The sequence below is a fragment of the Aspergillus caelatus genome, assembly GCF_009193585.1.
Source record: "Aspergillus caelatus strain CBS 763.97 unplaced genomic scaffold BDV27scaffold_43, whole genome shotgun sequence".
Lineage (NCBI taxonomy): Eukaryota > Fungi > Ascomycota > Eurotiomycetes > Eurotiales > Aspergillaceae > Aspergillus > Aspergillus caelatus.
In genome coordinates, this window is record NW_022475306.1 from 1 (window position 1) to 52,681 (window position 52,681).

At 50.4% G+C, this 52,681-nt stretch overlaps 24 protein-coding genes across 24 annotated transcripts; 7 read left to right on the top strand and 17 right to left on the bottom strand.

Annotated features, from left to right (window-relative positions):
* Positions 1 to 556: 556 nt before the first annotated feature.
* BDV27DRAFT_83200 (uncharacterized protein) lies at positions 557 to 2,593 on the bottom strand. Its single transcript, XM_032077722.1, has 5 exons — positions 2,117 to 2,593; positions 1,588 to 2,057; positions 1,421 to 1,538; positions 1,189 to 1,367; positions 557 to 1,133 (listed from the first exon to the last, which is right to left on the bottom strand). Exons 1-5 carry the CDS (start codon positions 2,495 to 2,497, stop codon positions 791 to 793), a joined length of 1,491 nt encoding a protein of 496 aa, XP_031929997.1. The 5' UTR covers positions 2,498 to 2,593; the 3' UTR covers positions 557 to 790.
* A 264-nt stretch (positions 2,594 to 2,857) lies between these two features.
* On the bottom strand, positions 2,858 to 4,443 carry BDV27DRAFT_124584 (uncharacterized protein). Its single transcript, XM_032066113.1, has one exon. It carries the CDS (start codon positions 3,850 to 3,852, stop codon positions 2,995 to 2,997), a length of 858 nt encoding a protein of 285 aa, XP_031929998.1. The 5' UTR covers positions 3,853 to 4,443; the 3' UTR covers positions 2,858 to 2,994.
* A 188-nt stretch (positions 4,444 to 4,631) lies between these two features.
* BDV27DRAFT_124586 (uncharacterized protein) lies at positions 4,632 to 5,167 on the bottom strand. Its single transcript, XM_032066114.1, has one exon. The coding sequence runs from the start codon at positions 5,075 to 5,077 to the stop codon at positions 4,724 to 4,726; it is 354 nt and encodes a 117-aa protein (XP_031929999.1). The 5' UTR covers positions 5,078 to 5,167; the 3' UTR covers positions 4,632 to 4,723.
* A 1,013-nt stretch (positions 5,168 to 6,180) lies between these two features.
* Positions 6,181 to 8,022, bottom strand: BDV27DRAFT_170352 (caspase domain-containing protein; the record flags this gene model as incomplete). Its single annotated transcript, XM_032075275.1, has 6 exons — positions 6,181 to 6,372; positions 6,423 to 7,031; positions 7,085 to 7,459; positions 7,527 to 7,584; positions 7,707 to 7,842; positions 7,931 to 8,022. 6 exons carry the CDS (start codon positions 8,020 to 8,022, stop codon positions 6,347 to 6,349), a joined length of 1,296 nt encoding a protein of 431 aa, XP_031930000.1. The 3' UTR covers positions 6,181 to 6,346.
* A 203-nt stretch (positions 8,023 to 8,225) lies between these two features.
* On the bottom strand, positions 8,226 to 8,545 carry BDV27DRAFT_124591 (uncharacterized protein; the record flags this gene model as incomplete). The annotated part of the gene is made up of 1 exon (XM_032066115.1): positions 8,226 to 8,545. A coding segment is annotated over exon 1 (172 nt), but the record flags the coding sequence as incomplete, so codon positions are not given.
* A 35-nt stretch (positions 8,546 to 8,580) lies between these two features.
* BDV27DRAFT_124592 (chaperonin-containing T-complex subunit CCT7) lies at positions 8,581 to 11,141 on the bottom strand. Its single transcript, XM_032066116.1, has 6 exons — positions 10,978 to 11,141; positions 10,722 to 10,888; positions 10,316 to 10,652; positions 9,894 to 10,266; positions 9,176 to 9,837; positions 8,581 to 9,089 (listed from the first exon to the last, which is right to left on the bottom strand). The coding sequence occupies exons 1-6, from the start codon at positions 11,021 to 11,023 to the stop codon at positions 8,977 to 8,979; spliced, it is 1,698 nt and encodes a 565-aa protein (XP_031930002.1). The 5' UTR covers positions 11,024 to 11,141; the 3' UTR covers positions 8,581 to 8,976.
* A 168-nt stretch (positions 11,142 to 11,309) lies between these two features.
* On the bottom strand, positions 11,310 to 13,584 carry BDV27DRAFT_124596 (putative histone acetyltransferase Spt10). Its single transcript, XM_032066117.1, has 3 exons — positions 13,515 to 13,584; positions 12,744 to 13,279; positions 11,310 to 12,627 (listed from the first exon to the last, which is right to left on the bottom strand). The coding sequence occupies exons 2-3, from the start codon at positions 13,242 to 13,244 to the stop codon at positions 11,560 to 11,562; spliced, it is 1,569 nt and encodes a 522-aa protein (XP_031930003.1). The 5' UTR covers positions 13,245 to 13,279; positions 13,515 to 13,584; the 3' UTR covers positions 11,310 to 11,559.
* Positions 13,585 to 14,061: 477 nt separating this feature from the next.
* Positions 14,062 to 16,099, top strand: BDV27DRAFT_83307 (lanthionine synthetase C family protein). Its single transcript, XM_032077724.1, has 4 exons — positions 14,062 to 14,373; positions 14,484 to 15,036; positions 15,095 to 15,108; positions 15,168 to 16,099. The coding sequence occupies exons 1-4, from the start codon at positions 14,196 to 14,198 to the stop codon at positions 15,971 to 15,973; spliced, it is 1,551 nt and encodes a 516-aa protein (XP_031930004.1). The 5' UTR covers positions 14,062 to 14,195; the 3' UTR covers positions 15,974 to 16,099.
* On the bottom strand, positions 16,099 to 17,278 carry BDV27DRAFT_83288 (uncharacterized protein). The gene has a single exon (XM_032077723.1). The coding sequence runs from the start codon at positions 17,026 to 17,028 to the stop codon at positions 16,225 to 16,227; it is 804 nt and encodes a 267-aa protein (XP_031930005.1). The 5' UTR covers positions 17,029 to 17,278; the 3' UTR covers positions 16,099 to 16,224.
* A 377-nt stretch (positions 17,279 to 17,655) lies between these two features.
* BDV27DRAFT_155434 (uncharacterized protein) lies at positions 17,656 to 20,439 on the top strand (the record flags this gene model as incomplete). Its single annotated transcript, XM_032072140.1, has 2 exons — positions 17,656 to 17,845; positions 17,903 to 20,439. The coding sequence occupies 2 exons, from the start codon at positions 17,656 to 17,658 to the stop codon at positions 20,437 to 20,439; spliced, it is 2,727 nt and encodes a 908-aa protein (XP_031930006.1).
* Positions 20,440 to 21,057: 618 nt separating this feature from the next.
* Positions 21,058 to 21,883, bottom strand: BDV27DRAFT_143191 (40S ribosomal protein eS26; the record flags this gene model as incomplete). Its single annotated transcript, XM_032070058.1, has 4 exons — positions 21,058 to 21,163; positions 21,256 to 21,358; positions 21,543 to 21,670; positions 21,861 to 21,883. The coding sequence occupies 4 exons, from the start codon at positions 21,881 to 21,883 to the stop codon at positions 21,058 to 21,060; spliced, it is 360 nt and encodes a 119-aa protein (XP_031930007.1).
* Positions 21,884 to 22,320: 437 nt separating this feature from the next.
* On the top strand, positions 22,321 to 25,181 carry BDV27DRAFT_124607 (CBS and PB1 domain protein). Its single transcript, XM_032066118.1, has 4 exons — positions 22,321 to 22,825; positions 23,045 to 23,918; positions 23,978 to 24,072; positions 24,130 to 25,181. The coding sequence occupies exons 1-4, from the start codon at positions 22,607 to 22,609 to the stop codon at positions 24,940 to 24,942; spliced, it is 2,001 nt and encodes a 666-aa protein (XP_031930008.1). The 5' UTR covers positions 22,321 to 22,606; the 3' UTR covers positions 24,943 to 25,181.
* A 57-nt stretch (positions 25,182 to 25,238) lies between these two features.
* On the top strand, positions 25,239 to 29,977 carry BDV27DRAFT_124609 (nuclear import receptor PSE1). The gene is made up of 6 exons (XM_032066119.1): positions 25,239 to 25,925; positions 26,046 to 26,268; positions 26,323 to 26,498; positions 26,560 to 26,991; positions 27,039 to 29,104; positions 29,156 to 29,977. The coding sequence occupies exons 1-6, from the start codon at positions 25,743 to 25,745 to the stop codon at positions 29,361 to 29,363; spliced, it is 3,288 nt and encodes a 1,095-aa protein (XP_031930009.1). The 5' UTR covers positions 25,239 to 25,742; the 3' UTR covers positions 29,364 to 29,977.
* Positions 29,563 to 30,928, bottom strand: BDV27DRAFT_155438 (iron-containing alcohol dehydrogenase; the record flags this gene model as incomplete). Its single annotated transcript, XM_032072141.1, has 2 exons — positions 29,563 to 30,441; positions 30,587 to 30,928. 2 exons carry the CDS (start codon positions 30,926 to 30,928, stop codon positions 29,563 to 29,565), a joined length of 1,221 nt encoding a protein of 406 aa, XP_031930010.1.
* A 250-nt stretch (positions 30,929 to 31,178) lies between these two features.
* BDV27DRAFT_124612 (aconitate hydratase ACO2) lies at positions 31,179 to 33,752 on the bottom strand (the record flags this gene model as incomplete). The annotated part of the gene is made up of 2 exons (XM_032066120.1): positions 33,679 to 33,752; positions 31,179 to 33,601 (listed from the first exon to the last, which is right to left on the bottom strand). Coding segments are annotated over exons 1-2 (2,408 nt in total), but the record flags the coding sequence as incomplete, so codon positions are not given.
* Positions 33,753 to 33,895: 143 nt separating this feature from the next.
* On the bottom strand, positions 33,896 to 36,073 carry BDV27DRAFT_124614 (uncharacterized protein). Its single transcript, XM_032066121.1, has 8 exons — positions 35,704 to 36,073; positions 35,539 to 35,620; positions 35,447 to 35,471; positions 35,112 to 35,390; positions 34,892 to 35,058; positions 34,623 to 34,836; positions 34,384 to 34,569; positions 33,896 to 34,324 (listed from the first exon to the last, which is right to left on the bottom strand). Exons 1-8 carry the CDS (start codon positions 35,921 to 35,923, stop codon positions 34,166 to 34,168), a joined length of 1,332 nt encoding a protein of 443 aa, XP_031930012.1. The 5' UTR covers positions 35,924 to 36,073; the 3' UTR covers positions 33,896 to 34,165.
* Positions 36,074 to 36,256: 183 nt separating this feature from the next.
* Positions 36,257 to 37,368, top strand: rpp1 (ribosomal protein P1). Its single transcript, XM_032066122.1, has 4 exons — positions 36,257 to 36,412; positions 36,574 to 36,651; positions 36,734 to 36,866; positions 36,926 to 37,368. The coding sequence occupies exons 1-4, from the start codon at positions 36,344 to 36,346 to the stop codon at positions 36,970 to 36,972; spliced, it is 327 nt and encodes a 108-aa protein (XP_031930013.1). The 5' UTR covers positions 36,257 to 36,343; the 3' UTR covers positions 36,973 to 37,368.
* A 132-nt stretch (positions 37,369 to 37,500) lies between these two features.
* On the bottom strand, positions 37,501 to 38,976 carry BDV27DRAFT_83397 (PQ-loop repeat-containing protein). Its single transcript, XM_032077725.1, has 5 exons — positions 38,731 to 38,976; positions 38,054 to 38,646; positions 37,947 to 37,996; positions 37,832 to 37,890; positions 37,501 to 37,764 (listed from the first exon to the last, which is right to left on the bottom strand). Exons 1-5 carry the CDS (start codon positions 38,851 to 38,853, stop codon positions 37,618 to 37,620), a joined length of 972 nt encoding a protein of 323 aa, XP_031930014.1. The 5' UTR covers positions 38,854 to 38,976; the 3' UTR covers positions 37,501 to 37,617.
* A 472-nt stretch (positions 38,977 to 39,448) lies between these two features.
* On the bottom strand, positions 39,449 to 41,972 carry BDV27DRAFT_124622 (transcriptional repressor TCF25 family protein). Its single transcript, XM_032066123.1, has one exon. The coding sequence runs from the start codon at positions 41,808 to 41,810 to the stop codon at positions 39,582 to 39,584; it is 2,229 nt and encodes a 742-aa protein (XP_031930015.1). The 5' UTR covers positions 41,811 to 41,972; the 3' UTR covers positions 39,449 to 39,581.
* A 166-nt stretch (positions 41,973 to 42,138) lies between these two features.
* ptcF (type 2C protein phosphatase ptcF) lies at positions 42,139 to 44,365 on the top strand. Its single transcript, XM_032066124.1, has 3 exons — positions 42,139 to 42,873; positions 42,932 to 43,945; positions 44,002 to 44,365. The coding sequence occupies exons 1-3, from the start codon at positions 42,203 to 42,205 to the stop codon at positions 44,111 to 44,113; spliced, it is 1,797 nt and encodes a 598-aa protein (XP_031930016.1). The 5' UTR covers positions 42,139 to 42,202; the 3' UTR covers positions 44,114 to 44,365.
* Positions 44,366 to 44,727: 362 nt separating this feature from the next.
* On the bottom strand, positions 44,728 to 46,314 carry BDV27DRAFT_124624 (putative mitochondrial export translocase Oxa2). Its single transcript, XM_032066125.1, has one exon. The coding sequence runs from the start codon at positions 46,213 to 46,215 to the stop codon at positions 45,163 to 45,165; it is 1,053 nt and encodes a 350-aa protein (XP_031930017.1). The 5' UTR covers positions 46,216 to 46,314; the 3' UTR covers positions 44,728 to 45,162.
* A 213-nt stretch (positions 46,315 to 46,527) lies between these two features.
* On the top strand, positions 46,528 to 48,663 carry BDV27DRAFT_124626 (alpha-1,2-mannosyltransferase ALG11). The gene is made up of 2 exons (XM_032066126.1): positions 46,528 to 46,971; positions 47,037 to 48,663. Exons 1-2 carry the CDS (start codon positions 46,625 to 46,627, stop codon positions 48,352 to 48,354), a joined length of 1,665 nt encoding a protein of 554 aa, XP_031930018.1. The 5' UTR covers positions 46,528 to 46,624; the 3' UTR covers positions 48,355 to 48,663.
* A 77-nt stretch (positions 48,664 to 48,740) lies between these two features.
* Positions 48,741 to 49,204, bottom strand: BDV27DRAFT_124627 (uncharacterized protein). Its single transcript, XM_032066127.1, has one exon. It carries the CDS (start codon positions 49,023 to 49,025, stop codon positions 48,825 to 48,827), a length of 201 nt encoding a protein of 66 aa, XP_031930019.1. The 5' UTR covers positions 49,026 to 49,204; the 3' UTR covers positions 48,741 to 48,824.
* On the bottom strand, positions 48,741 to 52,222 carry crzA (putative C2H2 transcription factor Crz1). The gene is made up of 2 exons (XM_032066128.1): positions 50,376 to 52,222; positions 48,741 to 50,304 (listed from the first exon to the last, which is right to left on the bottom strand). The coding sequence occupies exons 1-2, from the start codon at positions 51,700 to 51,702 to the stop codon at positions 49,307 to 49,309; spliced, it is 2,325 nt and encodes a 774-aa protein (XP_031930020.1). The 5' UTR covers positions 51,703 to 52,222; the 3' UTR covers positions 48,741 to 49,306.
* Positions 52,223 to 52,681: the final 459 nt, after the last annotated feature.

Consider the following 52,681-nt stretch of genomic DNA (forward strand, 5'->3'; position numbering starts at 1 on the left):
AAAAAAAAAAAAAAAAAAAGAAGAGTCCTTCAAAATAGAACTAGTACTCATAACTTCGGTACACATGCCCCTCCTGCCCCCCACAGTAACATTAGCCCGAAACAGAAACACATTGCGAATCGCCAGCCCATGGCTCGAGCACACTTTGCCACTTCCCCAGACCACTCATATCTCCCTTATTGCAAGTTCGGTTCCGCAGCGGGGTGGAAGAGCACAGTCGCCAGGTGAGATTAGGTTTCAAAGTGGAGTTATCTCGGTATTCATCTTCAGCTGTTGGATTGGTTGGAGTTTGGCTGGGACTTTTTGGGAATTGAGTTGGTGAGGTCGTGCTGTGATATACTGGTGGCCAGGGTGCTAATGGAGACTGAGGTTGCTGTTTGGGGGATCGGTGGGTGGGGGATTTCAGATCTTGGATCCATGGTATCTGATGGACTCCGGGATCTGATTGGGGTGTGGAGGGAACATGCTTGACGTTTGGGAACCTTTCGGGCTGGCCGATTCTTGCCGATCATTCTGTTCATGGTTGAGTCAGGTTGGGATGGGTAGAGTCGGACATTGAGTCGTTAAGGGTTCATACTGTGGATTGCATTGTGGGTCGCTGAATGTGTGTGTTTGTAGGTATGGATCTCTTGAATTTGGAGTTTCTTCTAACTCAATGCACTAGCCCTATTCCGTACGTACGCCTGTAATTCATTTCGGGAAATTGATGAGGGATTTAGTAAGTGTCTTCCAAAGAACGAATGTGGTTGTCGATGTGCCTGGATCCTCGTCCCAATCGACCGATCCAGCGCTACCGACTGAATAACTCTCGCCCTATCTCTCCACTGCGTCGCACGCTGAGGCTCGAACTGCTGCTGCGTCGCCGGCGGCTACGGCTTTCCGCCGGATCGGCCGGGCTTAGCCCGCTGGCCCGCGCGTGCAGATTCAATATATCTGTGAGGCTGACCACCCCAACCAGTCGTCCGGAAAGCCGTGCCCCCGGAAGAGCAGAAGCTGGGATGGACGGCGCGTGAGTAGGTGACGGAGGTGAATGCGTGTTCCCGGAGTTAGTAGGCAGAGGGAGATGCACGGCCGAGTGGGATGGAGTCGGTGGTCCCGATGAGGAAGGAGACAACGGATCGGTGATCCATAGTCTATCTCAGTCAATTAACAAGAGCTAGCTTCGTAGGGGCCATGCAGCAGACTCACCGGTGGGATCTAGTGGCTACTACCTTGGCAACGGTATGAGCCAACGTCGATCCAGGATTCACATGAAACACTGGGAATGAATCCTTGCCATCCACTAGACCCCGTGTGGAAAGAATCACGGAGATGAAATGAGTACATGTATTGTGGAGGAGTGGAAGCGACGATGAGCGCGTCAGGAGCTGTTCGTTCGGTTAGCCCTACCGTCTCTTCGCCAGCCATGCCTAGTTCATACCTTAACGTCCGTGAGGGATATATTGCCCACCACATTGGTATGGTTATCCACCACAGCGACCGACGTGATGCCCTCATTGTTCATGAGATGCAATGCCTCCGATAGAGGCTTGTCTCCGCTATACACACGTTAGACTGACTAACTTGTACATCGAGAAGTAGACCTACTTGATGGAGATCACCTCCCGAGATCCTATTTTCAAATCCCGCAGCGCCTGCGGATACAGCTGATCAATCACAGGAAAGCTGCGCCCATTTTCCCACAGAAACTTGACCAGTCGGAATTGGCTGAAAATGCCCACTACCTCATTTTGCCTACGCTCGTCGACCACAACCACCCGATGAACGCCTCCTCCAAATGTCTCTACAGCTGTCATCACGCTGGCTGACGCCGGAAGCGTCGTCAATGGTTCTTTCCTGCCGAGGTCCTTTACGTCTTTCAATGGTATCTTGATTCCTTCTTTGGCCTTTCGGGCCAGTTCATCATAAGAAGCACGAGTATGCTCATCGGGTTGTGTCAGACCCGCGGCGAGGAGAAGGTAAGCATTTAGATCCGAGTAATCGAAAGTGCCGACAGCAGTCTTGTGTTCAGGAGTCTCGCGAATCAAAAGTACAGGAGCATCGGAATCAATCAAGACCTAGTAGTTGTCAAACCTCGATCCCACTTCTTTACTCCCACTCATGCATTGCAACTCACATTAGTCGCATCCTCAATGCCCGTATCAATCTCCACAAACCTCAAATCGTTCGGGCTAACCAGCTCGCCGATCGAAATTCCCCTCCAGTCGCGACCTACAAAGGCAGGGTTTACATGGTTGGGAGCCGGTGGGTTGTCGATCAGACTTTGGATTGCAGCCTGTGTGAGTGACGGCTGCCGACGGCTACGTGGGGAATTTGGAGCCCCGCGCAGACTTTCACTGAGGCTGTGACGGTGCTGATGGTTGGGAGAGACGTGCGAGAGTCGTAGGGACTGACTGTGCGTAGATGGAGAGCGAGAATCCGTGCTGGATCGAGGAGATTCAACGTTCGATCCACTGGAATTGTCTGCAACCGGTTCACCTGGCTGGTGGTCCGTCATGGTTGAACCGGGCGATGGCGTTTCGGGAGTTTCCCCTGAGATGATGTCCGTGTTGAAGGAGAAGTTTGGGTTGGATATTGTGTGAGTTCACTAGCGTGAAATACAGTAAATTCACATAAAATCCACATATATAGAATAGAAGCTACTGATCAGGTTATCTGCACAGCTATCGCCTGTTGCGAGAGCATGATCGATGCCAATCACGGGGTTGCGGGGAATTGACGATGTTTGGTTGGTGGGCGGCGGCGGCCAATCAGCGTCAGGTGGCCATGGCGTCATACGAGAATCCATCATACGAACAATGCCTCTGTTACTAACTTACTTGTACTTGTTGCTTCTAACCCCATGGTTCGTTACCCTCGTACTTCGATTTTCTTTACGTAGAACATTCCCTCAAGGATCAATGGCCAATCATTGTGACCCGTGCCAATCCCGCCTGCAGTGACGTTTGCATATAAGCCCACTTCTGGCCTCCCACACTCCTGCAGGCCGCTCGCTTACAGGAAATTCCCCAAGATTTCTCCGAGGTCCTTGGCTTTGCGGTCTCTCATAACAGCCCTCTTCGGCCCCGACCGCCTCTGACGTTCACCGGAGGCCGAGACCTCTTCCCTAGGCCTCTTCGTCGGTTTATGTAGTGCCGAGTTCTCGGTGGGTACCCGATTTGCCGCCTTCGTGCGATGTAAATATAGACTTTTTGCGATTGTGGGCACTCTTGTGGATTCTTGAATAGTCTGGCCTATCTGGAAATCCAGAATCGGACTCCCCTGGTCCAAAGCAGGTGGTTCTCCGTCCATATTGGCAAGGCTAGTTTGATATAATTCGTAGAGTGCCGGTGGCTTATCTTCTTGACCCGGTCGAGACTCCCATCCGTCTATCTCCAAGCCATCCATGAACATGGAGTGGATACCTGGACAGCCATACGCAACAATGACTTGCAAGGATGGGAACGTGCGCAGATAACGCAATACAACACCCGACAGGTCCTGATGACATAATTTGAGAACTCGAAGGTGTGAGAATGCACCCGAGGTGTGCGCTAGCTCACTCCAACTTCGGATGATACGATCACTTAGCGCCATCACGGGCGTCTCAGTATCGTATTCAGGGGTTTCAACATGTGGAGGCGTGGCAACTTCCAATGCAGCAAGGTTCCTGATGTTAGATATGCCCACTAGCTCAGGCACTCTGGCGAACGAAGTAGCCAAATTTAGCACCAACTGCCATTTCAGGGAATCGCTCTTCACCAGCTCCAGATAGTCTCGCATAGCCAGTCTGGGCCCTTCGATCTTCATTGACCGGTACTGGGAGGTTTGCCGGAATTCGACCGGGTACGCGGTTGCCAACAGTTTCCACATGTAGAGGGTTCGTTTGCGACTGTGTTTACCCGGTGATTTAGCATGAATGTAATTTTCGATTTCCAGACCCGACAAGGTGGCTTACCTTCTCCCAAGGCAGTCCCATAGATAACTGGCAATCGGCCATGGTATATTCGCAAACAACTGTGGAGTCAGATTCCTTTGATCTGATAGAACTTGCCTCATTGCTGAGTGCTTCAGTGTGGGTGCTCCAATTTCACTTGTTTCCTCCCAGCCTCTAGGAAGAAAGGGCGTCTCATGGACCCAAGACGGACCTTTGGAGTAAGCCCCAGCCCGAGTTGAGGTCCTCTCTGAGTACACCTGGCCAGTCCGCCGATCTACTCGGTGGGGATGCATGGCCAATTGCATCAGCTAATAGAAGCTGCGCGAGATGGTGGGTTCAACCGATTTGCTAGGTACAGTAGCTGTGGGATAACGCGATGCATCCCTTCATTGTTTATTCATGCTGCTATGCTCCTGGTCCAGGCACCATGGTCCAAAAGAAACAACGTAGGCCAGGTACTCTAATAGCAATTTCAAATCATGAGTTCCCTGCAGACATATTAAGTATATTTCTAGGACCCCTCAAATGCCTCACCGAAAAAGCAGGGAGTGTACAGAGCAGTCTGTAAAGAATGTTGCCTATATACCTGAGGCCATTGCTGATAGCTGCTCCTTATGTAATCAACTAATACACAACAAGTTAGCCCGTTTTATGACGAGTGAAGATAGTATTAAGGCGACCAATCTATACACCTCTCTCACTGCGTATGACAGTGGGTGGTGTCAGCTATTAGTATTTCCCTCGTCTTTTAGTTGAAACAGATGTTCCTATATACCGTAGTAGTTATATCTGACATATACATCTCTCCTAAGATTCCGCTCCAGTTCTCTTGACTCTTGTTTTCTGTGGAAGTTGCAGTACGTCGGCCAGGTAAGCACCTGACATGCAACAGTAAACTAATTCGAAAGCAGCATTTTCCGTCGATATAAATTGCCTTTTGTGCATTTGTCGTGCCTTTCGCGGTCTTGTATTAGCAAGATGCCTCTGTTGAACGCATCTTTGTTGCTGAGATGGCCGAAACTGTTGCAAGTCAAGTGGTTCCAATATTTCGCACCATATGCTTTCGAAGTGCTCCATCATGAGAGAAATATCTCTGAAATATGTGTCTATTCGCCTTGTTTCCTCATCGAGATTGGTGCAGGAATAGCAAGCCCTAAGCATCGACTTCCCATTCCAAGAAACGAGAGCTTCAAATGGATGTCTTTAATGTTTATATCATCTATAACAGAGGAGACCTTTGTGATACTTGAAGAGCTGTACTCTGACCTATAAACTACTCCTATCTGCCACTTAAACATATGCAGGTAGTCGCTAGAAGGCTGCCATAGCTTTCGTTATCAGAAACCCAAGCAAAAATGCTGCACACATCGGAGATCCTCATATTTCTCCTCTTGAAGCTTGACAAAAGCCATCTTTCTCTCTCCATGGAGTAACGACATATTAATACTGGAATCCCTAGTAAGAAGTATGCACGATACTCAAGTCCCAGCGTTCGTCTCTTTGGCGCCCATGGGACTCCTTGGGCGATGAGAACGCTGTCAAGGTCATCCATCCCGGTGAATATTGCCGGAGGAAATGCAAGTATAGAAAGAGATCGCCTGTTCCATGCTTTCCTAAGTTCCTAGATTCCTCCAATCGCTGTCTAGAATACGACGTCCGGTGGAACAATAAGCTCTTGTAAGGTCCACCGTCTTGTGAATCACTCACTGTTCGTGATGCTAGTTCGTTAGCACCCAACGAATCAACCAACGAGCTGTAGCTATGCGATATATGACTTTCATGTTTCACGCCATTGTGTCTCTGTCCGAGGACGAACAGTTGGGAGACACTGTGAGCATTTTGAGCGTCGATACTGCTGATAACATGCCACGTCGTGGGACTCCGTGTATTTGATCTGAGGGAAATCAGACTCTGCTGAGATTTTCCTCTTTTAAATCACCAGGGCATTGCTTTCACTTTGTAGCCTGACATTAGAAGATCGATTCCTAGTAGTAAACAGGACGAGGCAAAGCCGGAACGACGCAATGAGGACACTAATAAAAACACACATGACGCTAGCGGCATCTCATGTGCCTGGACAAGGCCAAGTTATATTATGGTTGTTGGGGTGTTGCAAAGGTTTGGATTTAACTTAGTCGAGCGTCACTGTATATGGTTTTCAACTGCAGATTTGTTTTGTATAAATGAATTAGAAGCATGTAAAATACCAGTATGCGACCCAACTAAGCCCGTGTCCTGTCCGACTCCATGCAAATGAATGTTGTCAAGAAAATTATAGGAAACAAACAAGGCACTCAGGAAGAAAGCAATGAAAGTTTTGAAAAGTGAGCAGGAACAGAAAGTTGAAAGAGAAAAGCATTTCCGCGTAAAATGTCAATACTATCCCGATGCCAAGTCCGTGCCTAAAGAACCATCCATAAGCCCAAATCCTTACATCACATAAAGCAGGTTCACATCTATGGCCGGTCAGAATGTGATTACGTTAGATCGGATCTATTAAACTTACCCACTGGGTGACTGCTGCTGAGCTGCGGCTTCTGTGTATACTTGGTCGACAGTTCGTCCCGAATGCTGTTTAGCAGCTGCACATAGCTCTGTTGAGGGTTCTTGCGGAGGGCGGTGATGAATGCCCATGACATCGCACCGGTTGCTTGTCCCTGAATCTGAGCATCGGAACTGGTCTGATCGTCCTTGCTGCCTGACCACATTATGACGTCTGCCCCGCTCGTCTTGGTCTGCTTGTTGCGCTCGTACACCTCGTCGCCCTTGGCTGCCTTCTTGAGGAAACCGACAGCTGTCGAGACCATGCTGCCCATATCACCCCGTGCGTACGCCGACACGACTCCCAGCAGACCCTGTCCTGCTTCCTTCGCCAGGTTGGGCTCCTTGAGGACACCTGATGTCGAGTAGATATACGGTAAATCCAACGCGGAGCCCGAGTGGCACGAGTCGAAGATGGCTGTCAATCTGACGCCCGGCTGCAAGGGGTTGACCATTATCCGGTGCATCTCATCGTCGACAATATGGCCCGCTTGCCGGAAATCAACGGGGTAAATGACTTCGTCGTATCCATCGTCTTCATCGCCATCCAGATCGGGTGTCTGACCACCATGGCCTGTTGCCGGTCAGACTGCGGGCTGAAAAGCAAAAGATCCATTACAGACTTACCAGAATAATGGAAAAAGAGGGAATCGTTGGGTTTAGCGTCTTTGACTAGCCAATGCATGGCCCGCAAAATATTGGCCTTGGTTGGCTGACTCTTTGGGTTTTGTTGGTCGTCTGTCAGAAGCACCATATTTTCAAGAGGGTAGTTAAAGTTCTTGTTCAAGTACGTCGACATGTTCTTGACATCATTGATACATCCGCGCAGCTGACCCTTCTGGTTGAAGTAATTGATACCAATCAGCAAAGCCTTTCTCGTGCCGGAGCAATCCGAGTATCGGTAGGCGTATTCTTGGGGAGCGCCTTGACCGAAGGAGACCGGTTGGTTGGGCGGACGGGCCGGGGTGCCATGGCTGCCTTGATTGTAGGAGTTCTGGTAGGCTATTGCGCAGTCAGAATAATAAGCTAGCAATCTTGAAGAAAAGGCATTACGCAAGGGTAAACATACCAGGTTGTTGTTGATACGTATGGCCTCCGCTGGGAGGGCCGTAATTCTGCTGCGGGCTCTAAAGAACCATATCAACCATTTATATCCGCAAAGGAAAAATACACGAATAAGGTAAAAGGACATATATGTGTAAAGAAAAGAAGAAAGAAAAAAATCCGGACGTCATCGTAGTGAACATACGTTGTAACCATTGTGATGCGAGCCGTATGGCTGAGGAGATGGTTGGCCATATCCATATGGGTTGCTAGGTTGTTGCTGACGATAGGCCTGGCCGGGATAACCACCGCCGTAGGACGACTGTTGATGGTACATAGGCCTATATCGAGTTAGCACCAGCAAGTTCAAAGCAAGCGGATATTAAAAGCAACTGAAGTATAAGCACGCAAGGTGATAAGTAGCCTTACTGAGGAGGGGCGCCGTAGTTGGGCTGCGAATATTGATATTGTTGCTGCGGGGGATAGCCGGGAGCTCCCGAGTAAGGGGGATAGTAGGACATTCCTGGCGGGGTCGTGATAAGTCTCAGATATAAAGAACGGCGACAAGAATCCGGAGGTGAGATGTAAGACAGCAGAGGGGCGTGAAGTTGTGATGGTGAATGAACGAAAGAGCGACCGAAGAACGATGCAGCCTACAAATCGCCGAGATCATGTGGAGAAGGAAACACGTACTGATTGGGAGCGGCTGTGGATTATCCAAGCAAAAAGGGCGGCGGAAATATTCTTAGTTTCGGAATAATGTTCAATTAATAGAAAAGGAGGGGAAAAAAAAAATAAAAATAAAAAAAAGGTCCTCAATTTTACCTTAAGGGGACAAAGAAGAAAGAAAGAGAGAGAGAGAAAGGAGAGAGATGAGGTAGAGTGGCAGAAAGAAAATGGCACATAACAGACGTGAAAATTGATATATACGCAGATCATCAACGACCGTGCTGCATACCGTCGGCTACTCCGAGATCCCCTGTACTGGGTAACCTGTACTAGTACTGGATACTGTAAGGAAAAAGTGGCTCGCACGCACTGTCTTTCAGCCAGCCAAGAGCACCCTCCATATCAAATTCCCTCATTCAGCCCCAAGATCCCCAAGCGATCGGCTCTCGGAATTCCTCGGTATCTTATCATCCCCTTTTCAACTTCTTTTTTCCTTGCTCAGCCTTAACTGAGCCTCACGGTAGAGTGGGTCAATGTCGTCAACTTTTGTTTGCTCTTGCTTGAGAATCCCAAAGTCATCATGGATGACTTGCAGGTGGTCCAGATTAGGTCTAGGATCCATTTACTTGGGCGTAGTTTCTTTTTTAAATCATATTCAGATATCCACTTCCCCATGATCAATCTATGAACATGAAACATTATTGGTAGCAAATAAAAGTACGGGGCTGCGATTCTAACTATTGCATGGCTTTTGTTCTCTAACATCATCACAAACCACATCGCATCCTTCCTCTCACGCATTAAATTTACCGACCCCGCCGGGGCATGCCGCGTCCTCTTCCTCCACCAAGAGCCCTTTGGGCAGCACCCGGGGGAAGTCCACGGCCAGGTGCCTGGGGCTGGGCAGACTCCTCGTTCTCTGTAACGCGTTTCGTGTCAGCCAATAGAGATTCAACAAACAAAGCAAAAGGCATAGAGGATTAGGCGAGAACGGTGGGTACTCACTGATAGTCTCATCGACACTCAGAATCAAGCAAGCTGCCTCCACGGCGGCTTGGATGGCGTTGACCTTGACTAGACTAGGCTCCCACACGAATGCCACCATATTATCACGGACTCCCTCGTTATCGAAGTCAACACCGGCCCAGACGTTACCCTTGCGGTGCTCCACGCGCAAACGGTTCAGGATGTCAGTCGCATCGAAGCCGGCATTGTCGCAGAGCTGACGAGGAATCACCTCTAGGGCCTTGGCGAATGCCTTGACAACTGCCTGCTGCTTGTGAGGCACGTTGCGGTCGGCGAAGCCGTGCATGTAGCTCGACAACTCCATCTCGGTAGCACCACCACCTGCGACAATGGTCGTGTTCCGAAGAGCACGCTTGACAATCATGATGGCGTCGTGCAGACTCCGCTCAACTTCGGCAATGAACTGCTCCGCACCACCGCGCAGCACGAGCGTACACGTCTTGGCGGCAGGGCACTCCGAGAACAGGTTGTAGCGTTCGCCGCCGATCTGGCGCTCCTCAAAAATGCCGCAAGTACCCAAGTGACGCTCTTGGATGTCGCTGCATGTCGACTGTGTGGCTGCTCCGGTCGCCTGGCACACCCGGTCCATATCATCCGACGCAACACGACCGGCACAGAAGATGTCACGGTCAGCGAAATACCTGGGATCACCGTTAGATAGACTAGCAACAGCAGGCGCATCACAGCAAATACGTACTGCGTAGCCAAATCACCGATAGGTAACTTGCTAAGAACAACCTTGGCCCCTGTTTTGTAGATAGCCTCCAGCTTGTTGTAGATGATCTGCCATTCCGCATCGACGATGGCCTGGTATTCAGACACCTGCTCGACACGCACCTCGGCGTTGTCCTTCTCGCTCTTCAACTCCAGCTCGACGTTCAAGCAAACAATCTTGGGGTCCTTGAAGTACTTCGGCTGCTGTTCGAAACCGGCATAAGAGAAGGTCTTCTTGAAGGCAACACCGTTGATGAAGAGGGAATCTTGCAGACCACCACCAGTGACTCTCTTGACACCAATCAATTTTTCGTTAAGATCATCCTGGTCGAGTGAGAGCACAGCATCCACCACCACTATACACAGTCAGTACCCGCTTCCGTCCAGTCACACAGGAGCCCTTACTCTTGGTGAAGAAATCCGAGTTGCGCTTGATGAGCTTGCTGTTCATGGCGGTTCCGGCCAATCGTCTTAGAGTTTCGACCTTCTTCTCCTCGCTTCCGGCAGCCTCGATCATGTCGACTGCGATTTCTTTCACCTTGTTGACGGCCATAGCACTTCCCCTCCGTAGACCCTTAATGATCGTCTGTGCGCTCACACCTTGCTCAACCAGTTCACGAACCTCCTTGAGTATCTCACCGGCAAGAACAACGACCGATGTCGTTCCATCTCCTACTTCGGCATCTTGGGACCGGGCAATATCCGTGAGAATGCGGGCGGCGGGGTGCACGATATCCAGGAGCTAGGTTCGTCACGTATTAGTATTACACCATCGATGGAAGTTAGTCTATTGAACTCAAGTCGAACACACTTTCATTACTGTAGCTCCATCATTCGTGATGGTTTGCTTGCCGTTGCCGTCGACAAGCAACAAGTCCCCTCCATACGGACCGAGAGTGCTCTTGATGGTAGATTGCACGGCAACACAGGCATTGATATTAGAAATGATCTGACCCTTTCCCTGAGAGGCATCCGTGCCTAAGCAATTAAGAATCGTGGAAAAGTCAGCGAACAAAACACGTCGGACACACAGTGGAGGGGGTTCAGAATGCGGGCAAGAAACGGACCCTCCTTAAGCACAATGATAGTGGGTGCCTGGCCAGCGAAGGCCATTTTGATTAATTTATTTCGAAAAAGAACCGATAAATAGGGTTGGTAAAGACCGGTAGAGAATAAGAGACACACGGGAGATGGAAAGTGGCCCTGAAAGTTACCAGCTCGGGGGGGGATTCAATAATGCTCTTGACCAAAATTTCCCCGAGCTTCTCGATGTCGCCAAAGCACTGAGGCGGTGACCAATCATACCGCGTCTCCGCAACCCTACAACCCCTCAAATAATTTATACTAATCAGACTTGTATACATCCTATATCAACCTGTTTAAAGAACCTATTATCGACCTATTACTTATCATTTATTATGATCTTCACGTCACCTTCTATCATACTGCTAGTAATACAGATCTCCACAGCCGTAGTTATCCGATGATCCATAATGATTGATGCAAGCCCAACTTGCATTGAACGCCGTCAAGAAATGCCATACAGAAAGATAATGCCCCAAAAAGAAAAATATAAAAGGAGAAAATCAAATCAGACCCGATAGAAGTGGGCTGGAAAACTGAGAGAGAAGGTGCGAACATACAGCATATCACGTAAAGTCCAAGTCATCATCCGTCTGCCCTACATACTGATACTTGGCCAGTATCTGTTCGTGGTGATGCACATCGCTAACTTGTGAATGCACTAGCCCAAGTGCATCCTGATGGAGTGCCGATCCAGGGTCTGGATCAGATGGGTCATCAACCATCATATGGTAATCACTAGCTGCATGATGCCGCACATCATCATCAAAATGCGAGCTAGACAAGCCATGCGGGCCGTGCGTGTATGGGTCGGTCATAGCATCATGAGTTTGGAATCTGGGAAGTTGCTGGTGAATATCAATGATTTGGGGGTCAAGAGGCATGACATAATCGCTGATAGAATCTACTGATCCTGGAACAACGGATGGGTGGGTGGTGACAAAAGGATTCTGGCTTTGATGGGCATCCAGAGATACATGGTCCATGAGCGGGTTTGCTCCCATGTTCTCGCTGGTAGGCATACTAGGCTCGCTCTCGCGACTGCTCGTTTGATCCTCCTCTTCTGGCATATCTTCATTCATGAAGAGCCCGTTGGCCAAGGGCGATTTGAGTGTCTCCTTGCACTGAGGACAGTCTCGGATGACCCTGCTTACAGTTTCCTTGATCCGGACCCAATGGTACTTGACTGCAATGGCTGCTGTAGTCTTATTGATGCCAGCATGCTGCTGAACATGCATCTCCCGAGCGATATCGTATTGCTGTTGTGGATCCGACACTACCTCTTTATCTTTCAGCATCAGCTTCTCGGCTTCGCCGTCTTGCCCCCCAACTAGTTTATAGTGGGTTGCTGCACTTCTAAGCCGGCTCTTCTCGGCCCTGTCAGCGCCCCTAGGGTACTTTGAATGCTTCAGATAATACCGGATCTTGTCAAAGCGATCCTGGGTAACAGAGTCCTCACCCTCGGGCCCCAAGTCCCGGCCATAAATGATCGCATCAACGTATTGTCCGGGATTGGAGGCGAGTCTACCACCTCCTGGTATTCTTCCGATCCGTTTGAACCCTAGAGAGTCCCAAAGACGACAAGAAGCAACATTACTCTCATAGACTATGTTGAACATGGCATATGTATACCCCTGCAGATTGTCAGATATGTGAGACTTCGGAGACGTCCGCGACCTATCACATAACGATAACCCACTGGGCTAAAAGAGCGTTCACGAAACAATTCATCAGTGCGATTGGTACTGACCAGTTTTGGAGCCCACTCTAGGTATCCTTCCCCCATCAGTCGGCCAACACCTCGATTCCGAGAGGCATCGGTGACAAGGAACATGCTATTGCAGATATGACTACTACGGCCAGGGTAGTTGGGTCTGACGGTAAAGCTGCCCAGACAGAGCTTGGGCCAATTTGCTGCCCCCGTTCTGTCCAGGAGTTTGACATCCTGGGTATTCTTGATATCCCCGAGGAGCATGATAGCACCGAAGTGAGAGAACCAATAGTGCTTAAATTCATCGTACGGAATAGGGTCAATCATAGCATAGGTGTCGCCCTTTTCGATTTCACTATTTAATTGGTCTGATAGGTAGCCCAACAGAGACGGGGGCACATCATCGGGCGACAGAAAGGGCACCAGGGTCGCGACCGTAACGCGATCGCGAAGGGTAACCTGCCGAGGGTAGATCTCCGGTAGCAGCTCCTGGTCTGTAGGCATCACCATAGACGCTAAATCCCCATGTACAGCAGGCATGTTGAAACCTTGGGCCGGCCGAGCCGGTCACGGGACTGTTTACCATTATTAGTTGATTGAGCAAATATCAAAACATTCATTTAATCCGATGGGATTGCAAGCTGCGAATCGGTATATGACAAGTGTGAAGCGCTGGGATAATAGACCAGGCGGGGCAGACATAGCAAGAATGCCATCACAGAGACTACGAATCAAGCAAGATACAGGAGGGACCCAGATAGGAAAAACCGTGGCAGGGACATTACCAGAACAGGGTCTAGAAGCACTGACTTTCTGAGGGAAGAGTCGGAAACAACGTTTCTCCTTTAATACTTGATTGTCCCCGAGGGGCACTTCGAGGACCGCCGAGTATTCTAGAGTCCGGAATGATGTGAACGCAGCAGAGAAAACGTCGTCCCGCTGGCGGGTTTATGGTTGATCCGGGGACGGTAATACTATCCCTATTAGACCATATTGAAGCCTCAGGTGTTGATTTCCTATTGGGGTTAAGTTCAATCATCCCCGCCAGAGTTCCTGGGAGTATCCATGAATTCTCGCTGAACTACCGACAAACTACCGGCAATTTCATGGTATCGCAAACGATATTAAAAAAACCGATTCAATTGATATATATACTCCTTGCGATGCAGAGCCTCGTCCATGTCATGATATATCACCATAATTCATCTGATCTTGCGAGATAGTCAGTCCAAATACAAACAAAAGTTCACCTCTTCTCCACTTTACAATATATTTTGGACAGCTCACCACCTACCACTGTCGCTTAACATCCAACACGCATAAGTAGTCGTAAGGCATTAACAGCTGAAAGATTACCTGTGCAAAAGGCCCATTTCACTCACTGGACAATCTTTCCCATATTCGTAAACCAACCAAACTCACATAGGCGAGTATTCTCGTACCCTAAACTTCTTTCCACAACTTTGGTTGAACAAACCACTTGCCGCCATCATGAGTGCCCCTCAGTATTATCCAAACACGTTGGAACCACTCCAGATAAACAACGAGAATTTGCAGGAGGCCCTCCATGAACTCCGTGAAGCTGTTGACCATGGAACTCATTTGGTGCAACAAGGCTGCCCTCCTTCAGCGGAGTGGGGTAGTGCCGGCTTGTACTTGGGAGTAGCAGGTATTGTAGACTCCCCCATTCCAAAACCGACAACATCAAGCATATATGCATAGGATGCCTTATAAGTCTCTACAGTATCAACGTTGCCTATCTCACTGACTGTATTTCAGGGATCGCTCTTGCATTCCTGCGGCTTGAGCGTCAAGCTTTATCATTGACAGAGCCAGGCAAGGCTCCTATCGACTTCAGTAAACTAGCGAGGGAGCGAATAGTGTCGCATGGTCCGGACTTGCTTCTGAAACCAGGCTGGCTGTCGCCTTTGGGCTCGTTTTCCCCAGTAACAGGAGCTCTGATGCGTATCTTAGCAGCAGCTACAGATGGTAGTGTCATCTCTGATGCTGACATTACTTCTCTTGAAGATGCGGTTAAACTAGCAATCCAAAATGGACCCATAGTACCTCAGGGAGATAAAATGATGGGAGGCGATGAACTTATTTACGGTCGACCTGGATTACTGTGGTCCATCCTTAATCTCCGGGTCCTGCACTTCGATGAGAACACAAGGAAGCGCCTACAGCCTGTTTTCAATGCTCTACCTAACCTCGTTGACGTGATAGTCGACGCCGGGAGGCAAGGACAGAAGGATTACATCAAAATACACGGAGAGAAGGATGCGCTGCCCTTGATGTGGTCGTGGAAAGAAGGCCGATTTTATTTAGGAGCGTGAGTGTCAACCCCCGAGAAAATCTACAAGATTCCGCATACTAACTGAGAGTTCAAGTGTTCATGGTATCGGTATGTACATAGAGAAAAGCAAGTTTCCAGCAAGGCTTTTCCGAGCTAATACTTCGTAGCCGGTGTTCTTGCGATCATCCTTGCTTGTCATGCCGGGGAGGTCAATGATGACGCTTCGCGCAAATATTTCCCTTGGATAGCGGGCACTATCACGGGTTTATGCAAGATATGTATTGCTAATAACGGACACCTTCCTACCCGCATTCCTCCATCTTCACGCCATTCATCTCCACTTGTCCAGCTATGCCATGGTAGCCCTGGATTGTTGGTTCTTATGGCATGTGCAAGAAGAAGCTCGTTGGTCACTGAGTACTGGGAACCCGAATGGGATGAAGCCATTCATTTAGCAGCTGAAAGCATCTGGAGAGAAGGGCTGCTATCGAAGGGTGGCAGCCTATGCCATGGCATTGCTGGAAATGCACTGCCATTGTTACTGATGCACGACAGCTTCGAGTACGATGTGGAAATGATGCAGACAGCGAAGCGCAACTACATAAAGCGAACCGAGGCGATCGAGACTAAACGCCTAGAAGACAATCTCTCAAGCGACTATTTTCTGTCTCGAGCGCTAACACTGCTATTGCATGCGCGGGAGACGCCGCCTTACAGCAACTCGCCCGAGAACATTTATCGTATGCCTGACCGCCCGTTCTCCCTGCATGAGGGACTATCGGGTACGGTTTGCGCGTGGGCCGACGCTTGTGTGGCAATCCAAGCGAGACTGCGGAAGATGGAGCTGGAGCTGGAGGGCGACGGGCCAGTCGTAGAGGCTACTTTGCGAAGAGACCCGACTTTCAAGGAACTAATGGGCCGCCAGCTAGGGTTCCCAACCATCGCTCATCACAGACCGACAGGTATGCCTTAAGTGAAGACTGGAACATGCAAACCACCTTTTGGTGAAAGGTCAACTGTGAAAGCAGATACTGTATGTTATATTTGTGTTCTTGGAACACCCAGTTGGATATTCATCTGTAGCTGAATGTTGCCACAGCCGAGATTGATATTTTCCACGAGAAGATGAAGGGAAGCCGTAGATCGTGTAACCGTATTCAACCGTAATATCGGATCTATGTCCTCGTCATCGCCGAACTTACGGAGGGGGCATAAGAAACGGCCCTAAACAAGACTGAATCCAGACCGATACATAGGGGGTTGGCCTGGAACTTCTGTCCTAAATTCGACACGCTTCGGCGCGAAGTTACCATGTGGTACCTCAACAGCCACCCTGAAGCGACGCCAGCAATTGTTGTACCGGTGAGACGAGTCACCACAGAAAGTACAGCGCGTGGGCGCTGATCGCACATGGGTTGTTTGCGCTCTCGGCTCCGGCTGACTGTGGCTTCTCATCCTCGTTTTGCGCTCTTGTTCCCGACGCATCTGCTGGGCAACATAGTGATTAATCTCCTCTTGACTGGGTTTTTTGCTGTGCTGCCGAACGGTTTCATTATGTCGTGGTGCCTTTTTATCTTGTTTCATCTGCTGAACAACGAATGCGTTTATTTCCTCCTGCGTAAGTTTTCGAGACGATGGTACATCAAGAGAAGAATGAGGCGTGCTTTTACTCCGCGAATGTTGGATATTTCGCTTCTTCCCCTTCATGACCTTTTCATGTCTCATAGCCAACTCTGAAAGCTCTTGGAACGTCATCTTGTCTGTCGGGTTTGAAGAGTCCAATCGACTATTACGAAGCATATCCGTCGCCCAGCTCTTCCACTCTGGTCGTAACTTCAGCTTGTTTAGAAATAGAATATTAATTTGAGAGTCTGCGATCCGGCATTCTTCGTTAACTTGAGTAAGACCTTCTCGCATTGCTTCAATGAGCTCGATGAGCTCGGCAACTGTATCTGATTTGGCGGAGTCGAGGTCCAGTATCTCGCTTATATGATGTAGCATACGAACATTTCGCTGCCAGGTGTTCATTTTGGCCAATCGCAAACCAAGCTTGGGAGTGTTGTTGGTGAAGCCTATTGAATATAAATTGGTTCGATGCTCAGATGAGAGAATCTTGTTCCTTATTTTTATTTTTCTGATAGGAGAAATGACGTCAGGGGAGATCCATACGCTGGGCGTAATCTATTTACAGGTCTGGAGTCTTGATTGACGTAAATTACCGTACTGAGCACGAATAGCAATACTCCGTACACTACTCCGTAGGTGGGTAGATACTACGTACTCCATCCTTGGCCCAAGGATCGTCTCATGGCGGTGATATTCTTCAAACAATAGTATAGGTTGAAGTGTACTATGTAGACTTTCATATCTACATATTCTCGTTATCTTTGTTTGATCAACTAGTGGACGAAGAAGCTTATATCTTATGATTTCTGCGCCCCATTACGAAAAAGTGGCAGTGCTAGGCCATTCCTTGTGGGTGATCATGGGGGCCGGTTTTTCTTGGCTTCCTGAAGCCATATGTGGTGCACCTGACAAGTTTTATATCGACATCTCTTTCGGATTTTGACAGAGACATTTCTGGATTTAAGATCCTATTGTTGCGATGCTGTCTTAGCCCAAGCCTAGCATTATCACTCAGCAAGCGGTAAGAAGATGGATCTTGTGCCCCCATCTTACCAGTCCGCAACGACCAGAGATGCGTGGTCCTTTATTGCTACGTATATCCCATCTAGCGACCTATGCGCTGCTACATTAGTCTGTCGGAAATGGCATGCACTTTTTATGCCGTTCTTGTGGGGTGATCCTGCATCCCATTTTGGGACTGATAATGATGCCGTTTATGGTAATCCCACTGGGCACACCTTTCGTGATCTGAGCTGACAAGATACCTGCATTGTAGTCGCCTTAACAAGGTTTAGGAGAACCCTAGTGTATGCCAGGTTGGAGGTGCGGATGCTAACACATACACTTCATCTTCCTCCTGCTCTTTCAGAAATATACGGAGGTCCGCGACCGGAATGGCTGAGGGAGATTCTCGAATATTTACCATGCCTTCAGTCTCTGATTGTCTCTAAATTGCCCTTCTTTGACCATAATTCCATGATAGCCTTAAGAAATAATACGAACCAAGAACTGGTCAACGAAGCAGTCCCTCATTCATACAACGTTCGTCTGCTGTTGGCGGACCACGAACCTAATACAACCTCTCAGGGGCTTGCAGAGGCACTATTGCGTTTTCAGGAACTTATATATCTTGATCTGTCTTATACCACTCCAGCTCGAGACTGTAGTGTTCTATCTGCTTTATCTCAACTGGAGCATCTCCAGGTCTTGAAACTACGCGGCATTGGGTTAAGAGATAGCGACGCGGAGTTCTTAGCCAATGCTATCGGCCTGAGAGTTCGCTACTTAGACTTGCGGGATAATAGGCTCACTGATATGGCCGTGCGGTCTTTACTGCAAGCTTCTTTCCTATCACCAGGTAATCCTGCAGTCAGTCATGGTCCAGTGGTGGGAACGATAGCTCCAGGGCCTTTCGCTCCAGCAACATCACCACTGACTGATTCGAAATGGCTCAGCTGTCCTACATTAGATGAGCAGTTTATGAAAGCGTTAACACAGCCCTTGACGGGTCGTTCGTGGGTTGAGAGTGTACCGCATGCGGGCATTACACATTTATATATCGCAGATAACCGGATTACAGTCGAGGGTGTCGCAAGCCTTATAGCTTCATACCGACTTCACACTCTTGATGTAGGAACTGTTGATACCGCCGAGTCTATTCGGGATACGCGTGTTATATCTTCATATCACAAAGACCCCCGAAAGCTTCCTGGCGCCGAGAAATTGATACCAGTTCTGGGTTCTGCCGCAAAAGAGAACCTGACATACTTACGTGCTCACCATGCAGTTTGCACCGCTGATGCCCCTTGGAAAGACCCCGTGTCATCGGATGGATTTGTAGCTGAACTTCCGGTCGAAAGTGAAGGCCAAACCCCGGAGCTAGACGCCGCGAACGTGATCCATGAGCTCCCCGCAGAGGAAGCTCCCATTTTTGAGCTTGCAGGGTCACCAGTGCCAGAGGCATGGAGAACAGACTTTCAACGTTCCGGAAATTGCACAGGGGCGCCTATCCGTGAAGATGAGCCATTGCCCATACGAAGACGAGGCTCTGTTTTTGCCCCTGAGGTGGTTGAGACTCCCCATATCAGGACAGATCGTGATGCTACACATATTACCATTAGTCCGCTCCATCCAGCCCAGGCTCAAGAAGGCTTAATCCCGACCGAGTCAGAGTTCAATGAGAACTCGGAAACGCCTGGTACGATTCCAAGATGTGCATCTCCAGTAATGATGGATGATCCCAAAACCCAGAAAATCCAAGAACTGGTGTCAAAAAGACCAAAGAATTCCGTACTGCCTCGCAAAGATAACAAGGAGAACGGCTTTCCTTATCTGCATCCTTCTTTTGTCCCCCATCTTGAGACACTGGTTTTGACTGATGTTCCGTCCCATGTTCCCGCAAACTCCCCAATCTTGAGGTCTCTAATCCGCTTTATAACAGCCTGCTCAGATGAGGCGTTGCTGGCAACGCTCCAAGCAGGATCAGACTATTCGCTCCCCCCTGGTCGAGCTCGAGCCAAAGCTGAACAAGAACGATCTCGGTCTCTGTTTGCTCTGCGGCGCTTGGTACTTGAAGTGACTCCTGTTGAGAGAACAACGACTAAATTAACTGCGTGGAAATCAATGAGCTACCAACAAGGGGCTCCAAAATCAAGCACTGGGGATCGAGACTTAGAAAAACTGTGGGCAGCCGCAGCGGACGACTTCAGTTTCTTTGGTGAGGACGAATGTGGGGTCCCGAATCATGACCCAGGGAGGTACTTTCCAATGGCTGCTCTCAACGAGAAAGTCACTTTGATCCCGGAAGATGACGATTCTGGCAACTCAGGGAATTCAACTCCGGTTACTTCTGCGCAGAAGTTGCACCGTCCGGATTTCCCCTCCTCTTCTGGCAGCTATTCTCGTCCCTCTTTCAACAACTCTGGACTAGCGCAGAATGACGGCAGCGTGGTTTCGCCTCAAACCGATGCTCCCGAGGTTGATCTCGTCGCTGAATTGGCCGCTTTCAGGCGTTCAAAGAAAGCTGAATATGAAGACCTGTTGCGCAGGGACCGGAAGAGAAGGAGTACGGTAGGCACTACGTCTTCGCTCCTCTCTCCGTCGGGGTCGTTATCATCATTCGGGCCACTGTCACCTTCTCCAAGCCTATCTACTCTGACAGCAGTCTCGGCACCTCAATTGGCCATGTCGCATTACGTGGAAGGGTATTGGAAAGGTGAAGTGAAAATTGTCCGAAACCCCGCACCCAAAGGACGGAGCGGAGTGGTTGATATGTATGGGAATTACTTCGAGAAAGGATACCTATATCCTTGAGCCTTGTGAGCATAAGCGTCGCTTGGAAGTTGTTATTAGATCGCAGGCGTGTATTTACTCAGTTCTGTTTATGTCATCAATTTAGATACCCCGAAACAAAACCCTAGCTGTGTGAGTTATGGTGATGCATTTATAGGGGGATCTCCACAGGCAACCTAACGTAAGTATAATGGAACTATAGTGGGGCTAAGGAAAGGTAGTGCAACTACTAATAGAGGCCGCTAGAGCGTTTTACAAGAATGGAAGCGGAATCGTTTTCAGTATCTGATCATTTTCTCTTTCAGTCGTTATGCGAGCTTGGATTCGCGTTCGTCACCAAGTCAAAATGTCGACATACAAGGGAATCATGAAAGCCCCTGGCCGAACCAACTGGGTGCATCCGGTTCCCGTCTCCACTGGGCTATGTTCGTTTACCTTTTGTGAACAGTAGATGTTTAGATTTTGTTTTGTTTTATTTGCGTCTCCTGCCCACGGGCAACCCGTAATGCAAGCCTTCGACCCCAAAACTGAAACCCATTCATTCCATTTGAACCGAGTAAGAAAGTCTGTTCAGTAAAGAAACAAGAAAAGAAACAAGCCTTTTAAACTAATCCCATTTTTCTCTTCTGTTTCCCTTCCTTACATAGCCTTAGCGGCCTGAGGGGGGTTCAGCTTCTTGCCGTCCTTGTTGTACCTGATGCGAGGAGGAGGGGCACGGTTGCGACGACCTTCCCGGGAACGGACACTGTAATAGGAATATCCGTCAGCTTAGTTCAATTTTCCCAAAGGTCCATAAAAGTCGCAAAAGTATATCATAAGCCGGGGGTGTATGCGTACCGAACAATCTTGCCGTGGATAGCGCAGGAGACGCAGTACTGCAGCTTGAGGTACATCTTGGGGACGGCATAGTCGGTGAAGACGGAGGCGTCAGAGATATCACCTATACAGTAAGAATCGTCGAGTCAGCCCCAGTTGCGGTTGCAAATCGTATCCCATCAATTCGTGCGTGCTGTTGCCCTCTTCTTTCAGTCCCTTCTCCAATTCCATATTTCGATTCCAGCTCTTCCGAACAACAGTGCGCGGCGAATATGGGTTTCAATTGCGGGTATCAGGTTCGAACATACGGATGGCAGCGGACTCAACCATGTTGCGGATAGTGAATCTCTTGATGGCCTTGTCCTTGGGGACGCAGCGAGCGCAGTTGGAGCAGCGCACGGGCTTGGTGTGGCCGCGGCCGTTCTTGTTACGACCGCTGTAGAACTGTCAGTTTCGCTCATTCCAGAATTTGCCCCTTTCCGTTTTCCGTTCTTTTAACAAAAAAAACACTCGTCGGTAACCGGGTTCCCACGGCCATGTAGAATATACCGGAACCGTAGGCGTCATATCAAAAGGTACGCATGGAATGAAATCGGACGGGTATAGGAGATAGGGTCGGTCCTTACTTGTTCGCCCTCTTCTTGACCATCTTGACGGCTTTTCTCTGGAACTATGGGTCAGAGAATAAAGAGTCAGGGGTAAGGGGGAGGTTGTCGCGTACTTGGCTTGTCGGGTTTGGTTGTCGTGAAGCACCGGAAGACTCGTGATGAGGTTGTGCGAGGCCGGTCATGTGCAAAAGCCCTATGCCCTTAAGCGAGGCCTAGTCACGGGATGTGTCAGTGCCTGAGGCGGAGTACGGAAGGCCTTTTCTGCCTGAGGCAAGCTACAAACCATTTCCGTCCACGGGAGTGGCCTGAGGCGCCCAGACAGGGATGAGGGACATATGATGTGTTCACGTGCCGATCCTCCTGTCTTACTTGGAAAGCCGAGAATCTTACGATACGCCAATACGGGTACTTTGTTTACTTTACCCGTTCATCATAACAGGGCAATCGTCCCATTTTCTGCCGTAAACTAACAGCTAATAGTTCGTCCACCCGACTGAGTCTAAACCCCCCCTGTCTGCCCGTAACTTTCTCGTTGGCCCTCAATTTATCGTATCTCTCTTCCCTCTCTTCCCTTACTTTGACCTTGTTCTGTGAACCTGAGCATTGAGGGTACTTAGTAGTACATATTACTACATACATACATACACACCTATCTCCGCTCCCCTTTACACCCCAATTCCTTCATCCCCTTTACCCTCTCCCCTCTCACACCCACTGACCACCCACATTGCGTAACCGTACCTGCAGTACTGTTGGTTGACAACATGTCGGCCACTGGAACGTACAGGGGAACTACCACTGGCCACAAGACTGTGGGCAGAGGTAGGCTGCCCGACTTCGATAGCCCGGCATCCCACATTCCGCGTCCTCGGCCTGAGACCGCTTCTTCCACTCCCAATCCTCACACACCCTCCAGCGACATTGGAAGTTCAACCATGAGTGCTGCAAGCAGACAAAGACAAAATCAATCGAAGCGAGATGAGGTATGGTCCTTTTCACTTGGCTCCGTTATGTGACACTTTTATAGTTACAATGGTGCTTTGAACTTTTAAGCACGTCCTTTGTATCCCATCTCTCTTGACCGAATTTTTTTTTCTCCCTCTCGCGCCTATTGCCCTCTTTTCTCCAAACCACCCCATTTTAATCTGAAATAATGCAAATGGTTATGCAACTCTCTACTCCTATTCTAATACCCAAATCAGGCTATCCGCCGAAAGATGGAGGCAGACCTCAACAAGAAGAAGCAAGCCCCGACAAGGGCGCATCGCTCTCGGAAAGCTCCGCCAGGAACCGTTCTCGCCCTGAAACCTAGTCAAGCTCTTCAGATTAAGCCTAACATGACCATTGCGGAGGCCGCTCAATTGATGGCAGCGAAGCGGGAGGATTGTGTTTTGGTTACCGACGATGATGATCGCATTGCCGGAATTTTCACTGCTAAGGATCTCGCGTTTCGTGTGGTGGGTGCTGGCCAGAAAGCTCGAGATATTACTGTCGCCGAAATCATGACCAAGAACCCTTTGTGCGCGAGAACCGATACCAGTGCTACCGATGCACTCGACCTCATGGTTAGGAAGGGCTTTAGACATTTGCCGGTTATGGATGAGAACCAGGATATTTCTGGTGTTCTCGATATCACGAAGTGCTTCTACGATGCGATGGAGAAGTTGGAGCGCGCATACAGTTCGTCCCGCAAGTTATACGATGCGTTGGAAGGTGTTCAGACGGAACTCGGCTCCAGCCAGCCTCAGCAGATCATCCAGTATGTCGAAGCCTTGCGTTCAAAGATGTCTGGTCCGACTCTTGAGACTGTCCTTGATGGTATGCCGCCCGTTACCGTCTCCGTTCGCACATCTGTGAAAGATGCTGCTGCTATGATGAAGGAACACCACACGACCGCCCTTCTAGTGCAGGATCAGGGCTCGATCACCGGTATCTTCACCAGCAAAGATATCGTACTGCGTGTCATCGCTCCTGGTCTTGACCCGTCGACATGTAGTGTGGTTCGCGTCATGACGCCTCACCCTGATTTTGCGCCCGCCGATATGAGTATTCAAGCCGCGCTTCGGAAGATGCATGGTTAGTTATAGCCCATGGAGTTTCTTAATATACAGTCACTAACCTCTAAATTTCGACAGACGGTCACTACCTGAATCTGCCGGTTATGAACGAGACGGGCGAGATTGTTGGAATGGTCGATGTGCTAAAACTCACATATGCCACTTTAGAACAGGTTAGTAAATGACTTTGCACCCGCAATAGTCGCAAGAGTATCTAATTGTATTTCAAGATCAATTCGATGTCGACGCATGATGACGAAGGCCCGGCATGGAACAAGTTCTGGCTGTCTATGGACCATGAATCCGACTCGATGGTGTCTGGTAGCCAACAGCCCAATCATCGGTCAGTACTCAGTCCTGAGTCTCCGAAGGCTAGTTATGACGCCAGAGACAGTGTGCTTCCTAACGAGTCGGCTTCTCACCATGGTGGCGATGAGCACTCCGAATACATTGATCACCATCATCATGGCGAACATGTTCCGTTCCCCTTCAAGTTCAAGGCACCAAGCGGCCGGGTTCACCGTGTTAACATTCTCCCTTCTGCTGGCATTGCCGATCTAGTTGCTCAAGTCACGGCCAAGCTAGGATCCGAGGCGGAGGCCGTCGGTGGTGCGGCAACCTGCGAGGAGGGTAAACTTAGCAACACAGGCTATGCTTTGAGCTATTTGGATAACGAGGGAGACACTGTTTCGATCACTACTGATCAGGACCTTGCGGATGCAGTTACTTTGGCACGCCAATCGCGTCGGGACAAGGTGGATCTCTTTGTTCATGACCCGACGCAGCCTCCAATTCCTGCTACTCTTGAACCCCAACCCGCACCTGTCAAGCCTGTGGAGGAGAAGATCTCTCCAGTACCCGAGGATCAGTTGTCGGAGGAGCCATATGTGTCTAAGCCCCGGTCTCAGACTTTCTCGTCACATCACCCAGAAGAGCAATTCATTGCTGGTGTACCTAACGAGTTACTCCTTCCTGGTGCAATTGTCACACTGGCCGCTGTCATTGCAGGTGTTTTCGTCCTGAGCCGGGCCACTTCCCGGTAATATGAGTCTAGCGAGCATTGTTTGATACGGTTGAATCGGTAGGATTGTTGTATTTAGCTCTTTTGTCTTTTCGTCAGTGTAACCCGAGAGCGCTATTTCTCCGCTTTTTTTTTTGGCCTTCGTTTAGCTGTTGTTTGCATTAATTTCTGATATTGACTGTTCGGATACCGCTGCTGTTATTAGTGAAAGCATAGTGTGATTTACAGCGCATAGAAAAGATTCGGTTTTTTTTTTGTTCAGTTCTTTCACCGGCATAATATATTCAAAGGGATTTAGTGCTACTCTAGATCGGTAGAGCACGATGTTTGCAATCCTACTGGTTGCTAGTCCATAGCTTGGATGCTGACAAGTTGGAGTGGTCGGTTCTGCAATGATGCCTGGATGCCTGGAATTGCCCTGTTTGGGTCTAGCGCGGCGTTGCCTCGAATCGCTGGAATTTTTTGGGTTGGACTTTTGGTTGCTCAGTTCCCTCATCCCACATCCATTATTCGCTCCCTCGCGAACCTCTAATTCTCCCCTCCAGTTCATCTGCAGCTCTGGACCCAGCTGGGATGCTGAGCCTGCGTTTGAACTGTGTGTTTTCTTGAGAGATAATCCACTTACTGATCTCCTTGAGTACGGGTCTTTTGACACTACTTCCCCCTCTATATCCCCCCCACCAAAACAATTCCAGAAAAATCCTATCTAACCGCTACCCCACTCGCCGTCTGGGTTCAGCACTGAGCCTGCATTTGAACGTCTTCCTGGATCGCCACTTCGTTTGTTCCGTTCGGTTGGACCCTTTAGCTTAAGCAGACGAGATGTCTTTGCTACCCCCCGAGGTCCACTCCGCGCTCTCCCAGCTGCTGCGCGCGTTGACCACCCCGGACAACACAGTCCGTACGCAGGCGGAAGAACAGTTGAATAATGATTGGATTCAAGGTCGTCCGGATGTCCTTTTGATGGGCTTAGCGGAGCAGATTCAAGGCGCAGAGGAACTAGTAGTAAGTGCCTCGACTCGGAATACAAGGGGGAAGGTCGCATGAAAGCGCCGAGACGGATCACCTTGCTCCAAGGCCTCCTTCACAATCGGTCCTCATCCTCATTCTTATTGATTACCACAGACACGTACATTCGCCGCGGTACTGTTCAGGAGAATATCCACCAAGACTCGGAAAGACCCTGTCACAAATGAAGCCAAAGAGCTCTTCTCAACACTTACTGGAGAGCAACGTCTGGTCATTCGACAGAAGCTGGTTACCTGTTTGACGACTGAGACTGTGACGGATGTCCGGAAGAAGATCGGCGACGCAGTGGCTGAGATTGCGAGACAGTACACGGATAACGGTATGCAGCCTGGACGACCTGGGAAATCCTAGGATTGACGAGTGACTTTTCTAGGTGACCAATGGCCTGAGCTTCTTGGGGTTCTTTTCCAGGCCAGTCAATCCCCCGATGCTGGCTTGCGTGAGGCCGCTTTCCGCATTTTCTCGACTACCCCGGGAATCATCGAGAAGCCCCACGAAGACGCCGTTCAGGGTGTGTTTGGCAAAGGTTTCAAGGATGACGTTGTCTCTGTACGTTTCCTCCTCAGCATCGCCTGGTGGAATTGCGGTTTTTCTGACCGTCTGTTTGTAGGTGCGCATTGCTGCCATGGAGGCTTTCGCTTCCTTCTTCCGCTCGATTTCGAAGAAATCCCAGCCCAAGTTTTTCCAGCTCGTGCCAGACCTCCTCAACGTTTTGCCTCCACTGAAGGAATCTTCCGAGAGCGACGAGCTTTCTGCGGGATTCCTGGCCCTCATTGAGTTGGCTGAGATCTCTCCCAAGATGTTCAAGAGCGTGTTCAACAATCTGGTGAAGTTCAGTATCAGCGTGATTGCCGATAAGGACCTTAGTGACCAGGTTCGCCAAAACGCCTTGGAATTGATGGCCACATTTGCAGACTACTCTCCCAACATGTGCAAGAAGGACCCTGAATTTGCACAGGAGATGGTGACCCAGTGTCTGAGCCTCATGACTGACATCGGCATCGATGATGATGATGCTTCCGAGTGGAACGCATCTGAGGATGTAAGTTGTCCATGTCCACTGTGTACCACATATTCTGACCTGTCTAGCTTGATCTGGAGGAGAGCGACCTCAACCATGTGGCTGGAGAACAGTGCATGGACCGTCTGGCAAACAAACTTGGTGGACAGGTCGTCCTTCCCGCTACCTTCTCCTGGGTCCCCCGGATGATGTCTTCGTCAGCCTGGCGTGATCGCCATGCGGCCCTTATGGCTATCTCCGCTATCTCGGAAGGCTGCCGCGACCTGATGGTTGGTGAATTGGACCAGGTGTTAGCACTGGTCGTTCCCGCTCTCCAGGACCCCCACCCTCGTGTCCGCTATGCAGGCTGCAATGCCTTGGGTCAGATGAGCACCGACTTTGCCGGCACGATGCAGGAGAAGTACCACGCGATTGTGCTTAACAACATCATCCCAGTGTTGAATAGTGCCGAGCCTCGCGTCCAGGCTCACGCTGCCGCAGCTCTGGTCAACTTCTGCGAAGAGGCTGAGAGGAAGGTCCTCGAGCCCTACCTTGCCGAGCTTTTGCGCCACCTTCTGCTGCTCCTGCGCAGCGACAAGCGCTACGTCCAGGAACAGGCTCTTTCCACTATTGCTACGATTGCCGACTCTGCTGAGAATGCTTTCGATCAATATTATGATACCCTGATGCCTTTGCTCTTTAACGTATTGAAGGAGGAGCAGTCCAAGGAATACCGTCTTCTGCGTGCCAAGGCTATGGAATGTGCCACCCTAATTGCGCTGGCCGTTGGTAAGGAAAAGATGGGACAGGACGCTCTAAACCTAGTGCAGTTGCTGGGCAACATCCAACAAAACATCGTCGATGCGGACGACCCCCAGTCGCAGTATCTGCTCCACTGCTGGGGCCGCATGTGCCGTGTCTTGGGCCAGGACTTCGTTCCTTATCTCCCTGGTGTTATGCCCCCTCTCCTCTCCGTTGCAGCCGCCAAGGCGGACATTCAACTGCTAGACGACGAGGATCAGATTGACCAGGTTGAGCAGGATGAAGGGTGGGAGCTGGTGCCTTTGAAGGGCAAGATCATCGGCATCAAGACCAGCGCGCTGGAAGACAAGAACACCGCCATTGAATTAATCACCATCTATGCTCAGATTCTGGAGGCTGCCTTTGAGCCATACGTGCTGGAGACTATGGAGAAGATTGCTGTACCTGGCCTTGCTTTCTTCTTCCACGACCCAGTGCGTGTGTCCTCGGCTAAGTTGATTCCTCAGCTCTTGAACTCGTACAAGAAGGCCCACGGTGACCAATCCCCTGGGTTCGCACAGATGTGGAACAAGGTGGCTGAGAAGATCATCGAGGTGCTGAGCGCAGAGCCCACGGTTGATACCCTGGCAGAAATGTACCAGTGCTTCTATGAATCCGTGGAGGTTGTAGGCAAGAACTGCCTCACCCAGCAACACCTGCAGACCTTCATCGAGTCGGCCAAATCGACGTTGGAGGACTACCAGGTCCGTGTCAAGGCTCGGCTGGAGGAGCGTGCTGAGGCCGAGGACGGCGAAGAGGAGAACCTGGAATATGAGTACGCAGTGGAAGATGACCAGAACCTGCTCAGCGATATGAACAAGGCCTTCCACACAATCTTCAAGAACCAAGGCACATCTTTCCTGCCCACGTGGGAGACATTGATGCCCTTCTACGATGCGTTCATCACAAGCCAGGACCCCACACAACGCCAATGGGCTCTGTGCATTATGGATGATGTGCTGGAGTTCTGTGGGCCCGAGTCGTGGAAGTACAAGGATCACATTATGCAGCCATTGGCAGCAGGGTTGCAAGATCAGAACGCAGCCAACCGCCAAGCAGCCGCATACGGTGTGGGTGTTGCCGCGCAGAAGGGTGGCGCTGCCTGGAGCGATTTCGTTGCGGCCAGTCTTCCCAGTTTGTTCCAGGTAACACAGTTCAACCAGTCCCGGACAGAGGAACATGTGTTCGCCACCGAGAACGCCTCCGCTAGTATTGCGAAGATCCTGCATTACAATGCAAGCAAGGTGCAGAACCCCCAAGAGATTGTGGCCAACTGGATCACCACCCTGCCGATCACATTCGATGAGGAGGCCGCTCCATATGCCTATTCATTCCTGGCTCAGCTTATTGACCAGTAAGTTACTAATCTCATTCCTGCACCAGATAGCGCTAACTAATCATGCAGGCAAAACCCCACTGTCATGTCCAACGCCGACAAGGTGTTTGGATACATCGTCCAGGCTCTCGAGGCAGAGACCTTGCAAGGGCAGACGGCCGCCCGGGTGGCCAACTCGGCGAAGCAGTTGGTGGCTACCACCGGACTTAACGCAGATCAGATCCTGGCTGGTGTGAACCCGGACAACCAGGCGGCGGTGCGGAGTTATTTCCAGTAGCTTGGGATAATTGCAGGGAATGTCTATGATATGGATTTTGTCGCTTTACTTTTTACGAGCCTATAGCGTCTACGGACTTTAGGGATGTCATTAAATGAGATTATTGCAGATACACACAATACGGTCTTTCCTCATCCATATATACAGGAATATCTTCTACATACATCTACAGTATATGTACCAATTACCAAGTAAACATCTACTGAACCACCATCTCCAGAATCTCCAATACCTGACTCTTTTCCGTCAAAGGCACCGGATTCGTCTTACACCACCGATCATGCAAACTATTCTCAGCCAACTGATCCAGCTGATCCCAACTAACCCCAACATCCTGCAACGACCGAGGCAACCCCAACTCCCGAATCACCGCGTCCAACACATCCCCCAGATCCACCTTCGTCGCATCCAAGCCTCTCCTCTCCAAAACCTCCTCAACAACCCCCTGCCCCAAAAGAAACCTCTTCACCCTCTCCTGCCGCTCCCCGTTCGCCCCATGCCGCGCATTAAACTTACAAACCGCCGGCAAAAGCACACAACTCGTCTCCCCATGCCCAACCCCCATCGGCCCCAACTGATGTCCAATCCCATGACTAGCCCCCAACTGCACCCCCGCCGTACAAGCAGCCATAGCGTCCACCGACCCCAGCTGACACTGCAACCTCGCCTCCACATCCTCCTTATCAGCTCTACATCCCAGCAACCCGGGCACCAAAAGCCCCAACGCATGCAACGCAAGCCGGTCCGTCTTCTCGCTCGTATGCTGGACAGCAACGAACGTCTCGACACAATGGTCCACCGCTCTGATCCCCGTGCTGAGCCAGATGGAATCCGGGGTCGTAGTCGTGAGTTCCGGGTCTAAGATCACGAGCTCCGGACCCTTGAGGGGACTCTGGAAGGTATGTTTGCGTTGTGTGGTGTCGTCGGTTGCGCCCGCGAAGTTGGAATATTCGCCTGCGGAGAGGGTCGTCGGAATACTGATTATGGGGATGGTAGGGGGGTGGATCGTGGCTTGTTGGGAGGGCGTTACGGGGAGTTTGGAGAGGTCGGCTTTCGTTTCGACGTTGTTGGATAGGGCCTTTGGGTTTCGTTAGCAATTGTTAATTCGTCATTAATTCATATACTTATATACTGATCGGATAATGACACCACAACCTTCCATATACTCCCGGATAAAAGTAACGAAAGACAAAAAAACTAGGGATGGAAATATATTATCTTACCAGAGTAACAACCTTCGCTCCATCTGTTAGACTGCCCGCTCCAATTGTTAATATCAAATCTGCTCCGCTGTTTCTTGCTTCGTGCACGATCTCTAGGATCTCCGACCAATATGTATGGCTCCGCATTCCGATACGGGTCCCTACTATCTTGTCTTTTCCAATGGTGGTGCTTAGTCGGTCCAGCACGTCTGTGTTTCGGGATAGAGAGCCTGAACAGATTATGTAGACTCGTGAGGCGTGGAAGATGTCGTTTATGTGTTTTGCGGCGGCGGTTTCGAAGGGGACGCCGTAGGATAGCAGCGGGCGGGGTCGGTCTGCGAACGCGGTGCGAAGAGTTTCCATTTTCTTTTCTTTTCCTTTCCTTTTTTCTTCTTTCTTTGTTTTCTTTGTGTTGGGTGGGTTGGTATATGGGTAGTTTTCTTATGTAGGTGTGTGGTGGTGGTGGTTGGAGTTGGTTTATGTATTTGTGCTATGAAGTCAGATCGATGTATTGCTGTGGAGGTGGTGGGGCAGGTGGGGAGCGGAGCGGAGCGGAGATCTTGGTATAAAAGGTACGATAGAGCAGTAGATCAGCAGTACGAGGGAACAGCTGTCTTAAGAAATTTTGACATTGACAAAATTAAACAACGGAATTGGTATATGTACATTCTAATTAGACTTTCCCGCCTTTTGCGCCAACAAGTTCAATGCACTTCCTGCCAGAATGAACGCACACTGATCCGGGCTCAGTGTGTGCTTCACTGGGATTTCAAGAGCCTCGCCATTCTGCTTGGTCACCTGTAGCTTGATCGAGCCCTGTCCGCCTGCCTGCAGGGTTTCGTACAGTCCGACCGTGTCGACCTTGTCGCATGCGTCAATGCGGTCGTAGTCGGCGGGGTTCTCGAAAGTCAAAGGCACGACACCCTGCTTCTTGAGGTTGGTCTCGTGAATACGGGCGAAACTCTTGGACAGAATGATACGTCCACCCAAGTAGCGAGGCTGCAATGCGGCGTGCTCACGAGCACTACCCTCACCGTAGTTGTCCTCGGCGACCACCAGCCACTCGATTCCCTCAGCCTTCCATTGAGCGGCCAGGTCGGGAATTGAATACTGGTTGCCAGCTTCGTCGTAGGCGACGTTGGTCTCGCCAGTGGCAGCGTTGACGGCGCCGATCAGGGTGTTGGCGGAGATGTTGGGCAGGTGACCCTTGTACTTGAGCCATGGGCCCGCGGCGGAGATGGTGTCCGTGGTGCACTGGCCCTTGACCTTGTACAGCACCTTCAGACCGGACAAGTTTCCCTTGGGGAAGGGAGCAAATGGCTCCAGCAGAGCCAATCGATCGGAAGTGGGAGACACAACCACCTCGCAGCTTGCGTCGGGGGCCGCCGCGGTGGGCTTGAAGTCGGGGTTGCCGTCTTCGAAGCCATCAGCGGGCAGCGCAGAGCCAGTCGGAGGCTGGAACCGGAACTCCTCACCGCTCGGGGTCGTTAAGCTGTCGGTCATAGGATTGAAGGTCGTACGGCCAGAATACGCCAGCGCTGTGACAAGCTCTGGGGAGGCCAGGAAGTTCATTGTCCGGCGGTTGCCGTCGTTACGACCGGGGAAGTTGCGGTTGTACGAAGTGAAGATAGCGTTATCCTCGCCTTTAGCGACGCCATCAGTCCGCTTCCACTGACCAATGCATGGCCCGCATGCATTAGCCAGGACAGTACCGCCTGCAGAGGCAAAGGTGGAGAGCGTCTGGTCGCGGTCGAGGGTGGCCCGGATCTGCTCACTGCCTGGGGTGATAAAGAAATCCGACTTGGGCTTGAGTCCCGCAGCGGAGGCCTGCTTGACCAGGTCCTCAGCACGGGTCATGTCCTCATAGGAGCTGTTCGTGCAGCTACCAATCAGACCAGCTCCAAAGGTTTCAGGCCAGTTCTTCTCGCGAACGGTATCGGCGAAGGCGGAAAGGGGGACGGACAAATCCGGCGTGAAAGGTCCGTTGATGTGTGGCTCCAGCGTCGACAGGTCAATGGTAATCAGCTGGTCATACTCGGCACCGTTGTCGGCACGCAGAAGGTTCTTGGGACCAGAAGCGGCAATCTCCGCGGCCGCCTTGGCGACATCTCCACGGTGCGTCGCCTGCAGATATGGGATCATGCTGGGAGAGAATGGGAAAACCGAAGTGGTAGCACCCACCTCAGCGCCCATGTTACAGATAGTAGCCTGGCCAGTGCAGCTAAGAGTTTCCACACCCGGTCCGTGATACTCAATGATGAAGCCAGTTCCTCCACGGACGGTGAGCTTGCCTGCCAGGTGCAGGATAATGTCCTTGGGAGCAGCCCAGCCGTTGAGTTTGCCCTCCAGTCGCACACCCAGAACGCGAGGTGCCTTCAGCTCCCAAGGAGCATCAACCAACGCATCCACGGCGTCAGCACCGCCAACGCCAATGGCAATAGCGCCAAGACCACCCGCATTCGGGGTGTGGCTGTCAGTACCCAGCATCATCAATCCAGGGGCGGCGTAGTTCTCCAGGACGCTCTGGTGAATGATACCAGCACCGGGGGCCCAGAATTCAATACCGTAGCGTTTGGCGGCACTCTCCAGGAAATCGAACACTTCACTATTACCCTTGATCGATGCAGGCAAATCGGTGTCGGCGCCACGCTCACCCACAATCATATGGTCGCAGTGTATACTAGCGGGCACTGCGGTCGATGGGAGACCGCACGACATGAACTGCAATAGAGCCATCTGTGCCGATGCATCTTGCATCGCTACACGGTCTGGCTTCAACTTCAGGTTCGCCTTGCCGCGAATATCACGTCCATTGTCCGTGCCGGACAACAATGACTCCTCGGGATTCGCCAGATGGGCGTAGAGGATCTTCTCCGCTAGGGTGAGAGCCCGCGAAGAGCCCAAGACACGACGGACTTCCTCCAAGTTGCGCAGGATTTTGGGGTAGGGGGGCATGCGAGAGGACACTGAGGAAGCCTCCGTGGCCAGACCGCGGCGGTTGAACAGTCCTTGTGGGGGAAGGCACTTCGGAGCCAGCTATGATTCATACCGAAGGTTAGTACACGGTAGATGTATAGACCATGGAGGAGGAAGCAGGAATTGGGGTTACTTACCCTGCGAGAGGCGGTGGCCCGCTGCCAAACAAGCTGCCTCACCATCGTGCCGCCTGAATGTACGTGAATTGAGGAAGAAGAAAGAAGGACATTAGAATTGAGTTCGATGGCGATATTCTTTTATTTTGGCCTTTGGCTGCCTTTTACCTCCATGCTGATTGGACGGTCCCATCGCCGATGCCGGGCCGACATTCCCAAGGACCCATCTTACCGTACTGTACTCGGGGCCCCATGTCTCTACTACCAAAGTCTCGCCCGTTTTCACGTATGGTACCGTATTATCGACTTGATAAGTTTTGATATTAGTAGATTTGATGACAACTACCACATGGAGCAACACAGACTGCAATGCGCCAGAGAAAACGCCGATAGAATACGAGAACAGCAAACAGCCTCACGATCGCCGAGGTCGAACCAAGCCAAGTCCGTCCCAAGATGTCCTCTAGATCGCCATTAATACATGAGAGATGGTGAAGAAAAGGCCAAATCAGGCATGCCGGTCGTCGTCGTCCTGCACGGCCGCCCGCAGCTCCCATACAATGTCGTAACATTCCGCTAATAGTGCATTCACGCTACCCTGACCTTCGGGGATGTCGTTGCCCACGTAGAACTTCCCGTCTACTCGCATATTATCAATGGAGTTAAGCTGCGTCATATTAGCAATGTTTCGTGTACCGCGAATGTCCCAAACCCCCCCAGACTTACCTTCATACTATATGGGTAAAGTTCGCGCGAATTCGCTACGCCGCCAGACTCCTTAACCTCAAGGAGGCAGCGCTTCAGCGTTTGGAGCTGGTTATACACAGGTAACAATGCCTCAGATACCGGTTCTGACGAAATTAGAAGTGCATAGATGTATCCATAGCTCCTCCTGATCAAGTACAGAAGGGTCTACATGTTCATGTTAGCACACATGTTATTGTTGAGATGCACTGAATCCTTACCCGTTGCGCATGAATGTCCGCCAGTTGTCCTTCCGCATCAACAAAGTTTCCATTCACACGTGCTTCATCAATACGGTCAAGTTTTCGCTGATAGCCGAACAGGTCGGTCTCGCGGAGAGACCACGCTTGTGTTACAGACAGCCGATCAAGTTGGTTGCGAATGTCAACCAACCGCTCGTACTGGTCTTGGAACCGCTCATCAATCTTTCCCTCCCTGTTGCGGGTTAGTAGAGAAATGGTACGATTTGGAGAGAGAGAGAGAGATGTACCGTTGCAAAACAATCTCCGTCCACAGCCAGCATCGTTCTAATAAGCCTTTAACATTGTCCTGTCCAGGGAGAGGTTGCCCATCGGCACCGACAAAATTTCCATCTTTCAATGAATCCTGGATCTTCTTCAACTGATCCCGTAGCCCATTCACCTCTGATGCAGAGAACTAACATACACTTGGTTAGAATCTGCGGATGTGTAGGACTGAAAGGTGCACACCTTTGAACGGGTATTGACAGCAGATGTTGACCGCAGGATTGACACAAGTGTCTCATGAGTAGACACAAGTTCGGGGCTCAGCTGCGCCAGATCACTCTGCAACTTGTCCAATAAAAGTCGGCACTTCTCCAACCGGCTCTCCAAAAGTGTCAATAAAGCAGGCGAGTATACATTGCGACAGCGATCGATGGTCTCGTGAACATGAGCGAGAGTCTTTGTGATGGAGCTAAGATCTTTAGAACTGTAGAAGCCAGCCTCTTCCAGGTGGTCAAGAAGTCGCTATCTTAACGTTAGAAAGCGGAAGAGACGGAAGAAAGGATTTTGTCTTCAATTACCTGAACCGTCGTTGCCAAAGAATACCTTGAGTGCAGTCAATCGTCAGTCTCAATCAGGTCCGATCAATAACATATTATTGGGATGTACGTACACTGCAGGTGCCTCATTGTTCCGACCAACCGTCAAGAACAGCAATGAAATCAATTGAAAGCAATCATCCAGTACGTAGTCAACTAGAGCCTCGTGAAAATGGTAGCAGTCAGCAGGTCTGTTCTTATCCAGCTTACACTTAACGCAAGGCCCACTCAGTGCTAACGTCGGTTATGTGGCAGCCGGCGGTCTTTCCCCTTCCGGACGGCATTGAGCTTTTCCACCTCAGAAACCACCTCCTCATATAGCGGAAGCACGTCACGAGACTTGATATAAGAGGACTTGTCCTGCTTGATGAGCAGGAGAGCGTCGCGGGTGCGCAGCAGACGGTCGAGAATTGGCTGTTCTTGCGGATCTAACGGAGCGGGGACGGCGGGGGAATCCATGACGCCGGAGCGGGATACTTTCGAATGTACGAAGTAGTATGGGTGGGAGGAAAATGTCAAGTGATAGATCGGTAAGATATAGAACGGAGTGGTATCTGTAATTCGGAGATAACAGACCGCGAGAGATATACGGAGATATTTCGATTTAGAGACTAAACTGCATCATGCGGATCAGATGCAATCAGACGATGATGGCATGCATTGCCTATTAGGGACTAGTGTAAAGTCACGGGAGGGGCGTTGACGCTAAGCCAGAACAAGGCCCTAAGCGAGCCCTAGGTGCACACAGTACCAGTTCCGCTCTGGGCGTCTACCGGACTCTCAAAGATAGGCCGAGTTAAAAGTCTCCCGTCTTCTTCTCTCTTTCCTATACCCATCCCTCTCGAGACTCCAGTCCAGTCAACGACCCCATCGACCACCATGTCTACTGCCGAGCTCGCTTGCTCCTACGCGGCCCTCATCCTTGCCGATGATGGCATCGAGGTCACCGTACGTATTATCCTTGGATCTTGAGTTGGTATTGTGGGAAACCGATTGAACAACACGAAGTTGTCGCGAAGAGGTGGAAATTTGCGAGACACTGTGAAAAATGGGAGATGAAAATTTTTGCATTGGAAATACAGGCTGATCGTGTCTTTTGTTCACCACAGGCCGACAAGCTCCAGACTCTCCTGACCGCCGCCAAGGTTCAGGAAGTTGAGCCCATCTGGACTTCCATCTTCGCCAAGGTAAATATCCGACAGTCTTCGAGCGACAATTAAAAAAAAACGCAAAGTCATACTCAGCAACTTACACATTCCGATTTTACAGGCTCTTGAGGGCAAGGACATCAAGGAGCTCCTGACCAACGTCGGCTCCGCTGGTGCCGCCGCTCCCGCCGGTGGTGCTGCTGCTGGTGGCGCTGCTGCCCCCGCTGAGGCTGCCGCTGAGGAGAAGGAAGAAGGTAACGCTGCGATCCATGAAGAGTCTGCGAAGGTGCGCGGAGTGCTGACTTGTACACAGAGAAGGAGGAGTCCGACGAGGACATGGGCTTCGGTCTTTTCGACTAAGCGTCTTCACCCGTTCGGCTTTCCTAGTTTCCTTTTTCACCTCGTTTCTTCCATATCTCCTTTTCGCCCTCGCATTTCTTGTACCCCATACTACGCGACCGCACGATGACCAAAAAGGGAAATTAAAAAGGGATCAACGGACAAGGACATCCGGTGGGACTGGGCGCTTTGCTTGTATGATGGGTTCGATGACAGGTACTGGAACGGATGACGCTATGATTCCGGCCATTAGACTTCAGTCATGGCACACCTATGGGTCGGGGGCGAGATCGTGTTGGCCGTCCTCGTTTCTATATAAAATATTCCCAGTTTAGCTAGTTTCGAGCTTAGGTGCCCAGATCTCATGCCATGTCTGTCATGCGACCATGAACAAAAGGTTTCTGTTTGCATTGTCCGTATAAAGCTATTCATAATTCCCTCCCACTCTCGTTGCTCGCTCTAAGGTAAAAAACAACAAAGCCATGCATAATAGATATAAATATAGTACAAACGCCATGCCACCTAAGCCCCGCAACTTGTTTGACAGATAAAAAAACTCGACACAACTTTTGATAAGCGCGACCAACTAACGGAACCACGCCGCGTCCCCGTAGAGTCGATCAATGCGCTAAACTATTAGCGTGGCTGTACCCTGGCCCTTCACAATCATGGCCCTGCGGCTGTTGAGTCCGCAACCGCATATAGACGAAATTGTATAAAAATCGTGATATCCTCGACCATCGTGCCCAGCGATCCCAGCAGCCAAGGTATATTTGTGACAATGTAGTTTTTCTCCGTTGAATGACAAAGGATCTAGATTGTACAACGTCAGCCTCAAATGACATAAACAAAAAATATGAATCAGTAAATGAAAACCTACACCAGCGCCATAAGTCAAATTTCCCAAGAGGGAGAGAATAAAGAACAAAAGCGAGAGCCCTATAAAGTCAGTTAGCAACGTACGTGCGATACCTATTAGTCAGGGAAATACATACCCTCGCAAGATTTGTCCTTCCAGTTCTTGTAAATCTGCGGAAGACGTGCACTAACACTTGTCAGTCCTGAAAAACATTCCATATCCGATTTAATTTTCAAAACTCACCCCAGATAGCAGATCGCGCTGAAATACCCAACTACCTGGGCTCCAACGGCTATCTCGGCACCTCCACCATCCTCCTGAGGTGCCGGTTGCCAAACACCAGATTGCCATGCGATCGTCCATCCACCCATTCCAATCACGCAGATGGCCAGGACGCTGCTGAAGTTCTTGATCCACGCACTACGACCGGCCTCATTCTCCTCGACAATTTTCGCTAGTGTATCGTCGGGTCCATTAGCATGGCCGTCACGGTGCTGTGACGCCCATGACCGACGGCGCGAAGCCGGTCCATCATGAAGGCTGTCGCTAAAGCGCCGGCCCAGCAACGGGGTGGTCGGGTCAGGCGTTTCCACGGAAGAACGTCGACGGTGGAAGGCCTGAAGACGCGAATTCCGCATCTTGTAGTAGAGACATTGCCCGATAAGCACACCATCTGCGATACAAAAATAAACAGCAATAGCCACAATTACGGGAACCAGCCCGGCCCAAAGGCCTCCGATTAGGTTGGTTACGTCACCGACGAACCAAACGCCGAGAAAGACAAGAGAGATGGCCTCCGCATTGCCATTGCGATAATTTTCGATAAGTTGAGGCACCTAGCAGAGGCAGTTTAGCGGATTGTCTTCGCAGGGACCTACGAATCGCAGCGCGGCCAAGCAATGTAGCGGATAAACACATACCAGGACAAAGATCCAACAGGTCAAAGAAATAGATCCCAAGAGCCCAGAGGCAGCCTCACGGGCGGTTAACGGTACGGGTTCTGCCGAAGCCATACTACTGACCTGCGACCACAGTGTCGGCATTTTCTTTCCTGGGTGAGCGATGGTTTGAATCTGCCGGCGATCTGAGGAGAGATAAGGGAAAAAAGTTAGCTATCTCGCGACGCGCTCGGATGTAACGTGATAGCACATGAGTCACTAAGATAGTGCAGTGGCAAAGTCCAATCTGATGATTGAAATTTTCCCGATAGTTTTCTCATCGAACAAAATATGCGACAGTCCCACGCATGGCAGAAGCAAGTGTCACGTTCGAATTAAGATTTTATTATAGTTACGGGCGGAACCGCTGCCTGTCGGAGAATGTTTTACTAAGCTGCGATAATTGTGAGGGAGCATCTTTTTGGCCGGTTTGATAAGGAAACAGTCGAATATAATGCCGATGATGTTTATACTTAAGAGTAAAAAGGAGTGATATAAGATCTTAAATTTTCCCAACAGATGCATGTAACCGAAAACGGACGCTTGGTTATACAAGACCCTGTTATGACGTTTGCCCTAAACCCCGTCCGTGATGTAGTAGTACTGCTTATATATAAACTCTACTATACGAATCTCTACCCCACAATACAAATACAAATACAACGAAACGAAGTCACATGGTATCATACAGAACACATACTGTCCCTACCTGTCTGCAATGTCTACAAGAATAACAACTACAATTCTATTATTCTTTCGAATCCATGAGTTATGAGCAATGTAACCATGATATATCATTCCCGTCACTATACACGCATCGAGGGCTGATATAATCACACATCCTCATCTTCATCATATTCCAGTAGCTGAAGTTCATCCTCCAACAAATCAATCGCCATCTCACCCATAGAGTCCCGAACCGGACCGTGGAGTAACCGCTGTCGAGTATCCGGCTGGAGGCCGTCCAAGGCATCTACATACTCAGTCAAGGGAGAGTAGTCGACGACTTCCCCCCAGTTACCGCGATCGACACCATACTGGCGTAAAAATGTTTCAAGACTGTGAAGACCATCTGCCAGGAGCCACTGCTCAAGTTGTGGTTGCTGATCAGCGCCAGGGTGTGGGCGTGTCGTGTTAATCTCGCCTCCACCCTCGCCAGTCGAATCGTCATCGTCATGTACTTCTTCGCCGCCCTGGAACCCAGGGAAACGAATAGCACCATTGTTCATTTGATCCAAAAGGTCCCGCAGCCACTGTGGGCGACCAGCCTCCGGCACCCGAGACAAATATGATGGGGTGGGATCCGACTGTTGGCGGAAAGCCTCCGAGTCGTAGGGAGGCAGTGGATCGGATGCTGATATCCGTCCGGAGACAAAGCGGGTGGGTAGATGCGTTGTGACTTTGGGGATGTCGGACAGCACCACATGGCGGGCAATATCGAGCGTGATCTCAGGAGGTTCAACCGGTTCTTCCTCTTCCGCCAAGGTATCGGCAACTTCCACGATCAACGACACTGCCTCAGGCGTGTTCCAGAGATCCTTGGCACGGACAATGTAAAGTTCGGTGAGCAGCTCATGAGCGTCAGTCGGAGGCATCTTGCCCCAGATCTGCTTAGGCATGGGCTGGATATCAAGCTCTTGTGCTAGCTTGCAAAACACCCATGGGTAGCGCGACATGGCGAAATGAAGCTGCTCTCTACATTCCTTAGGTTTGTTCAACCGGAGGTATGCCAATGCAAGTGAGCATTGAATATTTGGCAGAGAAGCCCACTCCTCTTTCAGCCGGGTTTGTGTACAAAGTTCAATAAAATGGGAGTACTCTCGGCCTCTGAGGGCCAGGTGATCGATCAGAAGTCTGATACAGTATGGATCACTGTCATTGAGGCTCAGTAACAGCTTGGCCCACTCATAAGCTGTCCTCCAAGTTCCTTTCATCCCCAAGTTGGCAATGTACCTCCAACCGACGAGCCACAACTCCCGGTTCGCCATATGCGCGAAATCCAGCCTTGCCTGACCTTCCTTAAGGCTGGTACCGAACGATGAGTGAGCCGACCGTCCAATGTTGAAAAGTGCCCGTTCAAGGAGATCAGCGGAGACAGCGTGGTCACTTTGATGCTTGGCTATTTCGGAAACCTGGAGCAGAGTTGAAATATGGTACGGATTATATTGGAGTAGGTGAATCATTCTTTGAGGGTCCATCGACTCTACACACATATCGAACTGCATCTGCACGTCCTTATAGGAGGCGTTGTGCATAATCCGGTAGACCGTAGGACCAGTTGAAGATTTCTCCACCAGTTCCATCCCAAGGCCACCACTAGGGGTGCGAGGCCATTCGTCCTTGCCCTGCATCAGGACGTTGCGTCGCAGCGTGACGCCAGCTAAACTTTGACCTCTACTCGCAGGACTATACCTACCAGTCAATGCGCGACCGAGGTCAATCGTTTCCCGGTTCCTGTCTCTCCTGCGGCCTGCGCCAGCATCCTCTTGATCAAAGTTTTCCAACACCACATTCCCAAATAACTTTCGCATTTCATTCGTCGCATTGAGAGACTTCGGGTCAATGGCAAGAAGCTCTGCCGGGGTCTTTGGAAACGAGGCATCGCGATTATTACCTGTTGCAGCCGTTGTGGAATCGCCTTGTCCGGAACGGTTGTTGTCAACCGCTAACTCCCTTAGTGCTCGATCGATTTCGTCTAATTCTTCATCATCCGCTTTGGTATTTGTTGTTGCTTCATCTGTGGCTTTCGGAGAAGCCTTCTTCTTCTTGTTTTTCTTCTTCTTCTTTTTCTTCGACTCTGCCGATTTCGCGGGGACGGGTATATCTTCCGTTGGCTGCGTCACCGGCTCGTGAGCATCGTTGTCGGACTCCTGCTCTTGCTCTTGCTCTTCCTCTTCATCATCGGCGGCATTAAGTAAATCAAAGGCGTTCAACTTCGGCTTTGAAGACTGAGATACCGGCTCATCTTCGCTTGACTCATCGTTTTCTTCTGCTTGTAACGACGCTTGCTGCAACTCTTGCTCGCGCAGCTTTTGCAGCTTGCGAAGCGCGCGGGAGGACATTCAGGGCTGACCACAAATTACAAAAATCAGCCAAGCGTAGTGCGATTATTGAGGCCCGCGCGGGGAATTGGTGAACGTTGGTTTTCTGATGTATAAGCAGTAAAAAGCGCTTTTTATTCATTTACAACCGCGGGGAATGACGACACAGCCTGTTTGGGATTAGCGCAGGATATTCGTTAAGATGTTACGGTACGAAGACAAAACGAAGACAAAACGATACGGTATCACATGATAAGCCATCTACCCTTGCATGCCTGGATGCCTGGGTCCGATTAAACACCGAAAGGTCTCCGCCATTAGACTAGTAAATAGCTTGTGTCATCATACAGTCTCCTTCCAGCGCCGCTGGACTCATACAACTCTCTATATCATATTATTTTCTCACCTACCCAATGCGACGTGCAGCTCTTCACGCCTTCCGTAGTGCGCGTCGTGTACCGGTATGGAGAGTTGCTGGTAGGAAACCGCGTGCTGTGTCGTTCTCTAGCAGCCACTCTCTAGCTCTCCGACCCTCCTCCGCCGGGAAACACCCTACTTTCATTCCCGCGACCCTACACTCATCGATGCATCTCCGAAACTTTTCCCTTGCTGTGATATCGACCGTCGTTGCATCTGGGGCCTGGTACGCTTATCAGGGTGGCAGTTCACAGTCGGCAGCAGTAGCGGGCTTGAACCGTACCATATCTACTTCCACCACGGCTTACGCTGAGGATCCTTCGGAGTCAACCCGCCGCGCTCTTCTGGTGGATAATGATCAATTTTATACCGCGACTATCAACGGAGAAGAACCGCTTCGCAAACAGACGGACGACTCTGACCGCCGACTTCTAGAAATGTTGACGCCGGAGCAAGCTACGCAGAAGCTGAGGAAGAATGAAGAATCGTACTTGGTTAACCGAGGCAAAGGTGTTGTCCGCTATGACGTGGTGCAAGTGCCTAGCAACTCGCCGATTGAAGACGATCATGCCGAAAAGATAGTAGAGGTGCCGTCCACAGTAGCTACGGCGAAAGAGGGCGAAGCCAACAGCGACTGGATGTTCTGGGGCGTGTTCGACGGGCATTCGTACGTTTATCCACCTTTATCCGTTGATGGATTTGTATAGAACTGACTAGTTCACAAGTGGCTGGACGACTTCCGCTAAGTTGCGCAATGTTCTCATCTCCTACGTGGCTCGGGAATTGAACACCACTTACAAGGCTGCGGCTGCTGATCCTTCGCTACTCACACCTTCCCCTGCAGCTATCGACGCAGCTATCAAGCAGGGCTTTACCCGATTGGATAATGATATCGTGCACAACAGTGTCGAGAAAGTGCTCAAGTCTAACTCGCGGAGAGTTGCAGCCGAAACACTTGCCCCCGCTTTATCCGGCTCTTGCGCTCTTCTTGCTTTCTATGACTCCCAGTCAAAGGATTTGAAGGTTGCCTGCGCCGGTGATTCTAGGGCCGTCCTTGGTCGTCGTGGCCCGAACGGAAAGTGGTCTGCAACCGCGCTGTCGGAAGACCAGACCGGCGGGACCCCTTCCGAAATGCAACGTCTACGGGCCGAGCACCCTGGGGAACCTAACGTTGTACGGAATGGTAGAATCCTAGGCCAACTGGAGCCCAGCCGATCCTTTGGAGATGCGTTCTACAAGTGGACCAAAGAGACTCAAGATAAGATCAAGCGGCAGTTCTTCGGAAGAACCCCCCACCCTCTGCTGAAGACACCGCCCTATGTCACCGCCGAACCTGTCATCACTACCACCAAGGTCGAGCCTAGCCGGGGAGACTTCCTCGTCATGGCTACTGACGGTCTCTGGGAGATGCTGAGCAACGAGGAAGTCGTCGGACTTGTCGGTCAGTGGATCGAGCAACAGCAGGCTGGAAATGTGGGCGGCAACAAGACGTGGCTGAAGAGCTGGTTTGGGTTCGAAAGCAAACAACTTCCTGTCGAGACATCGCAAGAAGCGGGAACTGAAGGCCAGCGTCGTCCTATCCGCCAACAACAGTACGATATCTCAGGTGTTGCCGACCGATTCACAGTAGAAGACAACAACGCCGCCACCCACCTTGTGCGTAACGCCATGGGCGGTAAGGACAAGGACATGGTCTGCGCACTGCTGACCCTCCCTAGCCCATACTCTCGCCGCTACCGGTAAGTCATAAAACATACCCCCACCCAACACTGGAAACAAACTAACATAAACACAGTGATGATGTCACAGTAGAAGTTATCTTCTTCGGCGAAAGCCCGGACACCCGTACCGTCGAAATCAACAAGGAAGCCAGCGCATCCGAAGAGAACCCTAGAGCCAAGCTCTAAACTATTCTAGAGATACTAGAACTGACATTAACGACGCAAGACCTCATCACTTGCTTTCTTATCGTACAGGATCCGTAACCATAAAGTTCATTTAGTACTCTTCCTTTTTTCTTCTTACTACTTTCATGTCTCCGAGCACTTAGTATGTGCATACTAGATGATCGTAAGATCTGGCGTTCTTTTGGTTTTGGGTGGTGATCTACTATGTGAATATCAGCTAGAATGGCATATCTCTTCGAAATAACATATCTCTTCACCAATGTACTAGATCTACGTAGAAAATGGTATAATAGATTCGCGCTTTCCCCTCCATATCAATACCCCTCAATGAATCCATAAACCTACTTTGTTTCTATCCATAGTAGGCGAACAAAAACACCACGCCAGTAACAACCACACCAGACCAGACTAAACATGTAGGCGGAAAACGCATCCCTTAGTCCGGTAGAATCTCCATATGTTTTCTGAGTGGTGCCACGAGTATATCACATAGTCCTGCCTCCATTCTAGTGTGAACGAATGTTTGTAGGTTTTTGGGTATTGTGTTGATTATGGTAGTCTTTTGGGATATTGAATGAGATTATATATACAGATGGTATTATATATACATGAAAAGAAGGTAGGTATATGATATATCGCATGCTTAGTCGACTGTTCGTATCCTTCTTTTAACGTGTCAACCAGTGTTAGGTAAGGATAGACCCGCCGATAATCCTCTGAGAGAGCCACTGGCCGAAATCCGAACAAGTAGAAGTTAAAATTGCTGCGGGAAGGGTATTACCGTGCGCACAGGTGTATTAAACTTCGACGGGGCTTTTTTGATGCGAACATGAACGGCTCCTGTGTCTGACTCGCGTGACCTTGTTTGGTGGCACTGATGCCTCTTCGGACATCATGGAGGGGTTGGTCTGGAACCCCATGTAGCATGTGAGTCCTGACGGAGCGAAAGTAGGCCTTTCTGATGACTGGGCCCCCGGTTATCATCGGCCTATTTGGCAAGCTTCATGCTGGTAGGTGCATCTAGCACTTAGATTATGCAGTCATCGCTCCTAATGAAGTCCCTTGAAGCCCTTTGCGTCCTTCATGGTGGCTTTGTAGATTGAGTCCTCTGGAGCACACTCTTTGTTTGCAGTATACCCGATATGCATCTGCTTCCAGGGCTTTAGTGGTTCTCTCTTGAACATGCACTTGTCCAGGAAAACGGTTTGCAGCGTGGCAATATTCGTACTGGTGGTCCAATAGAGCAGAAGCGCGGCGGGCATTTCATAGTAATAAGACGAAAGACCGACATTCAGCGCGAGAACCTGGATGAAAGCCCTAATTCCGCGCACAGTCAAAGCCTTATAGAGCTCTATCTTCGGCAAATCGGCCATCTGCGAGAACTTCTTGGCTTTCCAGCCAGCGCTGATGTTAAGCAGGATAGACATGGTTAATGCGGCTGGTAGAAGGCCCGTCGTGTCGCCTGCTAGGAGATCCGGAAACCAGAGCGCGCCTTCTGTCGCTAGGGAGGGCTCGACCTCTAGATGGAGACGAGGGGCTCCTGATGGATTGGTAGGCTCGACGAGAGATAGAAGATATGGGATAAGACCCTTGTCGTTTCCAGACATGGCTCGGAGAGCCTCCATGACTGATATCCAAATAGGAATTTGGAGAAAGTTAAGTGGCTTCCAGTACTTTGGGATGTTCCATCGTTTTTTTAAGTCCGCGTGTTTCGATTTCATATGTTGCGCCAGCATAGGAGTAGCGGCCGAAAGGTTTTGAATGTCATTAACGTCGTCGACTTTGTACTGGCTTCGCAATATATCGTCCTTGTAGTGCTTCTTCCAGGAAGAGAGAAGTGGGACCAAATCTCGCTCTTTGCGCGCTTGGATCTTAGTATATATCTGTAGAGGCATTGCGACGGTTGATCGGACGATCAATGCGGTCAATGGAATGGAAACTGCCCATGACAGGCCACTGATTGAATGAACACCCTGTATAAATGCGGATGAAGCGTCTAGTAGTTCGTTAACGAAAGGCGACGGTCTTGTTGGATGGAAATGCCGGATTTGCTGCAAAGTCGTCTTCCGCGGCGCGCGAAGTGAGCGATGAAAAGGCCTCATCTTGCCGGCCAATGGCTCGCCGATTGCTTTATTAGCGTCCGATATGGGCGATAGCACAAGATGGGGATGAAAGAAAGCAAAGAACAAATATAAGTACAGTAGTATACAAGGCGATTGCCGCACTGAATCGAAGTTATCTCCGGGTACACCAGAAAAACAAAATAATAAATCATGTGACCGATAGATATCACGTGCGTAATGATTTAAGTCATACCATACAAACCATACAATACCATACCGAACGGTTTCTGATCGGCACGGACTCCGAGCCGGCTTATCGATAGTGAAACAACAGTCAAATAATCGCCAGCTGTTTGTTCGGCAGCTCCTTGCAGTACTAGTAGTACCTGCGCGCCGCCCAACGTACGGATGAGACTACAATAGTTATGTCCGCTGTCTTGTGCTAGCCATGATGCTGTTTCTATTGAAGACGGTGATCACCGTCCTTGCGCTCCTCGCAACCTGCGTCCTGCTGCCCCGACTTCCCCTGGCGGTCCTCCGCTTCGTCCTTCGTGGTGTGGGATGGGTTATCCAGAAAAGAACAAAGTCTCGTAGAGAGTATCTTCTCTCGCGAGTCCGGGCTGAAGATGAGGAGGCTTCATCTAAGCGAAGTAGATCATCTTCTGGAGCTCAGGGAGAGGATGAGGATTGGGAGAAGCTCGACTCGTCTAGTTCCGGTTCAGGTACACCTGGCAATAACAAGGCCCCTGAGAGTGACGATTGGGATGGGATTATAGGGTTCTTTCATCCATTTTGGTATGATTACTACCTCGCTAGACGCATGCATACCGTTAAGGGCGCAGCTGACATGATCTTTCTAGCAACGCCGGGGGAGGGGGAGAACGTGTCCTTTGGGAAGCTGTAAGGGCAACGCAAAAGCGCTGGCCCAAAGCGATTTGCGCCATATATACAGGAGACCATGAAGTCAACAAAACTGCCATGCTGGAGAGAGTCCAGAATCGTTTCAACATTCAACTCCACGCTCCAACAGTGGTATTACTATACCTTACTACCCGTAAATATGTCGTCAGCAGCATGTATCCTTATATGACTCTGCTGGGCCAGTCTTTGGGATCTCTGATTGTCGCCTACGATGCATTCAATCTACTGGTTCCAGACGTGTTCGTCGATACCATGGGCTATGCTTTCACTCTGGCTTTCTGCAAGATGCTTTTCCCGTCCATCCCAACAGGTGCTTATGTGCACTATCCTACGATATCCACGGACATGCTCCAGTCTTTAGATGATACAACCGGCGTGAAAGGAGTCAACGCTGGCGCCGGACAGGGACTGAAGGGGCAGATCAAGCGAAAGTACTGGCTTGCTTTCGCCCGTCTCTACGGCTGGGTTGGGGGCCATGTGGACGTTGTGATGTGCAATTCCTCCTGGACATCTGCGCATATTCGTACCATTTGGGGCCCGTCTCGGCAGGAGCAAACTCACAAGGAGCCAACTGTTATATTCCCGCCTACGGCCGTTTCAGAGCTTCAGTCGGCTATCACAGTAAATGCGGAGAGCGAGAAAACTAGGGAACCCATCATCCTATACATTGCGCAGTTCCGGCCTGAAAAGAACCACCCGTTAGTGTTGCGCTCGTTCGCACGCCTCCTTCAGGAGCGTAGCAAGAATCCTACTTCAGCGTCGCAACCACAACCCAAATTAGTCCTCATCGGCTCTGTCCGGCATGCCAGTCCCGACGAAACCCACATTTACAACCTCCGGCTGCTAGCGCATGAACTCCGCATCCGCGATCACACCACTTTCCTATGCGACGCTAGCTGGCCCGCTATCCTCTCCCACCTCGGTACAGCATCAATCGGCGTCAATGGAATGTGGAACGAGCACTTCGGCATCTGCGTTGTGGAATACCAAGCCGCTGGACTCATCAGCGTGGTACATGACTCTGGTGGCCCTCGCGAGGATATTGTCGTTGATCTGGGTGATGGTGCGACAGGCTTCCGCGCCTCAACGGAAGACGAGTTCGCCGCCGCATTCGAGGCCGCGCTGGCTCTACCGGAACAGGAAAAGGTGGCGATGCGCCTACGTGCAAGGAAATCCGCCCTGCGCTTTACCGAGGAGGAGTTCTCCCTCAAATGGATCACCGAGATAGGGAAACTAGTCCAACTGCAAGCTCGGTGATTTGCAAAATGTTGTCGGCTTGTGGCATCCTGGGATATCATATGTTTTGTAGTCTTAGAAACTCCTAGACCCAGCAGATGAGTGTGTATGTGAGAGTTTCTTGTGGTCATTGCAGTTGTGTTGATTAGCAGTGCATCTCCTATATGTATACTCCTTCACTGGTTGTTCTTCCCCACTTTAAGGATAGGGTACTGTCACAATACGAGATTTGAAGAAGCCTGTATCTTGTTATTCTATTCCCTGTTGTCAAGCTGTGTGATATATTTCGACCTCACCTAGGGCAAACATTGCCCTGAATCCAACCGATGCGGTATACTCAAGGAACCGTATCTTTGAGTGTCAGCAAACAGATTTACGTTGACCTAGCATAGATGGCAACAAACTTCTAAGAGTAAAACAGAAAATATATTCCAGAACAACAATCACGGACATAAAAGGTAATAGACTAAATAGTCTAAACAAGCATCCACTCAAGGATATCCCGCACACGAAACAGATGGAGTATTTCCATGGGTATGAAGACTCATCGTAAACACATAATAATGACAGCCCGCAACCCTTGCGGACTTGGGGGAATCGAATCTGAAAGCAAGATATAGAATAATAGAAGGGGCAAGGAAAGTAAAAAGAAAAAGAAAAAGAAAAAGAAAACTGAAAGCGAGAGAAAGCATGCACAATGCATCCGGAACTTCGGTATAAACGAAAGTTAACCCGCCGTCATCTGGTTTCCACCCTGTATCTCAACGCCAAAAAGTATAACCCTCTATGATTGACTCAAATCCATGGTAACCTGCAAATGATCGACTAGATGCCAACGTTCGCGAAAGAAAAAACAATAAAGCGGGTGTAGATGATGCTAAAAGGGGTGGTTGAATTTAAATATAGGCAAGGAAGAGAAATAGGAAGGAAAGATTATCAGGGAAAGGTCAGCCGGACAAGTCACCACTCATGGCTAGGCATACCCCGAGTCCCCAGGGTTGACGTTCAACATTTGATTCTGATTGTTCATCACGTAAAGATTGTCCTGGGGACTTCCGTATCCACTCATGCCGGAGACACTACTGAGGTTTGATTCATCATCCTCGAAGCCAAACTCGCCGCCTGAGCTGGCGTCAAAGCTACTACGACCTCCGATGTCACTAGGATCTTCTGCCGCCGCAGTTATCTGATCCCACTGCAAGTTCTGCAGGGCTGGGTATTGTGCCAGCAGCGCGGCAGGGAGAACAAAACCGTTGGCATGCTGACCATCCATTCCTGGCACCATGAGCGGTTGCGGCACCGGCTGTAAGTGGCCCGCATGCTGCTGATTCTGTTGATCCACGAGCGTGCGCTCTCGTTCTTGAGATTCTTCGTCTAGGAGTGGTTTGATACAAATTCGGCCCGCCTCTGATCGGAAATGGCGGCCCAAAGCATCTGCACGGGCAAATCGGCGACCGCATCCCCACTGCCCGCCCCGTGAGAGATCACCACGGCAGACAAACTTCTTCTCTCCGGAATGTAGGCCCTCATGCCTTTTACGATCGTGTTGACGAGCGAATGCCTTCCCACAGACAGTGCAGACGAATGGTCTTTCGTCTGTATGAGTCCGCAGATGGGACCGGAGATTGTAGGCTCTGGTGAAACGCTTGGGGCAAAGATGACATTGGAATGTAGCAGGGTGTTTCTGAACACGCTTGGAATCATTAGGGCTTGCTCCAGGTCGCTGAGGATCCGCGAGACCCAAAATATAATTGCGGTTGTCAATCGATGATGTTGACAAACGACGAGACCGAGAGGGCGAAGGCTCTCGGGACGAGGGGTTACTGTGTGGCTGGCGGCCCGTCGAGTCAAACGGCGACAACGACCGTGGGGATGACGGGGCAAAAGGCTCCAGGCTACTCGATATGGACACGGGGGATCGTGAGCGAGAAGCCGGATGAGCGTATGGATCAGATTTGCTACGCATGCGGCCTGTATTATTAGATTAGCATGGGATAAAGAGCACCAAGATCGAGGGCAAGGACACAGGGATTAATTCTTACGCATGGACGGAGGCGGACTCAACGAATCCAGATCTGCCGCTGGCTTGGCTGGAGGAAAGATCGGGTTTTTCGCAGGCGGCGCGAACTCCACGTTAATGGATGGTGGCGCCATCTGTGACGCTTGACCAATGTCTCCAACGATGGCGGTTCCCTGAGGCATATTGGCAACGCCTTCCGCTCCATTGCCATAGATATCTGTGGGGGGACATGAGTATCGGTTCCCGGCAGGAGCGGAGATATACGGCATGTTAGGGATCAGATCGTTCCCTTGCTGGGGCATTAGTTGCGGAGAAATGTACGGACTGTGGACCGGACTAATGCCCTGATGGTGCTGCTGCTGCTGCTGCTGCTCTGACAGTGTAAAGGATTCGATTCCGAGTGAGCTGTCGTAGAGCCCTGGGTCATTCTGAGGCGCCAAGAGCGGAGATGGGTTATTATCCACCCCGTCAAATGACTCATGCTGCGACATATACGGAGAGGGCGCAGCAGATGACACTTCAGACACCTCCGAGGGGGCACGCCGATGGCCCTGAAACGCGGCATTGCCCATCACGCTCTGCCAGTCCGGAGGCGCATTGCCTGTCATGTACGCAGCACTGGCTGGATCCAACGACGTATGGCGGGAGTGCTGTGGGGTATAGTATGCCCCTGGCGTCGAGCCCGGAGGAGACATAGGGCCTGGAGACGAATGATGAGGCTGCTGCTCCCGCGGAGACATTTGCGGAGAGGCTACGGCGTGAGGGGAGGACATCTGACCGACTAGATCGGCCGGATTGATCGCCTGGTTGACTTGCCCGGGATGCCCCTGCATCTGAGTGTCGAGCATTAGCGAGGAATCGTATTCAGAGGCGGTCGTGCTATTAGGACTATGGTTCGGATACAGGGAGAAATCGAAATCGGTCGGGTTTGAGTTCAATAGGGTGGAGAAGTTTTCCTCATGCGGCTGTTGATGTTGCTGAAGCTGTGGCTGCATCGGAAGTCCCGACGAGTGGTCGAGCTGGTTGACCAGCCCTGGATCGAAGGACTGCGGCAGTTGGAGGCTGTGAGAGAAGGCTTGATCGGGCGGGGCCAGTGTTTGCGCGCTGGTCGGGGAGAGGTAGCCGCCGGCGGTATAGCTGTAGGAGTCCGCGCCAGGTGAATTCGGATTCGGATTGGCATTAAACGACGCGGAATTTTGGAAGGACGCAATGGCGAAGGAAGGGTCTAGAGTCAAGCCGGGCGAAGCGTTGTTGTATTGATGCTGCGGATGGGCTGAGGGGCTCACACTGCGGTTTTTAAGATCCGCAGGCGATTGCTCTGCATCCCGGAGCGCGTCCTGGGAAGCCATCGCGACTCGATGTATCCCAGAATAGATCCCACGCGAAACAAGGCTGAGGGCGCAGAAGACGCAGTGGAAGCAATGGAATGCTCGATCGATCAATCAATCAAAGCGGGGGGTGGATTCGCGTCGACGACGGGCGGAGGAGAGAGGGGCGGTGATGGTAAGATGAAAGTAATTGTTGGGAGCGATAAGGCAGATGAATGGCCAATTTCAGGCACACATGGGGAAAACGAAACGATTTTAGTATATAAGAATATCAGAAAGTACCGAAACGCTGACAGGAGGGTGTGGACAAGTCAGGAGCGATAGGGGGCAGTCGATCGACTGTGGGAGTGCACCTTGCGAATCAGCCTCGTGGTTGCGCGGTAAATGTTTAAGTCAAAGTCGGTCTGGGGGAATGTTTCACATTCTCTCTCTCTCGCTCTCTCTCTCTATGTATGTATGTAAGAAAAAAAAAAAGGTACCCTGCAATAAGCAAAATGGGGGCCGTCAATTCCCCGCTAGTAGTTTGTCGAAGAGCCTCCCCGTAATAGTATTAAAAAGGGATCCCAACCCAACTATTGTTGTTGTTATTGTTATTGTTATTGATATTGAAGTAGTACGTAGTAGTTCGTGGTGGAAACAGAGGACGAGTCGATGATTTAAAAAAGATCGAAGATCCCCTCATAGAAGAGATCATGTCCCTTTCCGGGTCCAGCAGCCAATGTCCGCCTTACTGCCTGAACCAACCTTGCCATGCACGTGAGGTTGGATCCCCAGGTATGTTGAAAATTATTCCCTCATTCATTCAGATCTCTTCTCTCCTGCGACGATTATATCTAATAATAGTTTCCAAACCTGTATCATCACTGCCTAGCAAGTCTCTTACTATATTTGGTGTATCTGGGTGGTGAAGGGGATTAATTTTGAGAATACGAAACAAATTCTCAAGGCAGATATGAAGCTCCACCCCAAACCAAGAACTGTGGGCTCTGAGTTGGCGGTA

Excerpts from the sequence above, each read along its gene's own strand:
- BDV27DRAFT_83288 (XM_032077723.1), bottom strand. The coding sequence starts at position 17,028 with ATGAACACCTGGCAGCGAAATGTTCGTATGCTACATCATATAAGCGAG.
- BDV27DRAFT_124607 (XM_032066118.1), top strand. The coding sequence starts at position 22,607 with ATGTCGGCCACTGGAACGTACAGGGGAACTACCACTGGCCACAAGACT. Across the intron at positions 22,826-23,044 it reads ATCAATCGAAGCGAGATGAG|GCTATCCGCCGAAAGATGGA; the intron begins GTATGGTCCTTT and ends TACCCAAATCAG. Across the intron at positions 23,919-23,977 it reads CGCGCTTCGGAAGATGCATG|ACGGTCACTACCTGAATCTG; the intron begins GTTAGTTATAGC and ends AAATTTCGACAG.
- BDV27DRAFT_124622 (XM_032066123.1), bottom strand. The coding sequence starts at position 41,810 with ATGTCCTCCCGCGCGCTTCGCAAGCTGCAAAAGCTGCGCGAGCAAGAG.
- BDV27DRAFT_124584 (XM_032066113.1), bottom strand. The coding sequence starts at position 3,852 with ATGTGGAAACTGTTGGCAACCGCGTACCCGGTCGAATTCCGGCAAACC.
- rpp1 (XM_032066122.1), top strand. The coding sequence starts at position 36,344 with ATGTCTACTGCCGAGCTCGCTTGCTCCTACGCGGCCCTCATCCTTGCC. Across the intron at positions 36,413-36,573 it reads ATGATGGCATCGAGGTCACC|GCCGACAAGCTCCAGACTCT; the intron begins GTACGTATTATC and ends TGTTCACCACAG. Across the intron at positions 36,652-36,733 it reads GGACTTCCATCTTCGCCAAG|GCTCTTGAGGGCAAGGACAT; the intron begins GTAAATATCCGA and ends CCGATTTTACAG.
- BDV27DRAFT_124586 (XM_032066114.1), bottom strand. The coding sequence starts at position 5,077 with ATGCTTAGGGCTTGCTATTCCTGCACCAATCTCGATGAGGAAACAAGG.
- BDV27DRAFT_83397 (XM_032077725.1), bottom strand. The coding sequence starts at position 38,853 with ATGCCGACACTGTGGTCGCAGGTCAGTAGTATGGCTTCGGCAGAACCC. Across the intron at positions 37,997-38,053 it reads AGCGCGATCTGCTATCTGGG|TGCACGTCTTCCGCAGATTT; the intron begins GTGAGTTTTGAA and ends GACAAGTGTTAG. Across the intron at positions 37,765-37,831 it reads ATTTGACTTATGGCGCTGGT|ATCCTTTGTCATTCAACGGA; the intron begins GTAGGTTTTCAT and ends TGTACAATCTAG.
- BDV27DRAFT_124627 (XM_032066127.1), bottom strand. The coding sequence starts at position 49,025 with ATGCTTTCTCTCGCTTTCAGTTTTCTTTTTCTTTTTCTTTTTCTTTTT.
- BDV27DRAFT_124626 (XM_032066126.1), top strand. The coding sequence starts at position 46,625 with ATGATGCTGTTTCTATTGAAGACGGTGATCACCGTCCTTGCGCTCCTC. Across the intron at positions 46,972-47,036 it reads GGGTTCTTTCATCCATTTTG|CAACGCCGGGGGAGGGGGAG; the intron begins GTATGATTACTA and ends TGATCTTTCTAG.
- ptcF (XM_032066124.1), top strand. The coding sequence starts at position 42,203 with ATGCGACGTGCAGCTCTTCACGCCTTCCGTAGTGCGCGTCGTGTACCG. Across the intron at positions 42,874-42,931 it reads GGCGTGTTCGACGGGCATTC|TGGCTGGACGACTTCCGCTA; the intron begins GTACGTTTATCC and ends CTAGTTCACAAG. Across the intron at positions 43,946-44,001 it reads CCATACTCTCGCCGCTACCG|TGATGATGTCACAGTAGAAG; the intron begins GTAAGTCATAAA and ends ACATAAACACAG.
- BDV27DRAFT_83200 (XM_032077722.1), bottom strand. The coding sequence starts at position 2,497 with ATGACGGACCACCAGCCAGGTGAACCGGTTGCAGACAATTCCAGTGGA. Across the intron at positions 1,539-1,587 it reads CGGGAGGTGATCTCCATCAA|CGGAGACAAGCCTCTATCGG; the intron begins GTAGGTCTACTT and ends ACGTGTGTATAG. Across the intron at positions 1,134-1,188 it reads GTAGCCACTAGATCCCACCG|ACTATGGATCACCGATCCGT; the intron begins GTGAGTCTGCTG and ends TGACTGAGATAG.
- BDV27DRAFT_124592 (XM_032066116.1), bottom strand. The coding sequence starts at position 11,023 with ATGGCCTTCGCTGGCCAGGCACCCACTATCATTGTGCTTAAGGAGG. Across the intron at positions 10,889-10,977 it reads TATCATTGTGCTTAAGGAGG|GCACGGATGCCTCTCAGGGA; the intron begins GTCCGTTTCTTG and ends TTAATTGCTTAG. Across the intron at positions 9,838-9,893 it reads ATCGGTGATTTGGCTACGCA|GTATTTCGCTGACCGTGACA; the intron begins GTACGTATTTGC and ends CGGTGATCCCAG.
- BDV27DRAFT_83307 (XM_032077724.1), top strand. The coding sequence starts at position 14,196 with ATGAGTGCCCCTCAGTATTATCCAAACACGTTGGAACCACTCCAGATA. Across the intron at positions 14,374-14,483 it reads CTTGTACTTGGGAGTAGCAG|GGATCGCTCTTGCATTCCTG; the intron begins GTATTGTAGACT and ends ACTGTATTTCAG.
- BDV27DRAFT_124614 (XM_032066121.1), bottom strand. The coding sequence starts at position 35,923 with ATGGATTCCCCCGCCGTCCCCGCTCCGTTAGATCCGCAAGAACAGCCA. Across the intron at positions 35,472-35,538 it reads AACAATGAGGCACCTGCAGT|GTATTCTTTGGCAACGACGG; the intron begins GTACGTACATCC and ends ACTGCACTCAAG. Across the intron at positions 34,325-34,383 it reads TTTACCCATATAGTATGAAG|CTTAACTCCATTGATAATAT; the intron begins GTAAGTCTGGGG and ends AATATGACGCAG.
- crzA (XM_032066128.1), bottom strand. The coding sequence starts at position 51,702 with ATGGCTTCCCAGGACGCGCTCCGGGATGCAGAGCAATCGCCTGCGGAT. Across the intron at positions 50,305-50,375 it reads GAGTCCGCCTCCGTCCATGC|GCCGCATGCGTAGCAAATCT; the intron begins GTAAGAATTAAT and ends CTAATAATACAG.
- BDV27DRAFT_124609 (XM_032066119.1), top strand. The coding sequence starts at position 25,743 with ATGTCTTTGCTACCCCCCGAGGTCCACTCCGCGCTCTCCCAGCTGCTG. Across the intron at positions 25,926-26,045 it reads AAGGCGCAGAGGAACTAGTA|ACACGTACATTCGCCGCGGT; the intron begins GTAAGTGCCTCG and ends TGATTACCACAG. Across the intron at positions 26,499-26,559 it reads TCAAGGATGACGTTGTCTCT|GTGCGCATTGCTGCCATGGA; the intron begins GTACGTTTCCTC and ends GTCTGTTTGTAG.
- BDV27DRAFT_124596 (XM_032066117.1), bottom strand. The coding sequence starts at position 13,244 with ATGCCTGCTGTACATGGGGATTTAGCGTCTATGGTGATGCCTACAGAC. Across the intron at positions 12,628-12,743 it reads TAGAGTGGGCTCCAAAACTG|GGGTATACATATGCCATGTT; the intron begins GTCAGTACCAAT and ends GACAATCTGCAG.
- BDV27DRAFT_124624 (XM_032066125.1), bottom strand. The coding sequence starts at position 46,215 with ATGAGGCCTTTTCATCGCTCACTTCGCGCGCCGCGGAAGACGACTTTG.